The sequence below is a fragment of the Heteronotia binoei genome, chromosome 2 (assembly GCF_032191835.1).
Source record: "Heteronotia binoei isolate CCM8104 ecotype False Entrance Well chromosome 2, APGP_CSIRO_Hbin_v1, whole genome shotgun sequence".
NCBI lineage: Eukaryota > Metazoa > Chordata > Lepidosauria > Squamata > Gekkonidae > Heteronotia > Heteronotia binoei.
Genome location: NC_083224.1, coordinates 14738157 through 14809581, shown reverse-complemented (window position 1 = coordinate 14809581; position 71425 = coordinate 14738157). Strand labels below are relative to the sequence as shown.

Sequence of the window (71425 nt, the reverse complement as noted above, 5' to 3'; positions counted from 1 at the left end):
CCTCTTTTCCATGAATCTGTCTAGTCCTCTTTTAAAGGCATCTCTGTTTGTGGCCAACATCCTCCAACAAGAAATCTGACAACTCAGCTTTCAAGTAAAGAATTGGTTTTCAAACTAGTTGGGGAGCACAAGGGTTCCTTCCCAATAATGCCATCTCCAGGATTTAAAGTAGGGGTGTCGAACTCATTTGTTAGGAGAGCCAGATCTGACAAATATGAGATCTTGTTGGGCCAGGTCGTGTCGGGTTGGGTCGAGCCATGTCAGACTGGGCCATGCGTGTACCTATTTAAGATTAGGTAGCAGGCATATAAATTCTATAAAGAACACAGACAAACACAAATATATCTTTTTAAAAATTAAAACATGCTTAAAACGTTAGCACTCATTGGTCTTAAGGATGCTTTCTTTGTATTTCTCCCACGGGATCCAGGGAACTGGGCAAAGGAAGCTCTGGCTCTTTTCCTTCTTTCCCCAGGGGACTTGGGTTGTGGAGGAGCCTCAGCCAATAGAAGGAAGAGAGGCTTGGCTCAGTAGCTCTGATGTGCAATTGAGAGAGCCTTGCAAAGCAAGCTCTCCCTCCCTTCTCCCCAAAGGAGGAGCCTCAGCCAACAGAGAAAATAGAAGCGCTGCTCTGTAGCTCTAGTGCAATTGCGCAAGCCTTCCAAAGCAATTTGTGATGCAGAAGGAAGCAAGAGAGAGGGAGAAGGAAGCAGACAGCAGCCAGTTCCTCGGGGGCCTGATAGAAGAGGAAGAAGAAGATGATATTGGATTTATATCCTGCCCTCCACTCCAAAGAGTCTCAGAGCGGCTCACAATCTCCTTTCCCTTCCCCCCCCCACAACAGACACCCTGTGAGGTAGATGAAGATATTGGATTTATATCCCGCCCTCCACTCCGAAGAGTCTCAGAGCGGCTCACAATCTCCTTTCCCTTCCACCCCCACAACAGACACCCTATGAGGTAGATGAAGATACTGGATTTATATCCCGCCCTCCACTCCGAAGAGTCTCAGAGCGGCTCACAATCTCCTTTCCCTTCCCCCCCCCCACAACAGACACCCTGTGAGGTAGATGAAGATATTGGATTTATATCCCGCCCTCCACTCCGAAGAGTCTCAGAGCGGCTCACAATCTCCTTTCCCTTCCCCCCCCCCCACAACAGACACCCTGTGAGGTAGATGAAGATATTGGATTTATATCCCGCCCTCCACTCCGAAGAGTCTCAGAGCGGCTCACAATCTCCTTTCCCTTCCACCCCCACAACAGACACCCTATGAGGTAGATGAAGATACTGGATTTATATCCCGCCCTCCACTCCGAAGAGTCTCAGAGCGGCTCACAATCTCCTTTCCCTTCCACCCCCACAACAGACACCCTATGAGGTAGATGAAGATATTGGATTTATATCCCGCCCTCCACTCCGAAGAGTCTCAGAGCGGCTCACAATCTCCTTTACCTTCCTCCCCCACAACAGACACCCTGTGAGGTAGATGAAGATATTGGATTTATATCCTGCCCTCCACTCCAAAGAGTCTCAGAGCGGCTCACAATCTCCTTTACTTTCCTCCCCCACAACAGACACCCTGTGAGGTAGATGAAGATATTGGATTTATATCCTGCCCTCCACTCCAAAGAGTCTCAGAGCGGCTCACAATCTCCTTTACTTTCCTCCCCCACAACAAACACCCTGTGAGGTAGATGAAGATATTGGATTTATATCCCACCCTCCACTCCAAAGAGTCTCAGAGGGGCTCACAATCTACTTTCCCTTCCTCCTCCACAACAGACACCCTGTGAGGTAGATGAAGATATTGGATTTATATCCCGCCCTCCGCTCCGAAGTCTCAGAGCGGCTCACAATCTCCTTTACCTTCCTCCCCCACAACAGACACCCTGTGAGGTAGATGAAGATATTGGATGTATATCCCACCCTCCACTCCAAAGAGTCTCAGAGGGGCTCACAATCTACTTTCCCTTCCACCCCCTCAACAGACACCCTGTGAGGTGGGTGGGGCTGGAGAGGGCTCTCCCAGCAGCTGCCCTTTCAAGGACAACCTCTGCCAGAGCTACAGCCGGCCCAAGGCCATTCCAGCAGCTGCAAGTGGAGGAGTGGGGAATCAAACCCGGTTCTCCCAGATAAGTGTCCACACACTTCACTACTACACCAAACTGGAGAAGCCCTCCAGGGGCCCAGTTTGGCCCCCGAACTGCATGTTTGACACCCCTGGACTAGATGGCCTGTATGGCCCCTGCCAACTCTGTGATTGTAGGAGGCGTTGATATTCTTCTCCAGCCAACCCCTGGAGACTGGCAACTCTATGACCGACCAAGATGAGACACAGAGAGTCCACCAATGAAAGGCTGAGAAGCCCTTCCACCGGCCATTTTCGGTGGCGTCAGCACCCCCTTCGTCCCGCCAGAAGCGAGTCCCACGAAGCCTTCCGCTCTCTTCCTGTCCGCCGCAGAAGGGGGTCCCTCGGGCCGGTATTGTCAAGAGGTCATTCAGGAAGCTGACACAATGTCAGGACATTTTAACGCTGACCTCACTGCTTTATGACTTCGCGCGCTTCCTCCACCGGAAACAAAGCCCTTCAAGATGGAAACTTTTGGAATGTGTGTTGCCAGGTCTGGGAGCATTTTGCGATTCTATCCGAGTAGGACCCCGGGTTGTTTGCCTCAGGTACCAAGAGACGGTGAGCAGGGCTTTTTTTTGTAGCAGGAACTCCTTTGCATATTAGGCCACTCCCCCCTGATGTCGCCAATCCTCCAAGAGCTTACAGGGCTCCTAGAACAGGACTTATTGTAAGGTCCAGGAGGAGTCGCGACATCAGGGGGCTGCGGCCTAATATGCAAAGGAGTTCCTGCTATAAAAAAAGCCCTGCCAATGGCACTTAGCACCCAGTAAGGTTGCCAAGTCCAATTCAAGAAATATCTGGGCACTTGGGGGTGGAGCCAGGAGACATTAGGGGTGGAGCCAAGATCAAGGCTGTGACAAGCATAATTGAACTCCAAAGGGAGTTCTGGCCCTTGCATTTAAAGGGACGGCACACCTTTTCAATGCCTTCCTTCCATAGGAAATAATGAAGGATAGGGGCACCTTCTTTTGGGGCTCATAGAATTGGACCCCCTGATCCAATCTTTTTGAAACTTGGGGAGTATTTTGGGGGGAGGCACTAGATGCTATACTGAAAGTTTGGTGCTTCTACCCCAAAACACAGCCCCCCCAGAGCCCCAGATACCAGCAGATCAATTCTCCATGATTTTCTATAGGAATAAGAACATAAGAGAAGCCATGTTGGATCAGGCCAACAGCCCATCCAGTCCAACACTCTGTGTCACACAGTGGCAAAAATTTTATATATACACACACACTGTGGCTAATAGCCACTGATGGACCTGTGCTCCATATTTTTATCTAAACCCCTCTTGAAGGTGTCTATACTTGTGGCCGCCACCACCTCCTGTGGCAGTGAATTCCACATGTTAATCACCCTTTGGGTGAAGAAGTACTTCCTTTTATCCATTTTAACCTGTCTGCTCAGCAATTTCATCGAATGCCCACGAGTTCTTGTATTGTGAGAAAGGGAGAAAAGTACTTCTTTCTCTACTTTCTCCATCCCATGCATTATCTTGTAAACCTCTATCATGTCACCCCGCAGTCGACGTTTCTCCAAGCTAAAGAGTCCCAAGCGTTTCAACCTTTCTTCATAGGGAAAGTGCTTCAACCCTTTAATCATTCTAGTTGCCCTTTTCTGGACTTTCTCCAATGCTATAATATCCTTTTTGAGGTGCGGCGACCAGAACTGCACACAGTACTCCAAATGAGACCGCACCATCGATTTATACAGGGGCATTATGATACTGGCTGATTTGTTTTCAATTCCCTTCCTAATAATTCCCAGCATGGCGTTGGCCTTTTTTATTGCAAACGCACACTGTCTTGACATTTTCAGTGAGTTATCTACCACGACCCCAAGATCTCTCTCTTGGTCAGTCTCTGCCATAATAAATAAATCTCCATAGGGAATAATAGAGTTCCCAGCAGACATTTCCCTCCCCTCCCCCCGCTTTCTGACGACCCTGAAGCGGGGGGAGGGTCTCTAAACCAGGGGATCCCCTGCCCCCACCTGGGGATTGGCAACCCTAGCACCCAGAGAATCATAGAGTTGGAAGGGAACTCCAGCATCATCTAGTCCAACCCCCTGCAGAATGCAGGAAACTCACCAACACCTCCTCCTAAATTCACAGGATCTTCATTGCTGTCAGATGGCCATCTAACCTCTGTTTAAAAACCTCCAAGGAAGGAGAGCCCACCATCTCCCGAGGAGGAAGCCTGTTCCACTGAGGAATCGCTCTAATGGTCAGGAAAGGAAAGGTCCCCTGTGCAAGCACCAGTCGTTTCCAACTCTGGGGTGACGTTGCTTTCACAACGTTTTCACGGCAGACTTTTACGGGGTGGTTTGCCATTGCCTTCCCCAGTCATCTTCCCCCCAGCAAGCTGGGTACTCATTTTACCAACCTCGGAAGGATGGAAGGCTGAGTCGACCTCGAGCCGGCTACCTGAAAACCCAGCTTCCATCGGGGATCGAACTCAGGTCATGAGCAGAGTTTAGGACTGCAGTACTGCAGCTTTAGCACTCTGCACCACGGGTCAGGAAGTTCTTGCTCATGTTGAGTCGGAAACTCTTTTGATTTAATTTCAACCCACTGGTTCTGGTCCTAGCTTCTGGGACCACAGAAAACAATTCCACCCCGTCCTCTATAGGACAGCCCTTCAAGGGCTTGAAGAGAGTGTCATGGAAGAACACAGCCTGTATAGAACTTTCCACAGCATTGTGCCCCCATTGGAATATAAGGTATCTTTCATGCAAAAACCATCTGGTTCTATTTAATACTCTTTTATAATGATCTCTCTCTCTATTGCTTTCATCCAAATTAAAGGCTCGCATTGAGTTGCAATGATTAAGAGAAGGGGGGGGGGGGACCCCCATATGGAAAGCAACATTCAAGCCTGTTTGCTTATTCGGGGCTTTGCTAACATGCTGAAAATATCCTGAACCTTGAGTTACCATCTGGCTGGATTTAAGGGCTGCCCAATGATGGAGCCTTTGTTGTGTTTCTTTCTTTCTTTCTTTTGTGCTTCTTTTGTTTTGTCTGAGAGCCCCTCTGGTACGGGGAGAGCACATGGGATACAGGCAAGCTTCACACGTTAGGACTGCGGACAGAATGACGCATGATCTGGTTGCCCAGAAAGCCCCAAATCCCAAACGCGAGAGACGTTTGCCAAGGAGACTCAGTGGGTGGGAGTCGAAAGGGAGACCACAGGTTTTGCGAGGGAATTTGTTCTGTTAGAATCTCCCTGTTCTGGTTTCCGCACTGAGAAACAAAACCAGTCTTCAAGCTTTCTTTTTTTGAACTTCTCCATTTTGATTTCCCCTCCCTGTAAAATATATGCAGTTTCCATTGGCAGACTCCAGGGGACAATGATGATGATATTGGATTTATATCCCGCCCTATACTCTGAATCAGAGTGGCTTATCTTCATCCCCCACAACAGACACCCTGTGAGGTAGGTGGGGCTGAGAGAGCTCTGACAGAAACTGCCCTTTCAAGGACAACTCCTACGAGAGCTGTAGCTGAACCCAAGCTGCAAGTGGGAGTGGGGAATCAAACCCAGTTCTCCCAGATAAGAGTCCGCACACTTAACCACTACACCAAACTGGCTCTCAATTATGTTAACTGGGATATAAAGATGCAGGGATTTGCATTCTTATTGGCATCTGATGAAGGGAGATTTGACTTGTTGGGAGGGCTCATTTTGCAGCAGGAGCTCCTTTGCATATTAGGCCATGCCCCCTGATGTAGCCAATCCTCCAAGAGCTTACAGTAGGCCCTGTAGTAAGAGCCCTGTAAGCTCCTGGAGGATTGGCTACATCAGGGGTGTGTGGCCTCATATGCAAAAGAATTCCCTGTAAGCTATTAGCCACAGGGTATTGCTGGAACTTTCTGTCTGGGGCAGTGATGCTCTGTATTCTTGGTGCTTCGGGGGCACAGTAGGGAGGCTTCTAGCCCCACTGGTGGACTTCTTGATGACACTTGGGTTTTTTGGCCACTGTGTGACACAGAGTGTTAGACTGGATGGGCCACTGGCCTGATCCAACATGGCTTCTCTTATGTTCTTATGTCACAGAGTGTTGGACTGGAGGGGCCACTGGCCTGATCCAACAGGGCTTCTCTTATGTTCTTATGTGACAGAGAGTGTTGGACTGGATGGGCCACTGGCCTGATCCAACAGGGCTTCTCTTATGTTCTTATGTGACACAGAGTGTTGGACTGGAGGGGCCATTGGCCTGATCCAACAGGGCTTCTCTTATGTTCTTATGTGACACAGAGTGTTGGACTGGAGGGGCCACTGGCCTGATCCAAGAGGGCTTCTCTTATGTTCTTCTGTGACACAGAGTGTTGGACTGGAGGGGCCATTGGCCAGATCCAACATGGCTTCTCTTATGTTCTTCTGTGACACAGAGTGTTGGACTGGAGGGGCCATTGGCCTGATCCAACAGGGCTTCTCTTATGTTCTTCTGTGACACAGAGTGCTGGACTGGAGGGGCCACTGGCCTGATCCAACAGGGCTTCTCTTATGTTCTTCTGTGACACAGAGTGTTGGACTGGAGGGGCCACTGGCCTGATCCAACAGGGCTTCTCTTATGTTCTTATGTGACACAGAGTGTTGGACTGGAGGGGCCACTGGCCTGATCCAACAGGGCTGCTGTTATGTTCTTCTGTGACACAGAGTGTTGGACTGGAGGGGCCATTGGCCAGATCCAACATGGCTTCTCTTATGTTCTTCTGTGACACAGAGTGTTGGACTGGAGGGGCCATTGGCCTGATCCAACAGGGCTTCTCTTATGTTCTTATGTGACACAGAGTGTTGGACTGGAGGGGCCACTGGCCTGATCCAAGAGGGCTTCTCTTATGTTCTTCTGTGACACAGAGTGTTGGACTGGAGGGGCCATTGGCCAGATCCAACATGGCTTCTCTTATGTTCTTCTGTGACACAGAGTGTTGGACTGGAGGGGCCATTGGCCTGATCCAACAGGGCTTCTCTTATGTTCTTCTGTGACACAGAGTGTTGGACTGGAGGGGCCACTGGCCTGATCCAACAGGGCTTCTCTTATGTTCTTCTGTGACACAGAGTGTTGGACTGGAGGGGCCACTGGCCTGATCCAACAGGGCTTCTCTTATGTTCTTATGTGACACAGAGTGTTGGACTGGAGGGGCCACTGGCCTGATCCAACAGGGCTGCTGTTATGTTCTTCTGTGACACAGAGTGTTGGACTGGAGGGGCCATTGGCCAGATCCAACATGGCTTCTCTTATGTTCTTCTGTGACACAGAGTGTTGGACTGGAGGGGCCACTGGCCTGATCCAAGAGGGCTTCTCTTATGTTCTTCTGTGACACAGAGTGTTGGACTGGAGGGGCCATTGGCCTGATCCAACAGGGCTTCTCTTATGTTCTTATGTGACACAGAGTGTTGGACTGGATGGGCCATTGGCCTGATCCAACAGGGCTTCTCTTATGTTTTTATGTGACACAGAGTGTTGGACTGAATGGGCCACTGGCCTGATCCAACATGGCTTCTCTTATGTTCTTAAGTGACACAGAGTGTTGGACTGGATGGGTCATTGGCCTGATCCAACATGGCTTCTCTTATGTGACACAGAGTGTTGGACTGGATGGGCCATTGGCCTGATCCAACAGGGCTTCTCTTATATTCTTATGTGACACAGAGTGTTGGACTGGATGGGCCATTGGCCTGATCCAACAGGGCTTCTCTTATGTGACACAGAGTGTTCGACTGGATGGGTCATTGGCCTGGTCCAACATGGCTTCTCTTGTGTTCTTATCTGACACAAAGTGTTGGACTAGATGGGCCTTTGGCCTGATCCAACATGGCTTCTCTTGTGTTCTTATGTGACACAGAGTGTTGGACTGGATGGGCCTTTGGCCTGATCCAACATGGCTTCTCTTATGCTCTTATGTGACACAGAGTGTTGGACTGGGTGGGCCTTTGGCCTGATCCAACAGGGCTTCTCTTATGTTCTTTGTGATACAGAGTGTTGGACTGGAGGGGCCACTGGCCTGATCCAACAGGGCTTCTCTTATGTTCTTATGTGACACAGAGTGTTGGACTGGAGGGGCCACTGGCCTGATCCAACAGGGCTTCTCTTATGTTCTTATGTGACACAGAGTGTTGGACTGGAGGGGCCATTGGCCTGATCCAACATGGCTTCTCTTATGTTCTCTTGGAGGATTGGCTACATCAGGGGTGTGTGGCCTAATATGCAAAGGAGCTCCTGCTACCAAATGAGCCCTGCTTGTTGGTCTCTAAGGTGTGACGGGCCTTGCGCCTTAGCTCTTCCAGGTGGGAGCCAGGTGTGCAGCAGTTAAGAGTGGCAGACTCTGATCTGGACAACTTGGGTTGGATTCCCCACTCCTCCATAGGAAGTCTGCTGGGTGACCTTGGCCAGTTACGGTTCTCTTGGAACTCTCTCAGCCCCACCTACTTCTTGAGGTGCCCATTGTAAGGAGGGGAAAGGAAGGCAAATGTAAGGCATTTGGAGACTCCTTAAGGTAGTAGAGAAAGGTAAAGATAAAGGTAGTCCCCCGTGCAAGCACCAGTCATTTCCGACTCTGGGGTGACGTTGCTTTCACAACGTTTTCACAGCAGACTTTTTACGAGGTGCTTTTCCCTTGCCTTCCCCAGTCATCTACACTTCCCCCCACAGCAAGCTGGATACTCATTTGACCGACCTCGGAAGGATGGAAGGCTGAGTCAACCTGGAGCTGGCTACCTGAAACCAGCTTCTGCCGGGATCGAACTCAGGTCACGAGCAGAGAGTTCAGACTGCAGTGCTGCAGCTTTAACACTCTGCGCCGCAGGGCTCCCTAGAGGAGGGGGAGGGGGAACGCACATGTAAGCTGCTTGGAGGCTCCTTAAGGTAGAGAAAGAGTGGGTTATAAAAAGCCAACTCTTCCTAATAGTTCTTTAATTGCCATTTTTAGAACAACGATCACAATCTAGATGACATCGCAGTGACTTTTTTTTATCGGTTTTGATGAACCCTGCACTGCCTCGTGTTTTCGATCCTTCCTGGAGGTTGGCAACCCTAGCGAGGAGAGGCGGGAATCGAGAGCAAGCCAAGGGAGGGGACCCCCTTCCCATCCCGTAAACCATTTTCATGTTTCAAAGAAGGCGAAGCCCTAGAGCCTGCAGCCGCACTTCCTCTCGCCTAGGTGTGGTCCAGGCCTTTTGGAGACACAGGAGTCTATAAAGAGAAACTGGGTGTGTGAGTCAGTGGGGGGGGGGGAGAGATCCAGAGCTTTAACGAAACAAGCGCACGTTCTGCAGAGAGCCGCAACTCCTGGGCCCGAGTCCAGCTTGCCAGACGCCAGCCCCGCTGCGGAGGGTGATGGGAGAGGTCACCCAGATGGCTTTGAGCAACGATCTTATCTCCAGCTCAGGAATATCCAACATTTCCTCCCTCTGTGCGAGGCTGCAAACACAAAGGGCGAGAGGGCCGAGGAGAGCCAAGCCGCTTCCCCGCCCGCCCCCACGCTTCCTGGCTCCCCACCACCACCTTTCTTTCGCTGCCTGCCCCACAATTTCTCTAGCTCCCCCACCTGCCTGGTCGTTCGGGTTTGTTGATTTGCTTCTCTTTGTCCAAAGGCCACCTAGTGTGGGGAGGCCTGAGGAGAGAAGGGCTTGGGGAGGGAGGCGGGGAGGGAGCCCCATTCCCCGTCTCCTCAGTGAAAGTTAAAAGGTTGGGCCAGGGAGGTCATTGTTCAGCCAGGGACTTGATGGCGGTGTGTTTATGTCACACCCTGGCCTCGTTGTCCGCCCCTCTGGCATCGCTTTCCCTCTCTGGCGCTGAAAGAGAGCCTTGGGCCGAGGTGAGGGTCAAGGCAGGTATGATGCCAGCCACGTAGCCTGCCTCATTCTGTCGTACGTGACCTTTTGACCCGTGGCTCCATGGAGATGGGCCCAGAGCATTCTGTGCCATCGTAAGAACATGAGGGAAGCCATGTTGGATCAGGCCAGTGGCCCATCCAGTCCAATGCTCTGTGTCACATAAGAACATCAGAGAAGCCCTGTTGGATCAGGCCAATGGCCCATCCAGTCCAACACTCTGTGTCACGCAATGGCCAAAACCCAGGTGCCATCAGGAGGTCCACCAGTAGAGCCAGAATTCCAGAAGACCTCCCACTATTGCCCCCCAAGCACCAAGAATACAGAGCATTACTGCCCCAGACATTGGAACAAAAGAGAAGCCATATTGGATCAGGCTAACAACCCATCCAGTCCAACACTTTGTGTCACACAGTGGCCAAAACCCAGGTGCCATCAGGAGGTCCACCAGTAAGGCCGGAATTCCAGAAGATCTCCCACTGTTGCTTCCCCCCCCCCCCCAGCATCAAGAATACAGAGCATCACTGCCCCAGACATAAGAACATAAGAGAAGCCATTTTGGATCAGGCCAATGATCCATCCAGTCCAACAATCCGTGCCACCAGGAGGTCCACCAGAATTCCAAAAGCTCTCCCTTGCTGTTGCCCCCCCCTCCAGCACCAGAGCATCACTTCCCTAGGCATAAGAACATAAGAGAGGCCACGTTGGATCAGGTCAGAAGGCAAATAGATTCGAGCAAATATCTTTAGATCTTGCATTTACGCAGCTCATATTCCCAGGGGCTGGCAAATATCCAGCTTCACAAGCGGATAGATTTGGAAGATTCCACTGTTGAACAACTCAGAATGACTCAAATGTAACCTTTGATTGGTAAGAATCACGCCCGTCTCTTACGCTTTGTTTTCTTTCTTTGCAGTCATTTTGGCAAGGAAAAAGGAGGGTCTTAAATTTGGATGCAAGAGAATCTTATGGGCAGAAATAACCTTTTTTGTGTATAACCTCTTTCAGGAAGAAGAAGAAGAAGAAGAAGAAGAAGAAGAAGAAGAAGAAGAAGAAGAAGAAGAAGAAGAAGAAGAAGAAGAAGAAGAAGAAGAAGAAGAAGAAGAAGAAGAAGAAGAAGAAGAAGAAGAAGAAGAAGAAGAAGAAGAAGAAGAAGATGATGATGATATTGGATTTATATCCCGCCTTCCACTCCGAAGAGTCTCAGAGCGGCTCACAATCTCCTTTACCTTCCTTCCCCACAACAGACACCCTGTGAGGTGGGTGGGGCTGGAGAGGGCTCTCCCAGCAGCTGCCTTTTCAAGGACAGAGAACGGCCTACAATCTCCTTTCCCTTCCTCCCCCACAACAGACACCCTGTGAGGTGGGTGGGGCTGGAGAGGGCTCTCCCAGCAGCTGCCTTTTCAAGGACAGAGAACGGCCTACAATCTCCTTTCCCTTCCTCCCCCACAACAGACACCCTGTGAGGTGGGTGGGGCTGGAGAGGGCTCTCCCAGCAGCTGCCCTTTCAAGGACAGAGAGCAGCCTACAATCTCCTTTCCCTTCCTCCCCCACAACAGACACCCTGTGAGGTGGGTGGGGCTGGAGTGGGCTCTCCCAGCAGCTGCCCTTTCAAGGACAACCTCTGCCAGAGCTATGGCTGACCCAAGGCCATCCCAGCAGCTGAAAGCGGAGGAGTGGGGAATCAAACCCGGTTCTCCCAGATAAGAGTCTGCACACTTCACCACTACACCAAACTGGCTCTCCTAGAGCAAAGTTTGAGCCCAGTGGCACCTTTAAGACCAACAAAGTTTAATTCAGGAATGCACACAAATGCTTATAGTCAGAATAAAACTTTGTTGGTCTTAAGGGTGCCACTGGACTCAAAACTTCATTCTGTTGCTTCAGATCAGGGGCGGCCAAACTTGCTTAAAATAAGAGCCGCCTAGAATAAATGTCAGGTGTTTTGAGACCCGCAAGACATGAACATCAGATGTTTGAGAGAAGGAAGGAAGGGAAATAGACTGGGGGGGAGGTGGAAGAGAGAGGTGGAAAGAAAACCACTTTAAATCCACAGGAGGTGGTGGCGTCCACAAGCATAGCCACCTTCAAGAAGGGGTTAGATAAAAATATGGAGCAGAGGTCCATCAGTGGCTATTAGCCACAGTGTGTGTGTGTGTATATATATATATATATATATATATATATATATATATATATATATATATATATATATATATATAAATATTTGGCCGCTGTGTGACACAGAATGTTGGACTGGATGGGCCATTGGCCTGATCTAACATGGCTTCTCTTATCCATTCCCCAAGCTGCTGGCCGGCTTGGCTCGGAGAAGTGATTTAAGGAGACAAATGCCTTCTCCAAGCCGGCCAAGAGGGCAGTGGGAGCTTCAAGAGCTACACAATATGTGTGAAAGAGCCACATCTGGCTCTTGAACTGCAATTTGGCCACCCCTGCTTCACCAACATGGCTACCCAGCTGAATCGCTTTCTTTTCAGAAGAAGAAGAAGAAGAAGATGATGATGATGATGATGATGATGATGATGATGATATTGGATTTATATCCCGCCCTCCACTCCGAAGAGTCTCAGAGCGGCTCACAATCTCCTTTCCCTTCCTCCCCCACAACAGACACCCTGTGAGGTAGATGAAGATATTGGATTTATATCCCGCCCTCCACTCCGAAGAGTCTCAGAGCGGCTCACAATCTCCTTTCCCTTCCTCCCCCACAACAGACACCCTGTGAGGTAGAAGAAGATATTGGATTTATATCCCGCCCTCCACTCCGAAGAGTCTCAGAGCGGCTCACAATCTCCTTTCCCTTCCTCCCCCACAACAGACGCCCTGTGAGGTAGATGAAGATATTGGATTTATATCCCGCCCTCCACTCCGAAGAGTCTCAGAGCGGCTCACAATCTCCTTTCCCTTCCTCCCCCACAACAGACACCCTGTGAGGTGGGTGGGGCTGGAGAGGGCTCTCACAGCAGCTGCCCTTTCAAGGACAGAGAGCGGCTCACAATCTCCTTTCCCTTCCTCCCCCACAACAGACACCCTGTGAGGTGGGTGGGGCTGGAGAGGGCTCTCACAGCAGCTGCCCTTTCAAGGACAGCCTCTGCCATAGCTATGGCTGACCCAAGGCCATTCCAGCAGGTGCAAGTGGAGGAGTGGGGAATCCAATCCGGTTCTCCCAGATAAGAGTCTGCACTCTTAACCACTACACCAAACTGGCTCTCCAGTCAAGGTAGTCCCCTGTGCAAGCACCGGTCGTACCTGACTCTGGGGTGACGTCGCTTTCGCAATGTTTTCACAGCAGACTTTTTACCAGATGGTTTCCCATTGCCCCCCCCCCCCCCATCTTTTCAGTATATCCTTCTTTAAATTCAGGGCCATCTTCCTTTTCAGGCAAATATGGTGTTATTCTGCTTCACGTACACCGATTCATGCGTTCTCTTTTTAGCTGAATAGCAAACACATTTAGACACAGGGGTCCCTAACATAGTGCCAGGGTGTACCAGTGACAGGGTTTTTGATGCCCTAGGCGAGCTGCCCACTAGTGTCCCCCCCCTCCCAAAATTTAAAAAACAGAGAATTGTAGGAGATATGAAGAAGACTGCAGATTTATACCTCGTCCTTCTCTCTGAATCAGAGTCTCAGAGCTGCTCACAATCTCCTTTCCCTTCCTCCCCGACAACAGACACCCTGTGAGGTGGGTGGGGCTGAGAGGGCTCTCCCAGCAGCTGCCCTTTCAAGGACAGAGAGCAGCCTACAATCTTTCCCTTCCTCCCCCACAACAGACACCCTGTGAGGTGGGTGGGGCTGAGAGGGCTCTCCCAGCTACCCTTTCAAGGACAACCTCTGCCAGAGCTATGGCTGACCCAAGGCCATTCCAGCAGGTGCGAGTGGAGGAGTGGAGAATCAAACCCAGTTCTCCCAGAGAAGAGAGCTATGGCTGACCCAAGGCTATTCCAGCAGGTGCAAGTGGAAGAGTGGGGAATCAAACCTGGTTCTCCCAGATAAGAGAGCCATGGTTAACCCAAGGCTATTCCAGCAGGTGCAAGTGGAGGAGTGGGGAATCAAACCCGGTTCTCCCAGATAAGAGAGCCATGGTTAACCCAAGGCTATTCCAGCAGGTGCAAGTGGAGGAGTGGGGAATCAAACCTGGTTCTCCCAGATAAGAGAGCCATGGTTAACCCAAGGCTATTCCAGCAGGTGCAAGTGGAGGAGTGGGGAATCAAACCCGGTTCTCCCAGATAAGAGTCTGTGCACTTAACCACTACACCTAACTGGCTCTCTCTGAAGAAACTGGAAACTATTTACATTTTTAATTTACAGGGGTTTAAAAAAAAAATTCTAAATCTTATTCTTTTAAAACAAAAATCATGAAATTAAGCAATAACCTTTCGTTTTTAAAACAATTTATTGATAACGTATGGTTACAGTATCTAATTACATCCTTGCTATCTCTAACCCATATGATATTTTCAATCCCCCCTCCCTCCGTAACTCGACTCCCGCTGAGGTTATATACTTAAGTTCAATTATAAAGGTACCCTTAACCAATCAAAATTCAGTGTCTTTCTTTTCTCACATTCATTTTAAAAAATTGTCCAATGTCTTTTTACATTCCACTCTTGCTCTATATATCCTCTAAATTTCTTCCACTCTTTTTTAAAAATGTCCAAATCATAGCCTCTCAAAGTTCTTGTTAGTTTGTCCATCTCACTCCACGATAAAACTTTCACAATCCAGTCCCATTTCTCTGGTATTTTTTCTTGTTTCCACAGCTGCGCATACAATGTCCTAGCAGCTGAAAGCAAATACCAAATTAAAGTCCTATCTTCTTTTGGAAATTTTTCCGTTTGTAATCCAAGCAGAAAAGTCTCTGCAAAATTAAGCAATAACTTTTGTGAGACTACTACTTGATCCTTTACCTGGAGGTGCCAGGGACAAGACCTTATGCGTGCGAGAAAGATACTCTACGAGCTATAGCTCCCACCCCATGGCTCTGTTCAAGTAGAGTAAGAAGATGAGTGGCAGCAGACAACTTCAACGGGACCCAAACTGTAATTGGCTCTTCAGTTTTTAGAATTGGTTAATTTATCCCTGTCAGGCTCTGAGGTGCACAATGCTTAGGCGCCGTTCGCTCGCTCGTGTCACAAGCACAACAACTCCCAAGGGAATTCTGGCCGTCACATTTAAAGGGACCGCACACCTTTTAAATGCCTTCCTTCCATTTTGAAATAACGAAGGACAGGGGCACCTACTTTTAGGGCTCACAGAATTGGATCCCCTGGTCCAATCTTTTTGGAACTTGGAGGGTGTTTTGAGGAGAGGCACTGGATGCTATGCTGCAAAATTAGTGCCTCTCACTCAAAAAGCAGTCCCTCTAGAGCCCCAGACACCCATGGATCAATTCTCCATTATACCCTATGGGAATTGGTCTCCACAGGGAATAGAGTGCCCAGCAGACATCCCCCCCCTGCACTTTGTGATAACCCTGAAGTAGGTTAATGAGCTAATGTGTATGAGAGTGGTCGCCTTAGCACGGGTTCCTAGTTAATCATTGCAGCCAGTGGAAGTGGCAAATGAAACATGAAAATAGCCGGAATCGTGTCGCCACACTGGTTGGATTCAGGAGTGCTGCCTAAAGGAAAACAAGTGTTTATACGGTAGCGCCCGTGTTTGGAAATTGTGAATGCAGCAGGAATCGGTACCTTTTTTGATTTCAAGCATCCGGGAGTGGATTTCACTTGAAGTGGACTGGGTTTATGAACTTTGGGCTATGCTTTCGATTGGAGTGTTATCAGTTATGGATATATGACTTATATGGCCTATATATGGTCCCTATATGGCCTGGGACCTGCCTACCTGAAGGACCGTCTCTCCCCACACGTTCCCCAGAGAGTACTGAGGTCGGGAACTCAAAACCTTCTCGCTATCCCTGGGCCAAAAGAAGTCCGCCTTAAATCAACTAGAGACAGGGCCTTTTCTGTTATGGCCCCTACATGGTAGAACCAAATGCTGGAGGAGGTGAGGGCCCTGCAGGATCTTATTCAGTTCCGCAGGGCCTGTAAGACAACCCTCTTCCGGCTAGCTTACACCTAACTGAGATGGGACACAAATGTAGCTTACTAGACTCTTGCTAATTATACTGTTACAAGATTTGATGTTTTAAGGTTTTAAATGTTTTGACTATTTAAACTGCGTATATATGTAAATGTTAATTCAAATTTTGTTTTATTGTCTGTTGTGAGCCGCCCTGAGCCATCTCTGTGGGAAGGGCGAGATACAAATCATAAAATAAATAAATAAATTATTCTGATTATAAACTGATGCAAAATTGTTTGAGTGACTGTAGTATGATTCTCCGAAATGCATTTTGCGCAGCGTTTTGATCGTTTCTACCCAACTGGGGACCGGCAGCTCTAGACGACAGGGGAAAGACACCACGGGGGCGAGTTTTGGTGGCCCAAAGTGGTTTCGTTAAATCACATGTACATTTCTTTCCTTCTCTTCTCGCCGCCTTCCATTTGGAAGGGGAACCCGGCACTGGCACAGTTTTCGCCTCAGCCTTGCCAAGTCGTCCACCACCTGGAGTTCTGCAACACGCTTCTCTTCCCTCCTCCTTTCAGAGTGGAATTTTCCTGTCTGCTTCATATGCGGGCTGTCGTTTTTTAAAACTGCCTGTCACCTCTCCCAAGGAAATCCACACAACTGCTGATTCCCAAACTTTGCAGAAACAGGACAATTGTGTCAGGGAGCGACAGCACCCCCCACCCCCTCCGAGGGGAGGGAAACTACAGCAGGACTTTCCCGTTCTCATTTCTAAAATTTGCAAGAGACATCCTGCTTTTATCCATGCAGACCTTCAGGGGCGATTAAAGTAGCAGAGCGGAGGCAGATATAAACATTCCCATGAAACGGCCTTTGCGTGTCCCCGTCAGCAAGGTTTCCCTTTCTCGAATCTACATTTTTTTTTCTATATTTATAGCACTTTCTCCTTCGGTCAGCAAAATCCACTTCCATGGAGTCAATAGGAAGCCTGAAGCAGATAGGAGATTAGAACTCGCTGCTCTTCGGGGACAAAATGCCACCTAGAGGCCCCCAGACTAACTACTAGGTTCTGAACGGTCTCACTCTGAAAGCTGACTCCTGGACTTTTTCCCAACCCACAGCTTATCTGAAGTGGGCAGTGACTCATGGACGCCCATCCTCTGCTGTGAATTTTGGTAGTCCTGGACTCTGGCTACCTTCTGTGGGGTGGGGTGGGGGGTCATTTAATAGAAAAAGAGGTGCCAGAGCTTATTAGCATAGCTCACTTGCATATGTCACACAACCCCTAACATCACTGGGAAAGGAAAGGTCCCCTGCGCAAGCACCAGTCGTTTCCGAATCTGGGGTGACGTTGCTCTCACAAGGGGCGTTTTCGCACTGACCTTAATCGGTAGCGACGCCCCTCTTCAGCGCGCAGGATCTGCCCGGATTTCGCACCAATTGCCGCAGAGCACCCGGAAGAGCCGGAAAGTCCCGCGGCTTTTGCGGCGCAAATGGAAACCGCCAAAATCCAGTTTCCATTTGCGCCGCAAAAGCCGCGGGACTTTCCGGCTCTTCCGGGTGCTCCGCGGCAATTGGTGCGAAATCCGGGCTGATCCTGGGCGCTGAAGAGGGGCGTCGCTGCCGATTAAGGTCAGTGCGAAAACGCCCAATGTTTTTACAGCAAACTTTTTAATGGGGTGATTTGCCATTGCCTTCCTCAGTCATCTACATTTCCCCCCTAGCAAGCTGGGTACTAATTTTACTGACCCTGCAAGGATGGAAGGCTGAGTCAACCTCGAGCCGGCTACCTGAAAACCCAGCTTCCGCCGGAGATCGAACTCAGGTCGTGAGCAGAGCTTAGGACTGCAGTGCTTCAGCTTTAGCACTCTGCTAAATTATATCAGCTCAGCCTTTACCTTAAAATGCTTCTTGGATTATAATTGTCCCTTGGACTGCAAGAAGATCACATCAGTCAGTCCTAAGGGAAACAACCCGGACTGTTCCTTGGAAGGTCAGATGCTGAAGCGAAGCTCAAACTCTTTGGCCACCCAATGAGAAGGGAGCATTCGCTGGAGAAGACCCTGATGCTGGGAATCAAACCCGGTTCTCCCAGAGAAGAGTCTGCACACTTCACCACTACACCAAACTGGCTCTCTTTGAGTGGGGATTCAAACCTGGCTCTTCCAGGTCCTAATCCAGCACTCTAACCCGGGGTGTCAAACATGCAGCCCGGGGGCCGAATTAGGCCCCCAGAGGGCTATCAGGCCCCCGAGCAACTGGCTGTCATCTGCTTCCTTCTCCCTCTCTCTTGCTTGCTCAATCACACAGGAGCTAGAGAGCAAAGTTTCTATTTTCTCCATTGGCTGAGGCTCCTCCCCCTCCTGGTTCCCGAGGGACAAAAGAAAAGAGCCAGAGCTTCCTTCGCCAGGTTCCCTGGATCCCGTGGGAGAAATACAAAGAAAGCACCTTAAAGACCAACAAGTACTAATGCTTTAAGCATGTTTTCTTTTAAGCGTTAAAACGCTTGGGGCTCTTTAGCTTGGAGAAACGTCGACTGCGGGGTGACATGATAGAGGTTTACAAGATTATGCGTGGGATGGAGAAAGTAGAGAAAGAAGTACTTTTCGCCCTTTCTCACAATACAAGAACTCATGGGCATTCTTTACCCAAAGGGTGATTAACACGTGGAATTCACTGCCACAGGAGGTGGTGGCGGCTACAAGCATAGCCAGCTTCAAGAGGGGGTTAGATAAAAATATGGAGCAGAGGTCCATCAGTGGCTATTAGCCACAGTGTGTATATATATGTATACGTGTGTGTGTGTGTGTGTATATATATATATATATATATATATATATATATATATATATATATATATATATATATACATACATACAGAGTGTTGGACTGGATGGGCCACTGGCCTGATCCAACAGGGCTTCTGTTATGCTCTTATGTGACACAGAGTGTTGGACTGGATGGGCCACTGGCCAGATCCAACATGGCTCCTCTTATGTTCTTATGTGACACAGAGTGTTGGACTGGATGGGCCATTGGCCTGATCCAACAGAGCTTCTCTTATGTTCTTATGTGACACAGAGTGTTGGACTGGAGGGGCCACTGGCCTGATCCAACATGGCTTCTGTTATGTTCTTATGTGACACAGAGTGTTGGACTGGATGGGCCACTGGCCTGATCCAACAGGGCTTCTCTTATATTATGTGACACAGAGTGTTGGACTGGATGGGCCACTGGCCTGATCCAACAGGGCTTCTCTTATGTTCTTATGTGACACAAAGTGTTGGACTGGATGGGCCACTGGCCTGATCCAACAGGGCTTCTCTTATGTTCTTATGGGACACAGAGTGTTGTACTGGAGGGGCCACTGGCCTGATCCAACAGGGCTTCTCTTATGTTCTTATGTGACACAAAGTGTTGGACTGGATGGGCCACTGGCCTGATCCAACAGGGCTTCTCTTATGTTCTTATGTGACACAGAGTGTTGGACTGGATGGGCCCTTGGCCTGATCCAACATGGCTTCTCTTATGTTCTTATGGGACACAGAGTGTTGTACTGGAGGGGCCACTGGCCTGATCCAACAGGGCTTCTCTTATGTTCTTAAGGGTTTTTTTTTTAAAAAAAAAATTTTGTGTCCCTTAAAAAGTTTTTATCTCTGCTACCTAATCTTAAATAGGTACACACATGGCCCGGCCCGACAAGATCTCATTTGTGTCAGATCCGGCCCTCATAACAAATGAGTTCGACACCCCTGCTCTAACTACTACACCCGCTTGGCTCCACTCAGTAGCATCTCTAGCACAGATCCATGTCTGAATTGCAAGTAGATGCTGCCCTAGGAAAACACCAGCTCAGTGCTTGGACATTCCAAGTGGGCTGACTTGGAAAGAAGCTTCGTTGATTTCAGGGAGACGCGGCTCCCAAGGAATTAAGCTTGGGGTTGGTTTTGTGTGTGTGTGTGTGTGCGGTTATGGCTGTGAACCGACAAGGAGCTGGTTAACTCTGCATCCTCTCGGAGTCCGCCCTCCCCACTCCCAGCAGTGTCCAAAGATGCCGCATACCAATGACGGGTTCTGCGCTTCCCCTCTCCAAACCCTTGAGGTCTGCAAACGAACCCCCAGACTGAAATCTGAAACTTTGCATGGACTGGAATGGGGGGCATTGAGCTGCGCGGGAGAGCAGCGGTGGGAGACTGCACGCTATGGTTGGGGGGGGGGGTGTTGTGTCTGGAACTGATTTGGACGTGGTCCTGTATTTAACCCCAAACAAAACAAACAGCCCACCCCTTCCCCGTTTACTCTTCGGCTTCTAGAAGAAAACAACTGGCCGAGTTCCTTGCAAGTCTTTCCCTTCGGGTTTGTGAATGCCCTCTCTTCGTTCCGAGCCCTCTCTAAGCTTCTCCAAGCTGACATTGGCCATGGGGAGGGCCTACAGGTCAGCAGCGTAGCCTGTGTGCTTTGGGCTGTGAGGATCTCAGGTTGCAGAGCTCTTGCAAGATCTCCGCTGAAGATCTTGAGAAGCGGTTGCAAGAGGACATCCATGATAGCTCAGCTGAATGGCAGGACTCAGCATCAAACAAGTTCAGAAGTCAACCCAACCCAACCACTGGCTTGCGTACGCTGAGACAGATGCTACCACTCTCGGTTGGGTTGCTGACCTGGAGATGCTCTGGAGTTCCATCGGATCTCCAGATGAAAGAGATCAGTTCCCCTGGAGACAATGGCCGGCGAAGCAGTAGTACAGCATCTGCTTGGCTACAGGAAGGTCCCAGGTTCAATCCCCGTCATCTCCAGTTGAAAGGACCAAGCAGTAGGTGATGTGAAAGACGTCAGCCTGAGACCTTGGGAGAGCTGCTGCCAGTTGGAGTAGACAACACCAAGACCGATTATTCACTAGGCTTGTTCCGTTCTCAGAGTCTCCCCGCCCCCTCCCTGGCACTTCTGTTCGATTCTGCACAAGCTGCCGTGGGGCTGCAACTTGCCCTGCTTCTTTCTTGTGGCAAGCAAGATCCTCCAAAAACCAGTTTCTGCTTGCCATGGGAAAGAGGCAAGGCAAGTCTCTGTTTGCTGGCCACTGCGTGAGAAAATAGGCTGGACTGGACCCTCACTGCTCTGATCCAGCAGGACTCTTCTGACGTTCTTATGAGGGCCTCAGCCTCTATGCCCTGTTGTTGGCCCTTCAGAGGAACTGGTTGGCTGCTGTGTGAGACAGGAGGCTGGACAAGATGGACCACTGATTTGATCCAGCAGGGCTCTTCTGATGTTTTTATGAGGGCCTCGGCCTCTATGCCCTGTTGTCGGCCTTCCAGAGGAACTGGGTGGCCACTGTGTGAGACAGGAGGCTGGACTAGATGAACCCTTGCTGGTCTGATCCAGCAGGGCTCTTCTGATGTTCTTATGAAGGCCTCGGCCTCTCTGCCCTGTTGTTGGCCCTCCAGAGGAACTGGATGGCCACTGTGTGAGACAGGATGCTGGACTAGATGGACCCTCACTGGTCTGATCCAGCAGGGCTCTTCTGAAGTTCTTATGAAGGCCTCAGCCTCTGTGCCTTGTTGTTGGCCCTCCAGAGTAACTGGTTGGCCATTGCGTGAGACAGGATGCTGGACAAGATGGACCACTGGTCTGATCCAGCAGGGCTCTTCTGATGTTCTTATAAAGGCCTCACCCTCTATGCCCTGCTGTTGGCCCTCTGGAGGAGCTGTTTGGCCAGTGCGTGAGACCGGACTAGCTGAACCTCTGGTCTGATCCAGTAGGACCTCTTCTTATGTTCTTATAGTCCCCAGAGGAGGTCTGGGGATGAACAGGCAGACCCACCACCGTGGGTTTTGCTGCATTCCTGAGGAGGAACACAATATTTCAGGGTGAGTCTAGAGGAAGATTCCAGAGTCAAAATTGGTTATTTACCCAACGTTGGCTACCTTGGGGGTCAGCGGGTCTCTGATCATGCCTTTCATCTGGAGCCTATCTGCACATTCAGCTGCAGGAAAGTACAAGAGGGAGACTCCCAAGTCTGTCCTGTTCTCGTGGAAAGAGACAGCTTCAGGGCAGTGCCAAAAGTCTAGAGAGAGAGTCCATGGATGGGGATCCATTGGAGGGCACAGGGGCCGGAAGGAGAGCTGCAAGCATGAATCCGCAAAACCACCAGGTTAACTACTATGGATAGAGGGTTGCCACATCCAATTCAAGAAATATCTGGGGACTCTGGGGGTGGAGTCAAGAGACATTGGGGGTGGAACCAGGAGCAAGGGTATGACAAGCATTATTGAACTCCAAAGGGAGTTCTGGCCATCACATTTAACGAGACCGCACACCTTTTAAATACCTTCCCTCCATTGGAAATAATGGGTGATAGGGGCACCTTCTTTTGGGGCTTATAGAATTGGACCCCCTGGTCCAATCTTTTTGAAACTTGGTGCCTCTGCCTCAAAAATACGGCCCCTCCAGAGCCTCAGATACCCGTGGATCAATTCTCCGTTGTACCCTATGGGGAATCGGTCTCTGTAGGGCATGACGCCATGTCCAGCAGACATTTCCCTCCCTGCCACCCCGCTTTCTGATGACCCTGAAAGGGGGAGGGGCTCCAAACCAGGGGATCTCCTGCCCCCACCTGGGGATTGGCGACCCTACTCAAGGCGCATCCCCATTTCCCTTCCACTGCCCCTCACTCCTTCCGCGCACACCCAAATTCCGTCTTCCTCGCCCCAGAGCCAAACCCACTCAAGCACCAGCACCGGTTTCCCGCGGAGAAAGGCCTCCTAGAACTCTCCCGCAACGCCACCGCCTCGCGCGCTCCGACGGCGCACAAACCCCCCCCCCAGCAAAAACGCGTTCACACGTGCCATGCGAGTTCCGTGTACGGAGCGGCCAGGGATTTCTTTTTTTTGCCGTCGAAGAAGCGAGCGTTGGTCTTCCCTGCGAGCAAGAGCAACGAAGAGCCTTTCTTTCTTTTGTAAAGAAGCCTTTTAAAACAATCAAAGCCGACCGCAAAGCCACCAAGAAAGCCCCCCCCTTCCTCTCCAAGGGGGCCTCCCCCCCTTTTTTCCTGCGGTTTGCAAGAACCTTGGCGCTGTTTGCAAAAGGGACTCCCCCCCCCCCCTTTCTCCTTTCCTGCCGCAAAACCCATTGCTGATTCCCGGGGGGTGTGGGGGGGGGGGAGAAAACAGACGTCCGCGCAGCTCTTTCCAAACCGTCCCTCCCTCCTCCCCACTTTCCTACTGGACCACCAGGATCCCTCCTCCCCTCGCCTCTTCCTTCCTCCGGGGGAGGAGGGGAACCCGGATTCTTTATATGGGGCCCCCCTTCGACGTTTGCCTCTTTTCCACCCATTTCTCCTCGCCTGGAGTATTTTTTGGGGGGGGTTGCAATTTCCCCGATTTTTTTTTCCCCTTCCCCTGCGCGTTTTTTGGGAGAGGGTCGCTCGCTTTCCTCCAAACCCGTGGCTCCGATTGAAATTTTTTTTTTCCCTGGGCCGCTTTTGCGCCCCGCGATTCCTCCGCCGCCTCGTTCGCCCCAGAAAAGGGCCCCGATTCTCTCCCCCCCGGCCGGCCGCCTCCTTCTGATCTGACCCCCCGCTCTCCACCAAAGGCGCGTCCAGCTGGAATGAATATATCTGAGCCCAGCTTCTGCAGAGAGGAATTCTCCCAAGCGCCCAGCGACTTTTCATGGGGAGCCGCAGCGCCCGCAGCCGCCGCCGCCGGAGCGCCCGCCTCTGAGCCGGGGCTCGCCTACCCGCAGCCCGCCAGCCGGAGCTCCAGCTCGGCGGAGGAGGAGGAAGAGCCAGTGCCGGCCTTTCCATTGCGCCCTGGTTGCGCCCCAGCCCAGGCGGCGGCCGGCGGAGGAGGAGCTGCACTAGCCCGAGAGCCCGGCGGCGGCGCGCTCCTGGGATCGGCCTCCAGCCGCTCGCCCAGCCCGGACGACGCCGGCTATGGCTACAGCTCCGGCTCGGGCCGCTCCGAGGCCGGCAAAGGGGGAGACGACTCCCGCATCCGGCGCCCCATGAACGCCTTCATGGTGTGGGCCAAGGACGAGAGGAAGCGGCTGGCCCAGCAGAACCCGGACCTGCACAACGCCGTGCTGAGCAAGATGCTGGGTAAGGCGGGCAGGGGGCTGGCCGGAGGAACCGGCCGCGGTTGTTGGGTTTGGGTTTCAGCCCGCCCGCGCTCCCGGGTTCGGGCTCTGCGCTCAGGCGCGCTCCCCCCGGGGGGGGAAAAAAAACCGCACTTTTAATCCGCTTTCAGGGCACTTTCCAACTGGGGTTTTGCCGGTTCGCACCTGGTCTCTTTCTCACACACTAAATAATGTGCTTGCAATGCACTTTGCAACTGGGAGCGCCTTCGCACGGGCTCAATAATGCACGTGCAATCCGCTTTCAGTGCACTTGGCAACTGGGAGCGCCTTCGCACATGCTCAAAAATGCACGTGCAATCCGCTTTCAGTGCACTTGGCAACTGGGAGCGCCTTCGCACATGCTCAAAAATGCACGTGCAATCCGCTTTCAGTGCACTTGGCAACCGGGAGCGCCTTCCCACATGCTCAATAGTGCACGTGCAATCCGCTTTCAGTGCACTTGGCAACTGGGAGCGCCTTCGCACATGTTCAATAATGCACGTGCAATCTGCTTTCAGTGCATTTGGCAACTGGGAGCGCCTTCCCACATGCTCAATAATGCACGTGCAATCCGCTTTCAGTGCACTTGGCAACCGGGAGCGCCTTCCCACATGCTCAATAGTGCACGTGCAATCCGCTTTCAGTGCACTTGGCAACTGGGAGCGCCTTCCCACATGCTCAGTAATGCACGTGCAATCCGCTTTCAGTGCATTTGGCAACTGGGAGCGCCTTCCCACATGCTCAGTAATGCACGTGCAATCCGCTTTCAGTGCACTTGGCAACTGGGAGCGCCTTCGCACATGCTCAATAATGCACGTGCAATCCACTTTCAATGCATTTGGCAATTGGGAGCGCCTTCACACCTGCTAAATAATGCAGTTTCAATCCAGGTCGGCAGCAGTTTGCAAGTGGACTTTGCCATGTCAGGCAATAAAAGTACATTGAGAGTAAAGTATTTCGTGTGAATGAAAGCGCCCTAAGTTTTGTGGTGTGAAACGGTAAGCTCCATTTGCGGATGGTCACTGAGGTGGACTCAAACGGCTTTATTTAGCAGATGTGAAAGCGCTCACAGTAAAACCCAGTTGGAAGTGGATTGAGTTCAAGTGCATTATCGTATGTGTGTGTGTGATTAGGAGTCTTTTAGTACGTGGTTCTCCCCCCCCCCTCCTTTTTCTTAGAACAGCCCTGCAAGGTAAACCCAATGGAGAAAGATTGTGGCAGTGTTTGTGGTAGAATCCAGGATTCGAAACGGGGGTTTTCCAGAACCCTAGTCCGCTGTTCTGCTACACCAAGCTGCTTTTCACCTCTCCTGGCTGAAATTCTCCTTCCTCTTCTCCAGAAGGGAGCGGAGGAGCAGGGACTGCAGGAAGACATAGTTCCTACAGCACGCAATGGTTTGTGGAACTCCCCGACACAATATGTGAAAGGTGCTGGGTTAGATGGCCTTTTGGATTGGGAGGAATTGGCCCTGTTCCTGTTGCAGCGAATGCCAAAGTTCCATCTAATTTCCCCTCTCCTACTGAGTTGGAGAGGTTCACATCCCAACCAGAACTGCTGCAGTCTTCAATTGGGCAGCGCAAGACCCTGCTCGACTCCAGATTGCTGCAGAGCGGGGCTTTTTCTGTTCATGAACTGCCACCCGCCCACCGCTGAGAGCAAACGCTGACTGTCACCTGTACATCCTGCTTGTACAGGTGCTTGTGCATCTGTTCGTAAGAAAGAGCCAACACATGTTCATTTTACAGATGAAATGGGGGACCAAAAATGTACATAAGAGAAGCAATGTTGGATCAGGCCAATGGCCCATCCAGTTCAACACTCTGTGTCACACAGTGGCCAGAAAAACCCAAGTACCATCAGGAGGTCCACCAGTGGGGCCAGGACACTAGAAGCTTTCACACTGTCCCCCCTCCCCCCCGCCCAAGAACCAAGAATACAGAGCATCTCTGCCCCAAACAGAGTTCCAACAATACGCTGTGGCTAATAGCCACTGATGGACCTCTGCTCCAAACGTTGATCCAGTCCCCTCTTGAAGCTGTCTATGCTGGCAGCCGCCGCCACCTCCCGTGGCAGTGAATTCCACACATTAATCACCCTTTGGGTGAAGGACTTCCTTTTATCCGTTCTAACCCGACTGCTCAGCAATTTCATTGAATGTCCACGAGTTCTCGTACTGTGAGAAAGGGAGAAAACGACTTCTTTCTCTACCTTCTCCATCCCATGCATAATCTTGTCAACCTCTATCATGTCACCCCTCAGTCGACCCCAAGCGTTTTAGCCTTTCTTCACAGGGAAAGCGTTGCAACCCCTTGAATCATTCTAGTTGCCCTTTTCGGGACTTTTTCCAATGCTGTAATATCTTTTTCGAGGTGCGGTGACCAGAATGTGGCTTCAGGTGGGTAGCTGGGTTGTTCTGCAGTGAAAGAGGTAGATTTCGAATCCAGGAGCGCTTTAGGGACCGACAACATTTTGGGGTTATAAGCTTTTGAGAGTCAGAAGCTGGCTCTGGATAATTGTGGCGCTGAAATCCCCCATGCAGCTGTACCTGCCTTGAACGTAACGTTAGAAGCACTCAACGCAAGTACAAAGAAGAATTAAGTGTATGCTGTTCACAGGTTATGTGCACGCATGCTGTAAACTGAGCTGGATTCTCTGCGCCGTCGCTGTAACTTGCCAAAAGGGCTGTAACATCTGCCAAAGGCTACATACACCCTCTCTCTTCCTAGATGTAAAGGATCGGCAGAGTCTGTTTCGATGTATCTGATGAAGTGTGTGCGTGCACGTGAAAGCTTCTACCCAGAATAAAAACTTGTTGGGCTTTGTGGTGCCGCCGGACTCAAACATCGTTCTGTGGCTTCAGACCAGCGCACCTGGATCAGCACCACCTGAATCAGTAGCTCTAACAGAGAGAAAGGAAGGAGTCTGCTTTGCATACCAGTCCCTTCAACAAACAGTGATGGAAAATGGGTGCCTGGGGGAAGATGAGAGCCAGTTTGGTGTAGTGGTTAAGTGAGCGGACGCTTATCTGGGAGAACCGGGTTTGATTCCCCACTCCTCCACTTGCGGCTGCCGGAATGGCCTTGGGTCAGCCGTAGCTTTCATAGGAGTTGTCCTTGAAAGGGCAGCTGCTGTGAGAGCTCTCTCCAGCCCCGCCCACCTCATAGGGTATCTGTTGTTTTTTGGGGGGGGAGGTAAAGAAGATTGTGAGCCGCTCTGAGATTCTGAGTATAGGGTGGGATATAAATCCAATATCATCATCTTCTTCTTCCTTTTTGCCTGGCTTCCCTGAGAAATCAGGCTAGCCACTGCTAAGAACAGGGCTCTGGGTTGGATAGACCTTGCACAGACTTTTGTCTAACCTTGAGCTTTCTAGGTTGCTGGACAAGGTCCAGTCCCGAGATCGATTCCCCCTCCTCTTGCTTCAATTGAAGCGAGATTTCTAGCGCATTCAGGGCTGTTAGGGAGGGAGGCGATGGGGAGAATAAAATTCTGGGTCACCGGAGGACTCCCGTCATCTGGTCAAGGGAGGTGGGTTGTCGTCAGGCGATGTTTGGGTTGGGTCTAAGACGTGCATAGAGTCCCTAGCTCCTTTCCACTCCCCGAATCTCGGCTTTTATCGAATGGAGCAAGTGGTGCAATGAATGCAGAGCTTGCCTTGCTTTCCATGTGATACTTAAGAGGCAAACGGGCTCACCATTGGGACTTTATGGTTGCGCAGTATCGCAATTCAAACTGAATTGCTACCGATGCAAAAGGAAAATTAGCGTCAGCATGTGGTGGGTAGCTTATTTGTGCAAAACTGGGGGAATACTTTTCCCTCACCAGTCCAGTGTCTTTTTTACATTGACCCTGTAATGGCTTTTCCCGCCACACCGAACACATCACAAATACCTGTGAACTTCCCCATATGCCTTGCGATGCACAACTAGATTTGAGTCTGGTAGGACTTTAGAAACCAACAATATTTTCGGGGTATAACCTTCTAAGAGTCAAAACTCTCCTGTTATCAGGCGCAAAGATTTGAGTCTTGAAATCTTAAACCTTGCTGAAATATAGGGTGTGACTGACTCGAATCTTGCACTTTGAATCGAAACGGGAGCTTGGCTTTCAAAACGGGAGCGAAGCTGAAACGTGGAGAGAGGCGTGAAGACCCTCTAAAGCAGTGGAGATTTCTACTGTGTTGTGAGTTGGGAACAAAGAATGGGATAGTTGGCTATTCCTTTGCATTCTTAATTTGGGTGGTTAAAAATCAAAGAGGGGTGTGTTTTCACCCTCGTATTTTAAAAGCTGGTTTATGGCACCTGCAAGGATTCTCACTGGTAGTTACCTTCCCTTCCTCTCCCCATAGCAGACACCCTGTGAGGTAGGGTGGGACTGAGAGAGCCCTGAGAGAACTGTGACTGACCCAAAGTCACCCAACTGGCAGCATTTGGAGGAGGAGTGGGGACTCAAACTCAGTTCACCATATTTGACTCCCCTGCACTTAACCGCTACACCAAGGACACTGTCCTGGGAGTGAGCCCCATTGAATAAAACAGGACTTGCTTCTGAGTAGACCTGCTTTGTGAACCAGTTGTGTGGAGCCACTGGCCTGTAGGAAGGGAAACTGGCCAGCTGGCAGTAAAATCTAGCTGTGCGCAGCACCGACTGGCTAGCGCTTGTACCATCACACACACCCTTTCGATCCCTGGTGCAGTTTTTTAAGAGCGCACTGTTGTTAAGCACAAAGATAAAGCAGTGAATGAATGGCTAGGTGCTCATGGTGAATTTAAAAAAGAAAGACAGCCCAGTTTAAGACAAAGATGGAAAGCTGAGATCTGTGATCAAATTGTTGATAAGAAGTGAAGAATAGGGTACAAAACCAACTCTTCTTAGAACTGCAGCCTCAACCTATCAATCACTACTCCATCTATATACAAACTTACTGTCTGTCCTGAGAAAGACATTGTTTGGATTTAGCCAAAATCCAGTGTGATTTCAACCTATCATTTGAATCTTAGATAAGCACAACACAAACACTGATTTAATAGTCCAAACACCTTCTTGCCCGAGCCTTATTTTCTGTCGCATACTAATGTTTCACAATCTGCTTTGGCCGATGCAGCTATCTGTTGGCTGGATCGGGGCAAAGTTACGTTTTTTCACCGGATGCTAGCTCACGGGCTTGGAAGACGCTCTGTCTGCAACTCACCGAGTTCTGGAAAATGTCCTCAAAGGGAGTTGACTTTGGACGCGGTGAATCGCGATCCGGACGTGCTTCCACCTTCGCGAGTCCAGTCGCTGATGGTGTGATTAGAGGAGACGCCTTTGAAGGCTTTGAATGGGAATCTCCATCAGGGTGGATTTGATTTAAATCAAATTGATTTAAATCATAGTTTTCTGCATAAAGACTCTCTTTTACGGCCTGCTGCAATTATAGATTTTCTCCTCCAGGGAAAGAATAATGTGATAAACTTCGGGTTATACACACAAAAGATCCAAAGTCTTGTGGAGTATTCTGCTCAAAAAGTTTCACTTTCATTTTTACTGGTTGCACCTCCTTCCTCACACTTAAGTTTCTTCTTGTGCAGATCTATTCCACTCCGAGCAATCTTTTTCAATTCATTAAACTTTTTGAAACTTGGCACTTAAGGGTTGATTCTGTATACATAGGTTAGTATGTCAACTCGGTTCATTTTTTAACATTTCTGCTGCGTAGAAGAGGCATGTGATCTCTGCAAATTACAGTTTTGAGAACTGCAAAACCAAGCATCTGTGTTCTGTGATAATATCTTGTAGACAGGGAAACTGCCCAGTAACCTTACAGAAACCTCTGGAAGAGCATGACATTGTGCATGGAATTTATTACCAAAAAATTTAAACGTTGCATGAATATACAGCCTTATGCTTCAGAATTAAAAACGAATCATTATTTCACGATGGAATAACCTTTGGATGATGATATATTTTCCTCAAAAAGCATTTTATTTAAAAAATTGGATTTAAATTTTTAAAAAATCCGATTAAAAAAAAACATTGCTTTTTATTCACCCTGGTCTCTATCCACAATACTGGACCAGTGCCGGATTAAATCCTATGGAGGCCCCTAGGCGGTCAAAATCTTGCGGAACCCCACGCAAATGATCTTAGAATCTGAGTGCCCACCCCACGGCCCCCAGTGCAGCCTGCGGGCACCTTCTTAAAAGCCCCTTTTACTAAACCGTGGGGGAGAGGCAGAGAGAGGCAAACTTGGCAACTACGACAGCAGCTGTACCAGGCGAGTCGAGCAAGGAGCGGCTCAGTTGCTGGCTGGGAGGGCTGCAAGCAGGGAGAAACGGGGGGAGGGGGGGAGGAAGCCGGCCTGGGGCCCTTAAAGGCATGGGGCCCATAGGTCAGTGCCTTCTTGGCCTAATTGCTAATCCAGCTCTGTGCTGGAACACAGCAATAGAACCTTCCGTACCTAAGAAAGTGACTTTAGAGGCCTACAGGCAGCCTTTTTGTAAGTTTGCGGTGTGCACACACTCTTTAGAGTCTGTTATTCATTCTAGCTGCTTGCCCCGACTTGTGTGATTGAAGATCTGTCCGATAGCAATCCCATCTCCCTTTCCCCTGCCTTTGATGAAGTGATCACGTTTACCAGTCATCCTTTTTTGTTCTTCCTTTTGAAGATCGATTGGGTTGTCCTCCCACGAGCAAGGACTGTATGAAAACTTCCGTTCGTCCCTCTTTGGGACGAAGCCAAACCCGCCAGATATTTCTCCTGTGTCTGTTTTTTGCCCTGTTCTGGATAGTCCAGGCTAGCCCGATCTCATCGGATCTTGGAAGCTAAACAGGATCAGCCCTGGTTGGTACTTGGATGGGAGACCTCCAAGGAAAACGGGTTGCTAGGCTGAAGAAAGTCACGGCGAACATTCCCTGAATGTCTCTTGCCACGAAAACCCTCTGGGGTCACCAGAAATTGACTGCTGCTCGATTTGACAGTACTTTCCATCTCCTCTCTTTTCGCCTTTGCCTATGGCAAAGTGCTTTCTCGCATCTGTTGGCCTGCAGAATTGGTATACTCTGCGCTTTTTCTGAAGCGGGAGCTCCTTTACATATTAGGCCACACCCCTCTTGTGTAGCCAATCCTCCCAAGAGCTTACACGGCTCTTAGTACAGGGCCTACTGTAAGCTTGTGGAGGATTGGCTACATCAGTGGTGTGTGGCCTAAAATGCAAAGGAGTTCCTGCTACAAAATAAAAGCCCTGGGTATACTCTGCGGCAAAAATGCTTGAAGCTAACCTCTTAAGGACAGGACAAAGTCTAAGTCCAGTGGCACCTTTAAGACTAACAAAGTTTAGTTCTGGGTGTAAGCTTTCGTGTGCCCGGCGCGCTTCTTCAGATACATTGAAACGGACTTCCGCAATCATTGCATATTGATAGAGAGAGGGTGGCAGCGTTAGTTGCCGTTAAGGACTGGTTAGAGTCAAGATGCGCAAGTAATTGGGTGATGAGCAGGGCTCTTTATCTAGCAGGAGCTCCTCTGCATATTAGGTCACGCCCCCTGATATAGCCAGTCGTCATGGAGCTTGCAGTAGGCCCTGTATGAAGAGCCCTCTAAGAAGAAGAAGAAGATATTGGATTTATATCCCGCCCTCCACTCCGAAGAGTCTCAGAGCGGCTCACAATCTCCTTTCCCTTCCTCCCCCACAACAGACATCCTGTGAAGTGGGTGGGGCTGGAGAGGGCTCTCACAGCAGCTGCCCTTTCAAGGGCAACCTCTGCCAGAGCTATGGTTGACCCAAGGCCATTCCAGCAGGTGCAAGTGGAGGAGTGGGGGAATCAAACCCGGTTCTCCCAGATAAGAGTCCGCACACTTAACCACTACACCAAACTGGCTCTTGGAGGATTGGCTACATCAGGGGGCGTGGCCTAATATGCAGAGGAGCTCCTGCTAGAAAAAGCCCTGGCGATGAGTATGGCTAAGGTTGGATTAAAGCTGTTGGTAACGCCTGCAAATAGCAGCAAATCACATGCAAATACTTATACATGCAAATACACGGCTACCCACCTGGAACTCTCCTCTCTTAAGGACAGGTCACTTTTACCCAAAAAAAGTTTATAGAGAAGGAAAAACTGTCGTTTCTTTACTGCGCCTTCATTTTCCTCCTGAAGCTAGCCAACTCGTTTGATTTCTTCCCTTTGTCTAGACAGCGCTTTAGTACGACATGATCTTTATTGATAGTTCATTGGAGATGGAAGAATCTAGTCCAAAAATTACTTTATTTCAGACTTTTTTAAAAAAACACACACACACAACAACCCTAGATTTTCAATTTAATTCACATTTTTATCTCAGTCTTTCTTCAGAGAACTAAAGAGAGTAGGGACGTGGTTCTACTCAGGGCTTTTCTTGTAGCAGGAAGAAGACGACGAAGAAGATATTGGATTTATATCCCGCCCTCCACTCTGAAGAGTCTCAGAGCAGCTCACAATCTCCTTTCCCTTCCTCCCCCACAACAGACACCCTGTGAGGTGGGTGGGGCTGAGAGGGCTCTCACAGCAGCTGCCCTTTCAAGGACAGAGCGGCCTACAATCTCCTTTCCCTTCCTTCCCCACAGTAGACACCATGTGAGGTGGGTGGGGCTGGAGAGGGCTCTCACAGCAGCTGCCCTTTCAAGCACAGAGAGCGGCCCACAACCTCCTTTCCCTTCCTCCCCCACAATAGACACCCTGTGAGGTGGGTGGGGCTGAGAGGGCTCTCACAGCAGCTGCCCTTTCAAGGACAACCTCTGCCAGAGCTATGGCTGACCCAAAGCCCTGCTAGCAGGTGCAAGTGGAGGAGTGGGGAATCAAACCCAGTTCTCCCAGGTAAGAGTCCAACACTTAACCACTACACCAAACTGGCTCTCCAACTGGAGCTCCTTTGCATATTAGGCCACACCCTCCTGATGTAGCCAGTCCTCCAAAAGCTTACAGGGCCTACTGTAAGCTGCAGGAGGGTTGGCTACGTCAGGAGGGTGTGGCCTAATATGCAAAGTAGTTCCTGCTACAAAATAAGCCCTGGTTCTACTTTCCCTATTTTATCGCTTAGCAATCCTGGGAGGCAGGTTAGGCTGAAAGAGATTAACTGGTGCAAGATGACCCATTGAGCTTTATGGCATCAGTTCAACCTTGGTGTCTGAAAACCTTCAGATGCCTCACCCGCCGTCCCGCATGGCTCCCCATGAATTCCTCAGCCATCTGAACAGCATTAACCACAACAGTGCAACGTTTAAACGCTTAAACTTAACAAAATATAAATGTCAGGATAACCATAAAAACATCTTAACCGGCAGCCGCTCCCTTGAAACTCTAAAATTAAACGGTGTAGCCTCAACAGCAGTTGGCAGAATAAATTGCGGTTCTTCGGGAGAGAAGCAGGCTAAATAGTCCGGGCTAGCCGAATCTGGTCAGATCTCAGAAGCAAAGCGGGGTTGGCTTTGGCGACTTGTTGGATGGGAGACCGCCAAGGAAGTCAAGCTAGGGTCGTTCTGCAGAGGCAAGCAATGGCAAACCACCTCTGCTCACCTCTTGCCTTGAAAACCCTACGGGGTCACCATAAACCATAGGGTGGTGGTCACTTGATGACAATTATCATTATCACTTGGTGAAGATGGGGAGGGGTCTGGAGACCACGTCCTATGAAGAAAGGTTGAAGGAACGGGGAATGTTTAGCCTGGAGAGGAGGCGGCCGAGAGGAGATACGATTACCATCTTCAAGTCCTTGAACGGCTGTTGTGTAGAGGAGGGTGCGGAATTGTTTTCCGTGGCCCCAGAAGGTAGGACCAGAACCAGTGGGTTGAAATTAAATCAAAAGAGTTTCCGGCTCAACATGAGGAAGAACTTCCTGACCGTTAGAGCAGTTCCTCAGTGGAACAGGCTTCCTCCTCGGAAGACAGTGGGCTCTCCTTCCTTGGAGGTTTTTAAACAGAGGCTGGATGGCCATCTGACAGCAATGAAGATCCTGTGAATTTAGGGGGAGGTGTTTGTGAGTTTCCTGCATTGTGCAGGGGGTTGGACTAGATGGCCCTGGAGGTCCCTTCCAACTCTAGGATTCTATTAGGAAGAACTTCCTGACCGTTAGAGCGGTTCCTCAGTGGAACAGGCTTCCTCCTCGAGAGATGGTGGGCTCTCCTTCCTTGGAGGTTTTTAAACAGAGGCTGGATGGCCATCTGACAGCAATGAGGATCCTGTGAATTTAGGGGGAGGTGTTTGTGAGTTTCCTGCATTGTGCAGGGGGTTGGACTGTGGAGGTCCCTTCCAACTATGATTCTATGACACCTGTCGATTATCACTTGATGACACTCCATTGTCATTATCACTTGAAGACAATTATATCATGTGGTGCTCTGATCTGAATGGCCAGGCTAATACGATTTCATCAGATCTCAGAAGCTAAACAGGGTGGGCCCGGATCAGTTTTTGAATAGGAGGCCACCAAGGAAGCCCAGGGTTTCTCTGCAGACGCATGCAGTGGCAAGCTACCCCTGTTCGTCTCTTGCCTTGAAAACTCTGTGCGGTTGCTGTAAGTTAGCTGAGATTTGACAACGCCTTCCAGCGTCACCATATTATGTGGGAGAGCTGGTAGGGCGGGAGTACCCTATCTGTCAGGGAACTCCTACAAGCTCAGGTTATTTAAAAAAATGGTACATGACAACAGTTCCCTGCCTCACGGCATAATTTGAACCTTGGCCTCTGAAAACCTTCAGATGCTTCACCCGCTGTCCTACATGGCTCTCCATGAATTCCTGAGCCATCTGGAACAACAGTAACCGCACTTCTGATGTAGTCCTGCTCGTTTCTGATGTAGACCCTTAGCCCAGGTCTTCGCCACCCCCCTGTTGGTGGAACCAACTGCCATAGGAGGTCAGAGCCTTGCAGGACCTCGCCCAGTTCCGCATGGCCTGCAAGACAACACTTTTTTGGTTAGCCTTTAAGTAAAGTGCCGGCTAGCCTCATAAGAAGATAAGAGAAGCCATGTTGGATCAGGCCAATGGCCCATCCAGTCCAACACTCTGTGTCACACAGTGGCCAAAATATATATATACACACATACACACACTGTGGCTAATAGCCACTGATGGACCTCTGCTCCATATTTTTATCCAATCCCATCTTGAAGCTGGCTATGCTTGTAGCCGCCGCCACCTCCTGTGGCAGTGAATTCCACATGTTAATCCCCCTTTGGGTGAAGAAGTACTTCCTTTTATCCGTTTTAACCCGACTGCTCAGCAATTTCATTGAATGCCCACGAGTTCTTGTATAGGGAGAAAAGGACTTCTTTCTCTACCTTCTCCATCCCATGCATAATCTTGCAAACCTCTATCATGTCACCCCGCAGTCAACGTTTCTCCAAGCTAAAGAGCCCCAAGCGTTTTAACCTTTCTTCATAGGGAAAGTGTTCCAAACTTGGAATCATTCCTAGTTGCCCTTTTCTGGACTTTTTCCAGTGCTATAATATCCTTTTTGAGGTGCGGTGACCAGAATTGCACACAGTACTCCAAATGAGACCTCTAATTAAATTGCCGATACAGTAATACGAAAGGGCATGAAATGCCTTTGAAAATTTGATACTTAGCGCCAGACTGTTTTATTGCTTTATATTGCTTTAATTGTAATTGTTGAATCGATGTTTTATTGTCATTTCTTGTTTTCATTGTTGTGAGCCTCCCTTGAGCCTGCCTTCAGCTGGGAGGGCAGGATATAAATCTAAGAAATCTAATCTTCCGGGTATCTCAGCCCTTGGCTGTATTGCCGAGCTGCCGTAACTTCATGCCTCTTTTTGTTTTCTGGACTTTTCAGGCCAGTCGTGGAAAGCACTCAGTGCCAGCGACAAGCGCCCCTTCGTGGAAGAGGCAGAGCGGCTGAGGATCCAGCACCTTCAGGACCACCCCAACTACAAGTACCGCCCAAGGAGAAAGAAGCAGGCTAAGAAGATCAAGAGGATGGAGCCCAACATCCTTCTTCACAGCCTCTCCCAGTCTTGCAGCGACGGCTTCGGGCTGAACCCTCGCAACGCGGCCGGCAGCATCGCCCACCTGAGCCACACGCAGCCTCCCCCTCTCAACCACTTCCGCGAACTCCGATCGGTGGGCTCGGATATGGAAAACTATGGCCTGCCGACCCCAGAGATGTCCCCTTTGGACGTCTTGGAGCAGAGCGAGCCGGCCTTTTTCCCTCCGCACATGCAAGACGACTGCAACGTGATGTCCTTCCGGGGCTACCACCACCACCCCCCTCCGCCGCCCCAGGTGGAGTTTTCCCCAGAAAAAACCCTGGGGCGAAACGTGAGCATGGGCTACTCCCCGAATCCCTCGTCACACCTGGCTGATGCCTTGAGGACTCCCCACCCACCTGGCCTGTACTACAACCAGATGTGTGCCGGAGCTGCTGGCGGCCTCACGGCCCATTTGGGTCAGCTTTCCCCGCCTCCTGACTCTCACCATCTGGATGGCGTCGAGCACTTAAACCCCAACGAGCTTTGGACAGAAGTGGACCGCAACGAGTTTGACCAGTATTTGAATATGAGCAGGACTCGTCCCGAGGTTTCAGGCCTCCCTTATCATGTCTCCTTGTCCAAAGTGACTCCCCGAAGTCTCTCCTGTGAGGAAAGCAGCTTGATATCGGCCTTGTCTGACGCCAGCAGTGCCGTCTACTACAGCGCCTGTATCACTGGGTAGGGCTTCTCCTTTGGGCCACATCTTCACCGTGGAAAGAGCTTGAGGACATATCTACATTATAGACTGCTGTTCGGTTGGGCCACTACCTCTTTCCCAAGGGAACTCTGGGAATTGTAGTTCTCCAAAGCGGGACCGGAGTTCTCTAATAAAGAATTCTCAAGGTTGTCCGAACTATAATTCCCTGGATTCTTGGGGGGAAAGTGATGGCGGTTTAAATATGGATTTCAGCTCAGAGTGTAGATATGCCCTATGGAACTGGTAGCCCAGAAAGGCTTGTGCACTTTTTTTCCAAGGCCAGAATTGACTTGGTTTCCTTTCTCTCTCTCTGGGGATATGTTGCCTTCTCACAAACTGGTCCTTTGGCCAGTGGTAGGCAGAGGTTCGAGTGTCATGCACGTTCGTCCAGGATCAAGTGCTACTTTTTTGTGCAGCAAAGCAGATCTGACCTTCAAATTTGCCACTGTCACAACACCCAGAGTAGGGTTAGGGCTGCCCACCTCCAAGTTGGGCCTAGAGATCTCCTGGAATTACAGCAGATCTCCAGGCTACAGAGATCCCTGGAGAAAATGGCTGCTTTGGAGGGTTGAGTTGGTGTCATTATACGCTGCTGAGGTCTACCTTACCCCAACCTTCTCTAGGTTCTTACCCCCAAAGCACCAGTAATTTCTCTACTATTAGCTGGCTGCCATAAAAGGAGGATTTGAGGAATCCTGCTCCTAAAGCTCACAGTACTTCCTGTGTCTTTGGGCTTGTTCACACATTGCAATCCTTTGGAGCACATTGAAAGTGCACACCGAAAAATATAACATACGAATATTGTAAAATAGTAAAGAGTCCAGTAGAGAGCCAGTTTGGTGTAGTGGTTAAGTGTGCGGACTCTTATCTGGGAGAACCGGGTTTGATTCCCCACTCCACTTGCAGCTGCTAGAATGGCCTTGGGTCAGCCATAGCTGTCCTTGAAAGAGCAGGTTCTGTCAGAGCTCTCTCAGCTGCACCCACCTCATCGGGTGTCAATTGTCGGGGAGGGAGGTAGAGAAGATTGCGAGCCACTCTGAGATTCACAGCGAAAGGCGGGATAACAATCCAACATCTTCTTTAAGTCCAACCAACTTTATTGTAGCATCAGCTTCCGAGAAACACAGCTCTCTTCATCAGATCGCTCCATGCATCTGATGAAGAGAGCTGTGTTTCTCGAAAGCTGATGCTACAATAAAGTCCATTGGTCTTAAAGGTGTTATTGGACTCTTTACTATTTTGCAGCGAAAAACTAACACGGCGAACTCCGCTGGATAAACGAATATTGTGCGTCCTTCAGCAACCGTCCATTGGCTGCAGCTCCTTGAGGAGAGCACGGGTGCCGGCAAGCCTAATTTGTGCTGTTCGCGTCACGTCTGAACAGGCAGATTCCCTGCTTTGCGTGTTTTCACCACAAGTCGGGGGAAACTGAGGCAGGGGCCCTTCCACGGTTGTGATCCCTGTCTCTGGATGGGGTGTAAATTAGAGAGTCTGGAGGAAGCTAAAATCCAACAAAATCAGATTCTGAGCTCTTTTGTGCCCACAAGTGCTTTCTTGCATACCAGATTTCCGAGCTCTTTCCTTTTTGGTTGAACTTTTGCAGTATTTAGATTATCTCATTAAATGCATTGCTTAAAAAAAAAAAGATAAATATCGCTGAACCACTGAATATACTGTATTTCTATGTAATGCAAGTGGGGATCTTTTCCAAAGCTGAAAGAAATGGTATTGACAGGGTGACCAGAGGGGACCTTTAAGAGGGGGGGGGTCCCCAATGTAGTGACTGTGAGCATCATGGCACCCGCCAACACCTTTCTTGGCACCCATCAAGTGTTTTTAGGAAGTGGGCGAGGCCAAGTGGGACTTTTGCCCACCAAGGCTTCTTATTGGCTGTTTGAAGTTTGATTGACTCTGCAGATTTAAAAAAAAAAATCTTTGGCAGCAGCTGCCGCCACAGCACAAGAATCTTCAGTGTGTGACTGAACCTAAGCTGTGGCAGCCATTTTGTAGCTGTGCCCACCACACTGTGCCAGAATTCCAAAGGTGCCCACAGGCTCAAAAGAGTTGGGGACCCCGTTTTAGAGGTTATAGCAGGGAGAGAATTCTGGCGGGGATGGTTTTCTCACCCTCCACTCCCCTAATTGCCTTCACAACAGCCCATTCATGCCAAACTTCCTCCTGTATAGGTCTTTTAAGGGTTCAGGAACCAGCCATTACCAGTCACCATGCAAGCCAGGAATCCACGTGTGTAAGTTCGTCCAATGTAGTTTGGGGGAAAAACATGTCAGTGCTTTCGATGTATTGTTCCCAAAAGGGATTTTAGACACACTGTCCAACACGAGCCCATTTTGGGGCAACAGACTAGATGCCTGAGTCACAGCCAAACGAAACTTTGACCAGAAGGAGCCCTTTTATATGAACATATGAAGCTGCCTTATAGTGAATCAGACCCTTGGTCCATCAAAGTCAATATTGTCTTCTCAGACTGGCAGCGGCTCTCCAGGGTCTCAAGCTGAGGATTTTCACGCCTACTTGCGTGGACCCTTTTTGGAGATGCCAGTGATTGAACCTGGGACCTTCTGCTTACCAAGCAGATGCTCTACCACTGAGCCACCATCCCTCCCTTGAGAGCCAGTTTGGTGTAGTGGTGAAGTGTGCAGACTCTTACCTGAGAGAACAGGGTTTGATTCCCCACTCCTCCACTTGCAGCTGCTGGAATGGCCTCGGGTCAGCCATAGCTGTTGCACGAGTTGACCTTGAAAGGGCAGCTGCTGTGAGAGCCCTCTCCAGCCCCACCTTCCTCACAGGGTGTCTGTTGTGGGGGAGGAAGGGAAAAGAGATTGTAGGCCGCTCTCTGTCCTTGAAAGGGCAGCTGCTGGGAGAGCCCTCTCCAGCCTCACCCACCTCACAGGGTGTCTGTTGTGGGGGAGGAAGGTAGAGGAGATTGTAGGCCGCTCTCTGTCCTTGAAAGGGCAGCTGCTGGGGGAGCCCTCTCCAGCCCCACTCACCTCACAGAGTGTCTGTTGTGGGGGGAGGGAGAAGATATAGGAGATTATAAGCCACTCTCTCTGATTCAGAGAGAAGGGCGGGGTATCAATCTGCAGGCTTCTTCTTCCATCAGAAATGCACCATGCTCAAAGCAAAAAAAAAGAAAAAATAATAGCACTTATTTTCAGGTCTCTGGTTTGCACCCAGAACAGACAATCAGGGAGAAAAGGAAACATGCCTAATGCACCTTGGATTTAATTAGAGGGAGTGGGCCGGGAGGCACGGACTACAGCGGGCCTGGTGTCCGTGCATTCACCGTGCGAATGTCTCAAAGGGGAAGGGGCGTGAAGGGCTCGAGCCATAATGAGCAGAAAGGGTTAGAAAGGATAGGTGCAGAGGCAGTGTTTGGAGACACTCCCTTTAGGCTGGCCTCCATTTCCCCTGGGTAATGCCCATTCGTTTTGAAACTCGAGCCATGATTTCAGTTACTCTCGAGCTGGTTTTATTTCCCCACCGCCACCAACCCCTGTGCAAATTGAGGCTCAGATTCTAGGCATCGCCCATCAGGCGAGTTTGTCCTGATGAGTTGAGCAAGGTTTATTTGTAAGTAAACACGGGGCTATTTTTTTGTAGCAGGAACTCCTTTGCCTATTAGGCCACACACCCCTGATGTAGCCAATCCTCCAAGAGCTTACAGGGCCTACTGTAAGCTCCAGGAGGATTGGCTACATCAGGGGGTGTGGCCTAATATGCAAAGGCGCTTCTGCTAGAATTCCACCCGTGGGCCACACCTCTCTGATGTAGCCAATCCTCCTGGAGCTTACAGGGCTCTTCTTACAGGGCCTACTGTAAGCTCCAGGAGGATTGTCTACATCAGGGGTGTGTGGCCTAAAATGCAAAGGAGTTCCTGCTACAAAAAAAATGCCTAGGGAGAACATATTTCGGACTGGGCAGAGAATCAGTTTAAATCCCACTGAACTGGCTTGAGGAGAAGCAAAAAAGCCCCCCCCCCCAGCAAAATTAAGATGCTGTGCTAAGTTAAACGCACCTGCATTATTGATGCATGCAGGTGATTGATCCAAATAGCTCAGCGCTGACAGGATATAGCTAACAAGAAGATAAAACCTCAAAGAGATTTACAGAAAGGAAGTCGTGCCGAAAAACACAGGGAACTTAGTCATGGCTGGTTGTCTCCCACAATTTGTGGTTGCGCTCACCACCCTGTGTCAGAACGACAAAGGCAGTCATGAGCTCAAAAGGTTTGGGGATCCCTGTTTTAGGCTCTGTCATCCTGGAGATGCCACAGGTAGAATCTGGGACCTTAAGCCTAAAGAACATGGACTCTGTTCTGAATCCCAGGACTTCTGCACACTGCTGGAGCAAAATTTCCTGGTCTTTAAGGCAAGGCTGTGCCACGCATCATCACCTTTTCAGAGCTGGCTCGTCAAGCCAAAATTCAGGATCTCTGAAATGCCCTTAAAAACCCTGGAGGGAGTCTTTCTGCCGTTCTTATTATGGGATGGAGGTAAATCTAAGAATAGCCCACTCCAGCTGTATTGTTGTTTTTTCACTGTATCAAGAGCATTATCTTTCATTTGGACGAGGGGACTCTATTTTTTACTAAGCCTTTTTAAAATATATATATATATATATATATATATATCGACTATATATAAATGATATTTAATTTGTTCAAGCGATTTATACTATCGAGCAAGCCTCTCTTCTTTTCTTTTCTTTTGTAATAAAGCAAAGGATATCCGTGCCGTCGAAAACAGATTTATGTAGCAAAAAACTGGATCTCAAGCGACTGTAAAGAGCAGAGGATAGAGGGGCAGTTGAATTTGCAAAGCAGTTTTTACGGATTTGGGAATCAGCAATCGTATTTCCGTTGCCGTTATCTTCATGAAAAGCAAAAGCACAATGTGGGGGGGGGGAGGGGGGATTTGTCTCCTAGTGAGCAAGCTGTATTGGGTGAAAGTGCACTGCTGGATTCTTGCATATGAAATTTTCCTATTGGAACATATTGCAAGATGCTTTGCCTGTTGGTTAATTGTTAAAACATCTCATAATTCCTTGGCTCTTCTGTGCCTGCTATATGAACACATGTTTATTCCCCCCCCCCCCCAATAGATGTTGTTCCCAACTATTTCCATATTGATTCCTGTTTAGAGTTTGCACCAGTTTCAAGGGGAATGCCTCCCACTAAGCGATGGCGCAAGCTTCCAAGAAAGATACGAAAGAAACAGTTTGATCACCTCGTAGAGCCGACAGCCTGTGTTTCGGTGTCGCAAGTTGCAAATGTCTTCTGTTAGATATGCCATCTGTTCTTGGATTTTGAAGGGGGGGGAGAACCTCAGTCCTCTAATAAATCAATGTGATATCCTTTTTTCGAAATGTCTGTGTGTGGTTTTTTTCCGAAGGGGTTGTTAACACAACTGCACGCAATCTGTTGCAAAGCTCAGTCTTGCCTCATCCTTATTAAAAAAAGATCTGCCTTGCTTTGGTCGTACCAAAATATGAAATGCTTTGAACTGAAGAAGAAGAAGAGATGGCTTTATGCCCCGCCTTTTCATTACCGGAAGGAGCTTACAATCACCTTCCCTTCTCTCCCCACAACATACACCCTGTGAGGTAGGTGGGGCTGTGAAAGCTTGGAGAGAATTGTGACTGACCCAAGGTCACCCAGCAGCTGCTTGTGGAGGAGTGGAAAATCAAACCCAGTTCTCCAGATTAGAGCCCACTGCTCTTAACTACTACACGACAGCTGGCACCGCTACCTAGATCAGTGGATGTACGACATCGACAGTACAATGTGGCTGGCTCCTTACACATTTGCTGATATTTTTTGACACCTGGGCCCGTAACCCAATGAGTCAAATGGAATACCAGCTTGCTCCCTAACCATACATTTGCACAGTATACTCTGCTGACTGGTCACTGTGACATCAAGGTCACCAACAGAGCCCATTCCAGTTTTTAGGGGGACCCATGCAGACAGTTCCCAGGGCCCCACTTCCCTCTTCTGCCCACCACCAGGGACTCATGCCTGCTTTCCCTCCCACCCTCTACATGCCTCTCAACTGCTTTATGTGTCCTTCCATTGTCTGTTCACAGCTCGTTCCAATGTCCACTGGACAGCGTGTACAGCAGGGAGCATGAGTATTGGAGGGCTTGCAAGTAAATGCTGGCAGCATTGGCCTTCCAGAAGCCTTGGGCCCAGCAGCTCCTCCACTGCAAAAGATGCCAACCTCGATCACAAAAGGCAGGGCTACAAGCTTGCCTTTTACGCCATTGCTGCTGCGGCGATAAATGTATCCTTACTTTCAGCATGCTGTTTGATGGCCTAGCCAGTCTTTGAGAGCTGAATGCTAATGATTAGAAATCCTATTGGGGGGAGGGGGTGTATATGTAGATCAATGTGGCTCTTTTGTCTAGTTTGCAAACACAGGACATTTAAAGAATGGTTCTGAGCAGGCTTTGAATTCAGCAAGAGCTCACAGGAGTGAACCTTTCTGAGAATTCCCTCTCTTCCCCACTTACTTTGTCCATTGAATAGTAGGTGCAGCTGCATAACAATCTCCACTTCTTATGTGATTTTGGGCAGCTGGTGGCTTGCTGGCCTTTTGACTGCGGGGGGGGGAGCCAAGGAGAGCCCCAGGTGAATGAGGCCTGCTTGGGCTGGCTGGATCTTTCTTGCGTTGGGTTGCTGGTGGGGTGGGCAGCATATGCTAATGCGCTCCACCACCTATTTTTCTACAAAACGACCCCTGGTTCTGAGCATTGTTAATGAAAACGCACCAGAGGCTGGTCAGTTAAACGTCAATCACTGACTTGGGGAAAAGTCCTCTTGGAATCGCTGTAACTGTATTCCATATCAATGTGGGTTCAGCTTGACTATGGGTGTTTTTACACTGACAGTTTGTGACTCTATCACCACATTGGCAACTTGCCTTTTACATTACCTAATGTTCTCACAACTGTTTTGCATCGTTGCTGCCCGAAGCATCTACATTTGTTTCGGTGAGATGAGTTCCGGCGCTGCTGCTGCAACGTTTTTCTCCAAACTAGTTTTGATCCGGTCCTTTCTCTACAAGCGTTTCAAACTTGTATTGTAGAAGTTTTCATGCGTTTTAAAAGACTCCTCCAAAAGCCACCAGGTGCAGTAATTTGCATGAGAACTGACAGCACTCGAAATTTTTACTTATCATTGCTTGCCTCATCTTGTAATTTAAATGTGTATCATTTTTGCAGTGTTGACACCATTTGCAAGCAATTGTATACATTTAACTAAGCACTGGTATCCCGTCTGCCCTCTGATCAGAGACCCCTCCCAAATTGAAACGCTTTCAGCAGGAAATATAGAAGTTTGGCTACGCAAAACGAGCAGAGCAAATCCACCAATGTAAAAGGAAAATAATTAAAGCAGAACAGCGGCAGGCAATTTGAAGACTAAAACTCTGGATCAAACTGAATGCAAAAACACCCTATGGCAGGCTGTGCAATTGTACGACATCTTAGAAGGCAGAATTACTTCTATTGCATTTTGTATTGCCCTTCTTTCAAGGCACTTCAGGTGGAGCACAAAGTTCTCCCCGCTTCCATTCTAACTGTACAACAAGGTAGCTGAGGCAGAGAGAGGACTGGCCCAAGATCCCCCAGCGAGCTTCCTGATTGAGCAGAGATTTGAACTCGGGCCTCCCACATCTGTTGCATGATGAGCTTTTCTTTCATTAGGCATTTCTAAACGGGCAAAGCGCATGGCAAATCTTACCGTAACTTCATTAGGTTTTTTTACAGTCCCTCATTGCTCCCTCAAACATTTGTTATTGTGTACAGAGCCAGCTGAAACGGCTTCGTTTTCAAAACACACCCACACACAATTAATTAGGTTTTTCGTTCATTCTTTCCTTCCAGTTTGCTCCTTTGCTTTCTTTTGCTTTTATGCATTTATTATTTTTTGCTTCATTCCGCTTTTCATTCTTCCCATTATCTCTTTTTTTATTATTCATTTAGCTTCCTTGCTTTCTTCTTTCCTTCCTTTTGTTCCTCTCTTTCTCTCTCTTTCACTCTCTTGGCCACTAACGTGCCCTAAATATTTCCAACCCTTCTTTAGTATTTTAACTCCAATCAGTTAATCAGGCTTCGTACGAATGTGCCCAGAATATCTCGCAAGGAAAGTATCAATCCGTTACAGAAAAATGCTAATGACATATGTTCACGAACGATGGCAGTGATTTAAAACAGATCCGTTTAGCCAAGGAAGGTTTTTATTTTATTTTTTTAACGATTCTTCTCTCTTCCCCCCTCCCCTTCTGTTGCTTTGGCAAAAAGATATCATTAGAGATCTGCAACCAATAGCACTCATTTTCCCCAAGCCTTTAAATTAGGTCCCATTTGCAGTAAACGGGATTTTAAAATAAAATGTTTTAAAATGTGGATCTGGAGCCATGTCCCAGAGAGCGCCGTGACAATGACAGGCATTTTTCCTTGTTTCCATATACAGCATGTTCTAAGGGGGGGGGGGGGAATAAAACAAAAAGGATGGGTGACATCATTGGTTAAACGAGGGCTGGCTTGTCATGACTGGTGCCATTTGTGCCAGAATTTTGCTTCCCCCCTCCGTCCCCGATCCCTTGTAAAGAAACGGGAAACATCCTGTACGCCTCTCTGTGAGGGGTTATGAAAGGAAATGGCCTTATAAAGGCCGAACGATGCCGACAGCCCCCAGAAATGAACCTGGAAGGAAAGAGAGTGTTCTGTCTGGCATTCGTCCCGGAAAGTACAGCACAGCGCACCTGTGGGCGGTGCCAGGAAGGGACGAACGCAGCCCGCCTATGGCGATCAGTGGCGGGAAGTTTAACTGGCCAGGATTGGACCTGACCAGGAAGAAGGTTGTTCCGGGAGATGTATATAACAGGGGACCCGGCCCCGCCATGTTTTCTTTCTGATGTACTCGCTAATAAAGCATGTTGCCATCTGAACATCTCCGACTTCAGTACATTACAGAGAGAGACAAGTGGAAAGGGTTTGGTGGGGGGGAGAGAGAGATCCCCTCTTGACTTATTTTCCAAGTTATAGGGCTATGTGGTCACTTCCTGGTTTCGGAAGGGGAAGTCAACACACAGACACACGTCAACCCTTCCCTTTTCTCTTGCCAACGGGAAAGGCGCTTGGACCAATCCAGTCACAGAGGAAGCACTGTATGTCTTTTGGCCACTACAGCTGCCTTGCTCATCAGATGCCTCTTGGTTCCTTCTGCAACGAGAGGTGCCTTGACCCCCTGGTTTGCCAGAAAGGTGCGCCCCACACCCAGAAGCCTGGATGCATGGGAATCGTCCCATGTACTAGGCCTTCCCAAGCTTGGCTCATAGAAGAAGAAGAAGAAGATATTGGATTTATATCCCGCCCTCCACTCCGAAGAGTCTCAGAGCGGCTCACAATCTCCTTTCCCTTCCTCCCCCACAACAGACACCCTGTGAGGTAGATGAAGATATTGGATTTATATCCCGCTCTCCACTCCGAAGAGTCTCGGGCTCACAATCTCCTTTCCCTTCCTCCCCCACAACAGACACCCTGTGAGGTAGATGGATTTATATCCCGCCCTCCACTCTGAAGAGTCTCAGAGCGGCTCACAATCTCCTTTCCCTTTCTCCCCCACAACAGACACCCTGTGAGGTGGGTGGGGCCGGAGAGGGCTCTCCCAGCAGCTGCCCTTTCAAGAACAACCTCTGCCAGAGCTATGGCTGACCCAAGGCCATTCCAGCAGCTGCAAGTGGAAGAGTGAGGAATCAAACCTGGTTCTCCCAGAAAAGAGTCCGCACACTTCACCACTACGCCAAACTGGCTCTCCGAACGGCTAACCTAGAAGGAATGGAAATGGTTTGTTGGACTCTGCCTGAAGCCTGCTTGCATCTAAGGAGAGGGTTGGGCCTCATGGACTCCTTCTTAGAAGTTTATAAGTCTCCACCACGTTTCTATTGTTATATTTGGCTAATAGAGCAGAGTTTCGCTCAGTCATAGAAGTGTGATACCGAGTGCAGTGAATAAAACTCCCAATAAGTATCTTGCGAAAATGAGAGGCAAACTTACATTTATTCAAGTAGATCCAGTTCGCGTTCAGGTTGCAATAGAAAGGAGACAAAGATTCCAAATCTAAAGAGTACTTTCCCTATCTCAAATGGCCAGCATGTCCAACATCGTGTGTGCAGGCATATCAGGGCATTGTCTCTACAGGAGATACCTGAAGAGGCATGAATCTCCATGGAAGGCCATGTGAAGAGAGGGCGAGGACAGAGGTAGTGGACAAAGAGAAAAAAGAGAGGGGTCAGAGGACAGAACATAAGAGAAGCCATGTTGGATCAGGCCAATGGCCCATCCAGTCCAACACTGTGTCACACAGTGGCCAAAAAAAATGTATATATATATATATATATATATATATATATATATATACACACACACATATATATACACACTGTGGCTAATAGCCACTGATGGACCTCTGCTCCATATTTTTATTTAACCCCCTCTTGAAGCTGGCTATGCTTGTAGCCGCCGCCACCTCCTGTGGCAGTGAATTCCACAGGTTAATCACCCTTTGGGTGAAGAAGGACTTCCTTTTATCCGTTTTAACCTGTCTGCTCAGCAATTTCATCGAATGCCCACGAGTTCTTGTATTGTGAGAAAGGGAGAAAAGGACTTCTTTCTCTATTTTCTCCATCCCATGCATTATCTTGTAAACCTCCATCATGTCACCCCTCAGTCGACGTTTCTCCAAGCTGAAGAGCCCCAAGCGTTTTAATCTTTCTTCATAGGGAAAGTGTTCCAACCCTTTAATCATTCTAGTTGCCCTTTTCTGCACTTTCTCCAATGCTATAATATCCTTTTTGAGGTGCCGTGACCAGAATTGCACACAGTATAGCTTCCAGCTTAAGACAAAGAGTGGCATCCCATCCAAGGAGATAACACCTATACTACACACTTAGAGTGATATAGTGCCCCACAATGTCCAGGTATGCTGACTCGCTCATTCCACTGTTTTCCTCCTGGACAAAAACATACAAGTAGACAGGCATTTGCTTTATTTGTTCCTAAAGCCTTCATCAGGGAGTCTTTCCACTGGGTGAAATAAGGAACAACTTGACACCACTATCCTGTTAAATAGCCAAGTGCTGGCCCATGTGTGGATCACAAAATGCACACGAGTCCAGTACTCCCTAATATTTGCCATTTGCCTGGGAGCTGCTCAAAACTAAGAACATAAGAGAAGCCCTGTTGGATCAGGCCAATGGCCCATCCAGTCCAACACTCTGTGTCACATAAGAACATAAGGGAAGCCCTGTTGGATCAGGCCAATGGCCCATCCAGTCCAACACTCTGTGTCACATACGAACATAAGAGAAGCCATGTTGGATCAGGCCAGTGGCCCATCCAGTCCTACACTCTGTGTCACATATGAACATAAGAGAAGCCCTGTTGGATCAGGCCAATGGCCCCTCCAGTCCAACACTCTGTGTCACATACGAACATAAGAGAAGCCATGTTGGATCAGGCCAATGGCCCATCCAGTTCAACACTCTGTGTCACATAAGAACATAAGAGAAGCCCTGTTGGATCAGGCCAATGGCCCATCCAGTCCAACACTCTGTCACATACGAACATAAGAGAAGCCATGTTGGATCAGGCCAATGGCCCATCCAGTCCAACACTGTGTCACATAAGAACATAAGAGAAGCCATGTTGGATCAGGCCAGTGGCCCATCCAGTCCAACACTCTGTGTCACATACGAACATAAGAGATGCCATGTTGGATCAGGCCAATGGCCCATCCAGTCCAACACTCTGTGTCACATACGAACATAAGAGAAGCCATGTTGGATCAGGCCAATGGCCCATCCAGTCCAACACTCTGTGTCACATACGAACATAAGAGAAGCCATGTTGGATCAGGCCAATGGCCCATCCAGTCCAACACTCTGTGTCACACAGTGGCCAAAAACCCAAGTGCCATCAGGAGGTCCACCAGCGGAGCCAGGACTACTAGCAGCCCCTCCCACTGTGCCCCCCACAAAGCACCAAGAATGCAGAGCATCACTGCCCCAGACAGAGAGTTCCAACAATACGCTGTGACTAATAGCCCCTGATGGACCTCTGCTCCAGATGTTTATCCAGTCCCTTCTTGAAGCTGGCTATGCTGGCAGCTGCCGCCACCTCCTGTGGCAGTGAATTCCACGTTAATCATCTTTGGGGTGAAGAACGTCCTTTTATCAGTTCTAACCCAACTGCTTAGCAATTTCATCGAACGTCCACACGTTCTCGTATTGTAAGAAAGGGAGAAAAGTACTTCATTCTCTGCCTTCTCTATCTGATGCACAATCTTGTAGGCCTCTATCATGTCACCCCTCAGTCGACGTTTCTCCAAGCTAAAGAGCCCCAAGCGTTTGAACCCTTTCTTCGTAGGAAAAAGTGTTCCAGCCCTTGAATCATTCTAGTTGCACTTTTTCCATGTCAGTGTATTGAGTCCTCCTTCCACAGCATGACAGCAGCAAGAAGAAGCAAGTGGATCTTTCTGACAGGTCAGGTCAGATCAACCTTGCCAGCAAGCCGGTTCTGGCTGGACTGTGACCAGGGGAAAGCACCTTCTGGAGTCAGCAACTGTATGGACTGCCGTGATTGGCTGACATGTATATATATAAGCACTACAGTGCCAGTCTATATTCCTCTCAGTCGAGAGTTGGTTCCTGGCGTAGCACTTTGTCACTCAGCTTAATGTGTGCAGTTCTGGTCGCCGCACCTCAAAAAGGATATTATAGCATTGGAGAAAGTCCAGAGAAGGGCAACTAGAATGATTAAAGGTTTGGAACACTTTCCCTATGAAGAAAGGTTGAAACGCTTGGGGCTCTTTAGCTTGGAGAAACGTCGACTGCGGGGTGACATGATAGAGGTTTACAAGATAATGCATGGGATGGAGAAAGTAGAGAAAGAAGTACTTTTCTCCCTTTCTCACAATACAAGGACTCGTGGGCATTCGATGAAATTGCTAAGCAGACAGGTTAAAACGGATAAAAGGAAGTACTTCTTCACCCAAAGGGTGATTAACATGTGGAATTCGCTGCCACAGGAGGTGGTGGCAGCCACAAGTATAGCCACCTTCAAGAAGGGTTTGGATAAAAATATGGAGCAGAGGTCCCTCAGTGGCTATTAGCCACAGTGTGTGTGTGTGTGTAAAATTTTTTGCCACTGTGTGACATAGAGTGTTGGACTTGATGGGCCGTTGGCCTGATCCAACATGGCTTCTCTTATGTTCTTATGTTATTCACCGCACTAGTTGTACTGTATATAGTTTGTAAATACACTACTTTTATACTAGGTGCTGGTGTGCGGCTCACCTTCTTCCCGGGGTTTACTCTTGCACAGTTCTCTGTTGTACCCTCTGCACACACACCGCCAATATAATATGCTATAATATCCTTCTTTGAGGTGCCGTGACCAGAATTGTACACAGTACTCCAAATGAGGCCCAAACGCTACAGAGACCCTTCATCCAGCATGTATAGTGTTGTCAGCTCTGTGGGGGATTCAGTGGGGCAGAACGTCATCGAATCCACCCTCCGGAGCAGCCATTTCTTCCAAGGGAACTGATCTCAGTCATCCGTTGATCAATTATGATAGTGGGAGGTCCAAAAGGTCTATCAGAGGTCACAGAGTATGTTCAACATGCCATTTTGGAATTGCCCTCCCGATACAACGGCCAAAATATTTTTATCGATTGACAGTCCCATATCTAAAAAGAGCTTTTACTTTGGCAAATAAATTAGAGTCTTTAATATCTGAACATATCCAGATCTGTTATTCTGATTGCCAGCTCCGAGAGAGCCAGTTTGGTGTAGTGGTTAAGTGTGCGGACTCTTATCTGGGAGAACCAGGTTTGATTCCCCACTCCTCCACTTGCACCTGCTGGAATGGCCTTGGACTAGCTCTCACAGGAGTTGTCCTTGAAAGGGCAGCTTCTGTCAGAGCTCTCTCAGCCCCACCCACCTCACAGGGTGTCTGTTGTGAAGGGGAGAAGATAAAGGAGAACGGCCAGTTTGGTGTAGTGGTGAAGTGCATGAACTCTTATCTGGGAGTACCGGGTTTGATTCCCCACTCCTCCACATGCACCTGCTGGAATGGCCTTGGGTCAGCCATAGCTCTGGCAGAGGTTGTCCTTGAAAGGGTAGCTGCTGTGAGAGCCCTCTCAGCCCCACCCACCACACAGGGTGTCTGTTGTGGGGGAGGAAGGTAAAGGAGATTGTGAACCACTCTAAGACTCTGATTCAGGGAGAAGGGCGGGGTATAAATCTGCAATTGTTCTATTCTTCTTCTCTGCACCAGAACTACTTTTAACTATCACCATACTACAAAATCCATGATGCACTGTGACAACAAGGAAAATATATGAAGGCATGGGAACTATTTGTGCATTTGTTATACTATGCCCCGTGGCACAGAGTGGTAAAGCTGCAGTACTGCAGTCGAAGCCCTCTGCTCACAACCTGAGTTCCATCCCAGCAGAAGTTGGGTTCAGGTAGCCGGCTCAGGTTGACTCAGCCTTCCATCCTTCCGAGGTCGGTAAAATGAGGACCCAGCTTGCTGGGGGGAAAGTGTAGATGACTGGGGAAGGAAATGGCAAACCACCAAGTAAAAAGTCTGCCGTGAAAACGTTGTGAAAGCAACGTCACCCCAGAGTCGGAAACGACTGGTGCTTGCACAGGGGACTACCTTGACCTTTTTAACTATCACCGTGCTACAAAATCCATGATGCATTGTGACAAGGACAATATATGAAGGCACAGGAGCTATTTGTGCATTTGTAATAATATGATAGCCGTGATGCAATCTGGCTGAAAGAAAATGAAAAAACAGGTGGGAAATCAACTAGGGCTCTGTACTTGAAGCAAGATGCTGTTCCAGTACTTGTGCCGCAGCAAGCATTAACTGGGAACGTGTGAAATCCATGATATGCAGTGTGACAACAAGGAAAATGCACAAAGCCGTCGGAGCGGCTGCTTGTGCATTTGTAAGACTACGATACCCATGAGGCAATGTGACTGTGAAATAAACACACGTGCGAAAGCAACTATGGCTCTTTTACTCTAAGTAAGATGTTGTTCTGATGCTCCAACCACAGGAAGCGCAAATTAGGAGTATGTGAAATCTAAAAGGGCAGGTGTGTTTCCACCTGAGCAGGTGACGATCCTTCCGGTGCTATTCAGCGATGGATAATAGACCAGATTTGCTTTGTGATGGGTCGATTATCTTGACGATGATTCCAAGCTTCGAAATGGGAGAGCGCAAAACAGGCACGAGGTGTGGGCAGCCTCCAGGGACGGAGGTTTTCGAAGCCCTATCTTCCCCACTTCCTATGACCCCAGCTCCTTTTTTATTGCTTCTTGGCTATGACTCACGATTATCGTTAATCGCTTGATGGAGACACGCTCTTTGTAAACTGATCCCGCAGCCCTGCATTACCACTCGTAAAACAGTGCAGTTCCTGGGCTTTTAATGGGCATTTGAGAGTACAGATGCCAGCGGCTCTGTGAAAATACTTAGCAAAGTTGTAAAATCCTGGGCGCTCAGTGACTGCAAGTGGAATGATTAGACAGGGCTAGTGCACTGCCAGATCCTTACCCCCAACATACATGAAAAGAAAGGAACTTGAACAAAAGAACATTAGAAGAGCCCTCCTGGATCAGACCGGTTGTCCATCTAGTCCAGCATCCTGCCTCACATAGTGGCCAACCAGTTCCTCTGGAAGGCCAACAACAGGGCAGAGAGGCTGAGGCGTTCATAAGAACATGCGAGGAGCCCTGCTGGATCAGACCAACAGTCCATCAGTCCAACATCCTATCTCACATAGTGCCCAACCACTTCTGCTGGAGGGCCAATAACAGGGCACAGAGGCCAAGGCCTTCATAAGAACATCAGAAGTGCCCTGTTGGAGCAGACAAACAGTTCATCTAGTCCAGCATCCTGTCTTACACAGTGACCAAGCAATTCTTCTGGAGGGCCAACAACAAGGCATAGAGGCTGAGACCTTCAGAAGAAGAAGAAGAAGAAGAAGAAGAAGAAGAAGAAGATATTGGATTTATAACCCGCCCTCCACTCCGAAGAGTCTCAGAGAGGCTCACAATCTCCTTTCCCTTCCTCCCCCACAACAGACACCCTGTGAGGTGGGTGGGGCTGAGAGGGCTCTCACAGCAGCTGCCCTATCAAGGACAACCTCTGCCAGGGCTATGGCTGACCCAAGGCCATTCCAGCAGGTGCATGTGGAGGAGTAGGGAATCAAACCCGGTTCTCCCAGATAAGATTCCGCACACTTAACCACTACACCAAACTGGCTCTCCAGAAGGACGTCAGAAGAGCCCTGCTGGATCAGACCAATGAGGGTCCATCTAGTCTGGCATCCTGTCTCTCACAGTGGTCAACCAGTTCCTCTGGAAGTCCAACAACAGGGCAGAGAGGCTGAGGCTTTCATAAGAACAAAAGATGAGCCCTGCTGGATCAGACCAGTGAGGGTCCATCTAGTCTAGGGTTGCCAAGTCCAATTTAAGAAATATCTGGGGACTTTGGGGATGGAGCCAGGAGACTTTGGGTGGTGGAGCCAGGAGCAAGGGTGTGACTAGCATAATTGAACTCCAAAGGGAGTTCTGGCCATCACATTTAAAGAGACTGCACATCTTTTTAAACACCTTCATTCCATAGAAAATAATGGATAGGGTCACCTTCTTTAGGGACTCATAGAATTGGACCCCCTGGTCCAATATTTTTGAAACTTGGGGGTTGTAATGTACTGAGTGACGAGACGGGTAGAAGGCAACATGCTTTATTCGGTGGTACATTACAAGAGAGAGAACACGCGGGCCGAGTCCCGCTTATATACATTCCTCGGAACTGCCTTGCAGTCTGACCAGTCCAATCCTGGCCCGTCAAACTTCCCGCCACAGATCTTGATGGGCAGAGCGTCTAGCGAGCTACATCCGGGGACCAGTGGGTTTTCCCTAGTCGCCTCTGTAGCGATCGCCATGCAGGACCTTAGCTTATTTTGAGGAGAGGCACTGGATGCTATACTGAAAATATGGTGTCTCTACCGCAAAAAACAGTCTCCCCAGAGCCCCAGATACCCGGGGATCAATTCTCCATTATTTCCTATGGGAACGAGGCTCCATAGGGAATAATGGAGTTCCCAGCAGACATTTCCTTCCTCTCCCCCTGCTTTCTGATGACCCTGAAGTGGGGGGGAGGGTCTCCAAACCGGAGGTTTAGGGATTGGTGGGGCTGGAGAGGGCTCTCCCAGCAGCTGCCCTTTCAAGGACAACCTCTGCAAGAGCTATGGCTGACCCAAGGCCATTCCAGCAGGTGCAAGTGGAGGAGTGGGGAATCAAACCCAGTTCTCCCAGATAAGAGTCCGCGCACTTAACCACTACACCAAACTGGCTCTCTTAGCAAAAGTGAAAGGCGATTGTAAGCTGCTCTGAGAGCAATGCCGCCACCTTGTGGATACAGTGCAGCAATGCAGCCTTCGTGTTCCTATCTTGCTCATCAGTGTGGATTGTACAGCTATACTCCGGAGTTATATAAGCCAGCTTCAGTCCACAGAAACTCTGGCTTAAACATCAATGCAGAATCGGCCCTAATCTAGTCCAGTATCCTGTCTCACATAGTGGCCAAACAGTTCCTCTGGAGGGCCAACAGAAGGGCACAGAAGCCAAGGCCCCCCCCTGGTGAAAGAGATGAATGAAGATGGTTTGCCATCGCTTGCCTCCCAAGTAGTAACCTGAGCTTAGCTTCTGAGATCTAATATGACTGGCTAGCCTGGGCTGTCCAGTCCTAGGGCAGATGAACAGAGGTGGTTTGCCCTTGCCTGCCTCCGCGTAGCAACCCTGGACTTCTTTGGTGGTCTCCCATGCAAGTACAAACCAGGCCAACCCTGCTTAGCTGCTGAGAACCAGAGGTAGAATTCTCGCAAGAGCTGCTTTGCATATTAGGCCACACACCCCCTGATGTAGCCAATCCTCCTGGAGCTTACAGTAGGCCCTGTAAGAAGACCTCTGTAAGCTCTTGGAAGATTGGCTGCATCAGGGGTGTGTGGCCCAGGAGTGGAATTCTAGCAGAAGCTCCTTTGCATATTAGGCCACGCACCCCCTGATGTAGCCAATCCTCCTGGAGCTTACAGTAGGCCCTGTAAGAAGACCTCTGTAAGCTCTTGGAAGATTGGCTGCATCAGGGGTGTGTGGCCCAGGAGTGGAATTCTAGCAGAAGCTCCTTTGCATATTAGGCCACACACCCCCTGATGTAGCCAATCCTCCTGGAGCTTACAGTAGGCCCTGTAAGAAGACCTCTGTAAGCTCTTGGAAGATTGGCTGCATCAGGGGTGTGTGGCCCAGGAGTGGAATTCTAGCAGAAGCTCCTTTGCATATTAGGCCACACACCCCCTGATGTAGCCAATCCTCCTGGAGCTTACAGTAGGCCCTGTAAGAAGACCTCTGTAAGCTCTTGGAAGATTGGCTGCATCAGGGGTGTGTGGCCCAGGAGTGGAATTCTAGCAGAAGCTCCTTTGCATATTAGGCCACACACCCCCTGATGTAGCCAATCCTCCTGGAGCTTACAGTAGGCCCTGTAAGAAGAGCCCTGTAAGCTCTTGGAAGATTGGCTGCATCAGGGGTGTGTGGCCCAGGAGTGGGATTCTAGCAGAAGCTCCTTTGCATATTAGGCCACACACCCCCTGATGTAGCCAATCCTCCTGGAGCTTACAGTAGGTCCTGTAAGAAGACCTCTGTAAGCTCTTGGAAGATTGGCTGCATCAGGGGTGTGTGGCCCAGGAGTGGAATTCTAGCAGAAGCTCCTTTGCATATTAGGCCACACACCCCCTGATGTAGCCAATCCTCCTGGAGCTTACAGTAGGTCCTGTAAGAAGACCTCTGTAAGCTCTTGGAAGATTGGCTGCATCAGGGGTGTGTGGCCCAGGAGTGGAATTCTAGCAGAAGCTCCTTTGCATATTAGGCCACACACCCCCTGATGTAGCCAATCCTCCTGGAGCTTACAGTGGGCCCTGTAAGAAGAGCCTTGTCAGCTCTCGGAGGATTGGTTACCTCAGGGGTGTGTGGCCTAACATGCAAAGGAGCTCCTACTAGAATTCCAGCCCTGCTGAGAACCAATGAGATCCAGGTCCCTAACAGAGGCTTAACGGGAAGGAAGTCATGTCCCAGGAGGTGTTATTTATCTCCATGCCATGAAAAGTTTCAATGGTCAGTTTCCACTCATTAAGCCTCTACAAAAGGGGCAGGGCATTGTTTTTTCCCTGAGCTGTGGCAACAGCACTTCCAGGTCAGAGCTGTCTTCCCAGGCCCTCCGGAGCTCAAAGCAGCTTTTAGGTCAACCCCGCTATCTCATCAACTGCCCTAATATCACAAAAAAAGGTTTATTTTGCCTTAAGGGGACAGAACGATAAAAGGACGGAACTCTTCCAGGGTGTTTTCCGTGCGTCCTGCACAGTCACTGCCCAATCCATTTTGGTTTGCCCCTCGGAATGGAGCGAGTCCCCTTTGGGGTTTGCTTAACCTACAAAGGATGCCATGTCAGGAATGAGGGGCAGAGCTTCCTGTTTTCCTCGAGAACAGGATGTTCTTTTAGAGGGACGGCTGCAGTGCCGGAGCCCAGCAGCAACTGAAAGCATTTATTTTTCTCCCTCATGCTTTGAATCGGGAGCGCGAGGACCCCTTTTCTCATTGGCTGGGAAATCTTTTCTCCTCGTAGCCCCGCCTCCCTCTTCTGGCCCACGCAGCAGCAGGGTTATACTAGTGCGTCAAAATTGGGGTTGCCAGACCCCCGCTCGGGGTGGGGGAATCCGCGCATTTATGGGGTGCTTCCCCACCACTGGCTACCCAGCTGGCGGGGGGAAATCCCACACCCAACTGGCCTGAGATGTCACCTGGAAGTGATGTCACGTTGCTGACCTCGTGCGGCAACATTTTAGTTTTGGGGGGAGACTTTATGGTAAAATCAACTACAAACCATAGAGTTTTGTCCAAGAACGAGGGTCAGCCCCCCCCCACCCCGCGTTGGCGATGTGAGGACGAAGGATCCCCTAGCTGGCTGCCAGGTAGGACCTGGTGATCCTAGTAGAACCATCGAGTTTTCGGTGGAATCCTAGAGCGTCATGCTGATGCTCTGAAGCCACCTGTGGTTTTGTGCTAGAAATGGTGTCCTGACATCGCCTCCAGGGCTTTTTTTGTAGCGGGAACTCCTTTGCATATTAGGCCACACATCCCTGATGCAGCCAATCCTCCAACAGCTTACAGTAGGCCCTGTAAGAAAAGCCAGAGAGCCAATTTGGTGTAGCGGTGAAGTGCGTAGACTTTTATCAGGGAGAACCAGGTTTGATTCCCCACGCCTCCACTTGCACCTGCTGGAATGGCCTTGGATCAGCCATAGCTCTGGCAGAGGTTGTCCTTGATAGGGCAGCTGCTGTGAGAGCCCTCTCAGCCCCACCCACCTCACAGGGTGTCTGTTGTGGGGGAGGAAGGTAAAGGAGATTGTGAGCCGCTCTGAGACCCTTCGGAGTGGAGGGCGGGATATAACTCCAATATCTTCAGCTACCTCACAGGGTGTCTGTTGTGGGGGAGGAAGGTAAAGGAGATTGTGAGCCGCTCTGAGACCCTTCGGAGTGGAGGGCGGGATATAACTCCAATATCTTCATCTACCTCACAGGGTGTCTGTTGTGGGGGAGGCAGGTAAAGGAGATTGTGAACCGCTCTGAGACCCTTCGAAGTGGAGGGCGGGATATAAATCCAATATCTTCATCTACCTTACAGGGTGTCTGTTGCGGGGGAGGAAGAGAAAGGCGATTGTGAGCAGCTCTGAGACTCTTTGGAGTGGAGGGTGGGATATAAATGCAATATCTTCATCTACCTCACAGGGTGTCTGTTGTGGGGGAGGAAGGAAAAGGAGACTGTGAGCCGCTCTGAGACTTTTCGGAGTGGAGGGCGGGATATAAATCCAATATCTTCATATACCTCACAGGGTGTCTGTTGTGGGGGAGGAAGGGAAAGGAGATTGTGAGCCGCTCTGAGACTCTTCGGAGTGGAGGGTGGGATATAAATCCAGTATCTTCATCTACCTCACAGGGTGTCTGTTGTGGGGGAGGAAGGTAAAGGAGATTGTGAGCCGCTCTGAGACTCTTCGGAGTGGAGGGCGGGATATAAATCCAATATCTTCATCTACCTCACAGGGTGTCTGTTGTGGGGGAGGAAGGGAAAGGAGATTGTGAGCCGCTCTGGGACTCTTCGGAGTGGAGGGCGGGATATAAATCCAATATCTTCATCTACCTCACAGGGTGTCTGTTGTGGGGGAGGCAGGTAAAGGAGATTGTGAACCGCTCTGAGACTCTTCGGAGTGGAGGGCGGGATATAAATCCAATATCTTCATCTACCTCACAGGGTGTCTGTTGTGGGGGAGGCAGGTAAAGGAGATTGTGAGCCGCTCTGAGACTCTTCAGAGTGGAGGGCGGGATATAAATCCAATATCCTCATCTACCTCACAGGATGTCTGTTGTTGGGGAGGAAGGTAAAGGAGATTGTGAGCCACTCTGAGACTCTTCGGAGTGGAGGGCGGGATATAAATCCAATATCTTTATCTACCTCACAGGGTGTCTGTTGTGGGGGAGGAAGGTAAAGGAGATTGTGAGCTGCTCTGAGACTCTTCGGAGTGGAGGGCGGGATATAAATCCAATATCTTCATCTACCTCACAGGGTGTCTGTTGTGGGGGAGGCAGGTAAAGGAGATTGTGAGCCGCTCTGCGACTCTTCAGAGTGGAGGGCGGTATATAAATCCAATATCTTCATCTACCTCACAGGGTGTCTGTTGGGGGGGGGGAAGGGAAAGGAGATTGTGAGCCGCTCTGAGACTCTTCAGAGTGGAGGGCGGGATATAAATCCAATATCTTCATCCACCTCACAAGGTGTCTGTTGTGGGGGAGGCAGGCAAAGGAGATTGTGAGCTGCTCTGAGACTCTTCAGAGTGGAAGGCGGGATATAAATCCAATATCTTCATCTACCTCACAGGGTATCTGTTGGGGGGGGAAGGGAAAGGAGATTGTGAGCCGCTCTGAGACTCTTCGGAGTGGAGGGCGGGATATAAATCCAATATCTTCATCCACCTCACAGGGTGTCTGTTGTGGGGGAGGAAGGGAAAGGAGACTGTGAGCCACTCTGAGACTCTGAGTGGAGGGAGGAATATAAATCCAATGTCGTCGTTGTCTTCTTCTTGGAGAATTGACTACATAAGATGGGTGTGGCCTAATATGCAAAGGAGTTCCTGCTACAAAAAAACCCAACCATGATCACCATGATGATAGTTTGAATATCCTCATCACCCACAAAAGCTGCTGCCTCTTTCCAGCATTCTACTGGCAGCCCTACTTATTGATTATATCACTCTTTTCAGAGAAGATCTTAAGCAGGGCCGGCCCTGCCACTAGGCAAACTAGGGGAATGCCTAGGGCGCTGACCTTCTGGGAGCACCGACTTGGGCGCCCCCTGTGTGATTCGATGACATTATTAGTGGGGGGGGGGCACCAGAAGTTAGCCTTGCCTAGGATGCCAGACAGTCGTGCTAGTGTCGTAAGACCTGACGAGGGGGAGCTGGAAGGGTTAACAGACCTGGAAGAGTTGCCAGCCAGCTCCTCAGCCAAACAACCAGCAGCTGGCCCATCAATCACTCTCCCCACATTCCAGGAACCAGTGTCAGCTGTTGACAGTCCATCTCCTCCAAGCTCTCCCCATCCCATCTCAAGAGTTCGAAGCAGTCTTTGGAAAGAACTTTCAGAGCGAAGACATGAGGCACGCCGATGCTTCAGATCTCTCAGCCCTGAGTTCTAGCAGAGTCGCTGCCACCCAGGGAGCAGGCTGATGGAGGCTCCCACAGAACTCCCACCCAGGACCTGTTAACCTCCTGGAAGCAACAAGTCTATTCTCTGGTTTGCATCCACGCTCCTTCCTGATTCCTGACCTGCTTGAATTCCCTGGCACCCTGACCCTTTGGCTTTTGGACACTCACTTCTGATTCCGGTTTGTGATTTTGCTTTTGTGACTTGGGCCCCTGCTTGACTTCCTGGACTTTGACCTCGGACTGGCTTTGGACTCCTGTCTGCCTGCGCCCTGAGAACGTGATAGCTAGCCCTGATCTTAACAAAGATGCACTTACCATATCTGGCCACTGCACCTTCGGTGTAGTGGTTAGGTGCGCAGACTCTTATCTGGGAGAACTGGGTTTGATTGCCCTCTCCTCCACTTGCACCTGCTGGAATGGCCTTGGGTCAGCCATAGCTCTCTTATCTGGGAGAACCGGGTTTGATTGCCCTCTCCTCCACTTGCACCTGCTGAGATGGCCTTTCATAGAAGCTGTCCTTGAAAGGGCAGCTGCTGTAAAAGCACTCTCAGCCCCACCTACCTCATAAATTGTCTGTTGTGGGGGGAAAGGGAGGTAAAGAGGATTGTGACCGCTCTGAGACTCTGAGATTCAGAGTATAGGGCGGGATATAAATCCAAAATCTTTTTCTTCTTCTTTGAAATAGGGTTGCCAGGCCCCCACTGGAGGCGGGGATCCCCCACCCCAGCTGTTTCCTCCTTTCCCCTCCCCAGCACTGCTCAGCTGGCTGATGGAGCAAAATGGCACCCACTTGGAGGGATGTCAGAAGCATCCTGATACACTTGACATTGGCACCGCTCCGCTCATCTCCAAGGATCAAGCACGGCTCTACACTTCTATTTGTCCTTCGCTTCTCTTGAAACCCTTTCAAGAGAAGTGAAGGACAAATAGAAGTGTGGAGCCGTGCTTGATCCTTGGAGGTTAGCGGAGCGGTGCCAGAATTGAAAGTGCATCCCTTGGTGAGCTGCCCGAAGAAGGATTCGCTCTGAAAGTGGAAGGAAGCAGCAGTCCAGTCACAGCCACACCAGTTTGGGAACTGCAATCACACCTGCATTGGGGCACTGGACTTCAGCAAACGAAGGAAAACATTGTATCTTGTCAAATGGACTGTAAAATAATTCCAAATTAATTTGTCAAAAATTGTTGTTGTTCGGTCGCACAGTCGAGTCCGACTCTTTGCGACCCCCTGGACCAAGTCACTCCAGGCCCTCCCGTCTTCCACCATCTTCTGAAGTCTGCTCAAGTTCATGTTTCTTACATCAGTAACACTGTCCAGCCATCTCCTCTTTTGCCGTCCCCTTCTTTTGTCTTCTGTCTTTCCCAGCATCAGGATCTTCTCCAGTGAGTGCTCCCTTCTCATTTGGTGGCCAAAGTACTGGAGCTTCAGCATCTGACCTTCCAGGGAACAGTCAGGGTTGATTTCCCTTAGGACTGACTGATTGGATCTTCTTGCAGTCCAAGGGACACTCAAGAGTCTTCTCCAGCACCACAGCTCAAAAGCATCTATTCTTCTGTGCTTGGCCTTCCTTATGGTCCAGCTCTCACAGCCATACATTACTACTGGGAAAACCATCGCTTTGACTCTACGGACTTTTGTTGGCAGGGTGATGTCTTTCCCAGCATCAGGATCTTCTCCAGTGAGCGGGCACTTCTCATTTGGTGGCCAAAGTATTGGAGCTTCAGCTTTAGCATCTGACCTTCCAGGGAACAGTCAGGGTTGATTTCCCTTAGGACTGACTGGATCTTCTTGCAGTCCAAGGGACTCTCAAGATCCTTCTCCAGCATCACAGCTCAACAGCATGTGAAAAATACTGTGGTTTAAAATTGTGTTTTCGATATATGTCTTGGTTAAAGCTCTCATGTAGTGTTCTGAGTTATATACCTTACTGAAGTCACAGGAGCAAGTGGGGGGGGGGTGTTTTGAGCGTTTGGCTGCAGTCTTATGGAAGAAAGAACTCCCTTCCTGAACGCAATTCCAGAAGGCTGGACAGTCAAGGGGGGAAGGAAAGGCAGGTGAGGGTAAAGAGGCTGTTAAAAACAAAACCCCTCTACCCCCCTCCCTTTATTTCCATGCTGGAATTCGGGAAACAATACATTTTTATTCTTCTTTTCTGGCAGAGCTCTTGAGGGGCAGCCGGGTGTTAAAAAAAGGACCGCAAATGGACGGAGGTTAGAAGTGGGGATGATTTCACCGGCCATTACGACTCTACCTGCAGCTGTTCCAGGGCAGACCCCTCTCGGTTTTATGGCTTAAGCGCTCGAAAGCAGGGGTGCCTGGCGGTCTAATGCATGGGGAGGACGGGGCTCGGCTCTTAACAGGTCGTTACGGGGAAATATGGGAAAGGTATTCGACAGGTACTTTTAAAGAAAGAATTGACAGAGGCATCCTGTCAACTGTTCTAAGAACGGTTCAGATGCGGGGGCGAGGAGGGGAGGGAGATCTGTTCTGCATGCCATCGTTAACAACATGGAGGAAATGATCTGCTAGGACCAAATCGGTACCCATGGGTACCACGGTGCCTGGCAACAGCTTTCCGGCTGCCCGCCAAGTGTTTTTAGAAAGCAGATGTGGCGGGGTTGCCAATCCCCAGGCAGGTAAACCAAAAAACAAACACTGTGAAAAATTAACAAATACAATAGAAACAGTTTATCTGTCGGTTATAAATAGTAATTTTACACATCAACCATAATATTCATCGTAGGGTGAAATACAAAACTCATAACTAGCACATTCAATCGTTTATAGCGCAAGAAGCCTCATACTGAGCTGTAGCTGATGTGAAATTGCTGCCAGAGACGTTCTGCGTCCCTCTTTTTTGAAGAGCCAGTTTGGTGTTGTGTGCAGACTCTTATCTGGGAGAACCGGGTTTGATTCCCCACTCCTCCACTTGCACCTGCTAGCATGGCCTTGGGTCAGCCATAGCTCTGGCAGAAGTTGTCCATGAAAGGGCAGCTGCTGTGAGAGCCCTCTCCAGCCCCACCCACCTCACAGGGTGTCTATTGTGGGGGAAGAAGGTGAAGGAGATTGTGAGCCGCTCTGAGACTCTTCAGAGTGGAGGGCAGGATATAAATCCAATATCTTCATCTACCTCACAGGGTGTCTATTGTGGGGGAGGAAGGTTAAGGAGATTGTGAGCCGCTCTGAGACTCTTCAGAGTGGAGGGCAGGATATAAATCCAATATCTTCATCTACCTCACAGGGTGTCTGTTGTGGGGGAGGAAGGGAAAGGAGATTGTGAGCCACTCTGAGACTCTTCGGAGTGGAGAGCGGGCTATAAATCCAATATCTTCTTCTTCTTGAAAATCGTGTAAAGAATCTATATAATTGAATCAATGTTGGTCCCAGGTCTGATGAAGACTGGAAAGAAACAAGTACTTAATCGATTGGCTTGTCACCACACTACTATGGGACTTGAATGTACAAGTTTTGAACATTTGGACTGGTTTCTATATACTTCCTAGTAATTTGGTCACTAGCTTGCATGTTTTGTTGTGTTATCCATTATAGTGACTTCTCTCGGATCGTATTCTATTCCATTTTGGATTGTGTTTTTAGAAAGCAGATGTGGCGGGGTTGCCAATCCCCAGGCAGGTAAACCAAAAAACAAACACTGTGAAAAATTAACAAATACAATAGAAACAATTTATCTGTCGGTTAGAATGGTAATTTTACACCTCAACCATAATATTCATCGTAGGGTGAGATACAAAACTCATAACTAGCACATACGGTCGTTTGTAACAATAGATTCATCGGCACAAAAATTCCATTCCACCATTTCCCGCAGCAAAGCGCTAGCGCAAAAAGTGCTTGTCCGATAAAGTGTTAAGCAACCAATGACGAAAGTCCATTCTTTCAGTGCAATTCTCATAGACTCCCGATGGCCACCTCTGATGGCGCCAGAAGCCGGCTTAATCCTTGCTGCGCCGTTGCTTCAACTTTATAAAGGAGGGGTCTTCGGAATTCTCTCATAAATTCACAGAAGTCTCGATACAAACACGGGAACAAGCACTCAAATTTTCAAAGGCGAATCGCCAAATTTGCAGCGTAGCACCCAGTGACTCTCCTCAAAAGACCCCCCCCCCAAGTTCCAAAAAGATTGGACCAGTGGGTCCAATTCTATGAGCCTCCAAAGAAGGTGCCCCTATCCTTCATTATTTCCAATGGAGGGAAGGCGTGCAGTTCCTTTAAACGTGATAGCCAGCACTCCCTTTGGAGTTCAATTGTGCTTGTCACAACCTTGCTTCTGGCTCCACCCCCAAAGTCCCCAGATATTTCTTGAGTTGGCAACCCTACAGATATCAAAGATTTCAGGTTTTCACGGCTGGTAACATCATTAGGGTTTGTAGAATCTTTCGGGCTCAAGTGCCATGTTCTACTGGAGAAAGTTTTTCTTCCAGACGTTTCGTTCTCGGCTGCGGAGAACATCCTCAACGCCACTGAGGATGTTCTCCGCAGCCGAGAACAAAACGTCTGGAAGAAAAACTTTCTCCAGTAGAACACGGCACTTGAGCCCGAAAGATAATAATAATAATAATAGATTTTATTTGTATCCCAAATAGCCGGCTAACAACATTCCATACATTAACATAAATAGGTAAAACTTTAAATTTAACAGTTAAAAAATTAAACATAAAAACCAGTTAATTGAGTTAAAATACATAATTTAAGTTACATTAAATGTATCTGGCAGCAATAAAACTGTTCTGGCGCTGGTTCTGCCAGTTTAGATAGTTCCATGGTAGTATTACAGATGGCGGTTCTTTTATTCCTAGCAACTCAGCAGTCGATATCAGCATAGGCTTGTCTGAAAAGGGCGGTCTTGCAGGCCCTGCGGAACTGGTCGAGGTTCCGCAGGGCCCGCACTTCCTCCGGAAGCTGGTTCCACAGTGCAGGCGCCGCGGCTGAAAAGGCCCGTGCTCTGGGGTTTTGGAGTTTGACCTCTCTCGGCCCAGGGGTGGTCATTTTATTTTTACCCACTGACCTCAGTGCCCTCTGGGGTTCATATGGGGAGAGACGGTCCCTTAGGTAGGCTGGTCCTCGGCCATATAGGGCTTTAAAGGTAATAACCAACACTTTGTACTGGACTCGGTAGGTGATTGGCAGCCAGTGCAGTCCGCGCAGCCCCGGCCATATGTGCTCCCATTTCGAGAGCCCCAATAGTAGCCTGGCCGACGCGTTCTGCACCAGCTGCAGCTTCCGGGTCCGGCACAGAGGTAGCCCCAAGTAGAGGGCATTACAGTAGTCCAATCTTGAGGTGACCGTTGCATGGATCACTGTTGCGAGGTCACGGCGTTCCAGGAAGGGGGCCAACTGCCTTGCCTGCTTCAGGTGGAAGAATGCTGACTTGGCAGTGGCTGCTATCTGGGCCTCCATTGATAATGAAGGCTCCAGTAAAACACCCAAACTCTTTACCTGGCGCACTGGTTTCAATGGTGCGCCGTCGAAAGTTGGGAGAGCTATTTCCCCTCCTAGGGCGTTGCGACCCACACAAAGGACCTCTGTCTTCGCTGGGTTCAACTTCAGCCCACTCAATCTGAGCCAAGTCGCTACAGCCTGCAGAGCCCGATCTAGGTTCCCCGGGGCGGAGCCGGGCCGGCCGTCCATTAGCAGATAGAGCTGGGTGTCATCTGCATATTGATGGCAACCCAGCCCAAACCTCCGGACAATCTGGGCAAGGGGGCGCATATAAATGTTAAACAGCATTGGGGAGAGAACTGCTCCCTGAGGCACCCCACAATCAAGTGTGTGCCTCTGGGAACGCTCACCCCCAATAGCCACCCTTTGTCCCCGACCAGAGAGGAAGGAGGAAAGCCATTGCAAGGCCAACCCCCCAACTCCTATGTCGGCGAGGCGGCGCTTTAGCAACTGATGGTCGACTGTGTCAAATGCCGCCGACAGGTCTAGTAACATCAGTACCACATCGCCGCCCCGATCCAGTTGCCGCTGAAGGTCATCTACCAAGGCGACCAGCACCGTCTCCGTCCCATGGCCTGGTCGGAACCCAGACTGGCACGGGTCAAGAACGGAAGCATCATCTAGGAACCTCTGTAGCTGCAATTCCACTGCCGTCTCAATGATTTTACCTAAAAATGGTAGATTAGACACCGGACGGTAATTCGCCAATTCGGCCGGGTCTGCTGTACATTTTTTTTTAAGAGAGGGCGAACCAACGCCTCTTTCAAGGGCTTTGGGAAATGCCCCTCTGTGAGGGATCTATTTATGATGTCCCGTAAAGGACATCTAAGCTCCCTCTGGCAAGATTTAATCAGCCAAGAGGGGCAAGGATCCAAATCGCATGTAGTTGGGCGAGCAGCGGAGAGGATCCCATCGACTTCCTCCAAGTTGAGCGGGTCGAAGTGATCCAGCACCAAGCCCGAAGATTCTACAAACCTAACCCTACAGATGCTTGAGCTGTTTCCGTTTTGTCACCCTTTAGTAACGTCAGATCCCCCAGCTCTGTGTGCTTTCTTGGACAGCCGCACCGGACACATGCTGTTCCCATATGCAACTCTGACATCAGCCTGCATTCTGTAATGCCACTGAGAACATCTGTAAACCTGACCAGTAATCATTCAATGGAACACACTCCCCACCCCCACACCAAACGGCACATACTCCAGGCACAGTGGAACATTTGAGGGATGCGAAATCAGAGTGTAACAACTCAAAATCCATCCAGAACGTGTCCTGGTTTTATTTTTTTGCTATCAAGTCACAGCTGATTTGATGACTGCCCATCCGTGTATTCACCAGGGCTGATCCTGCTTAGCTCCCGTTTGGTGCAGTGGTGAAGTGTGCGGACTCTTATTTGGGAGAACCCGGTTTGATTCTCCCACTCCGCCACTTGCAGCTGGTGGAATGGCCTTGGGTCAGCCATAGCTCTCGCAGAGCTGTCCTTGAAAGGGCAACTTTTGGGAGTTCTCTCAGCCCCATCCACACACCTCACAGGGCGTCTCAGTCCCAATTTCCTCACAGAGAGTCAGTTTGGTGTCGTGGTTAAGTGCGTGGACTGTTATCTGGGAGAACCGGGTTTGATTCCCCCACTCCTACACACACTGGCTCTTTAGTGTTCTTTTAAAACAGCTTGTCCAAGAAGGTGGAGGTCTATGTGGTACAGAGAACCACTATCGGAATCAAAAGTTATAAGTAAGGTAAGGTAGTCCCCTGTGCAAGCACCACTCTGTGCAAGTACCGACTCTGGGGTGACGTCGCATCACGGCATTTTCACGGCAAAAGGGTGGTTTGCCCTTGCCTTCCCCGGTCACCTACACTTTCCCACAGCAAGCTGGGGGCTCTTTTGACCGACCTCGGAAGGATGGAAGGCTGAGTCAACCTCGAGCCGGCTACCTGAATCCAGCTTCCACTGCGATCGAACTCAGGTTGTGAGCAGAGTTTAGGACTGAAATACTGCAGCTTTAACACTCTCCACCACAGGGCAAAAGTTATAAAGCATTTATTTAAAAGAAAATGTTTACTAGCAGTACACAGCACCAGACTGAGCAAGAGATTCATAAGTCATGGAGTAAAAGGACAGGTCCTCTTGTGGATCAAAAACTGGCTAATTAATAGGAAGCAGAGAGTGAGTATAAATGGGCAGTCTTCGCAGTGGAGGACGGTAAGCAGTGGGGTGCCGCAGGGCTCGGTACTGGGTCCCATGCTCTTTAACTTGTTCATAAATGATTTGGAGTCGGGAGTGAGCAGTGAAGTGACCAAGTTTGCGGATGACACTAAATTGTTCAGGGTGGTGAGAACCAGAGAGGATTGTGAGGCACTCCAAAGGGATCTGTTGAGGCTGGGTGAGTGGGCGTCAACGTGGCAGATGAGGTTCAATGTGGCCAAGTGCAAAGTAATGCACATTGGGGCCAAGAATCCCAGCTACAAATACAAGTTGATGGGTTGTGAACTGGCAGAGACTGACCAAGAGAGAGATCTTGGGGTCATGGTAGATAACTCACTGAAAAGGGCAACTAGAATGATTAAAGGTCTGAACACTTTCTCTATGAAGAAAGGTTAAAACGCTTGGGGCTCTTTAGCATGGAGAAACGTCGACTGCGGGGTGACATGATAGAGGTTTACAAGATAATGCATGGGATGGAGAAAGTAGAGAAAGAAGTCCTTTTCTCCCTTTCTCACAATACAAGAACTCATGGGCGTTCAATGAAATTGCTGAGCAGCTAGGTTAAAACGGATAAAAGGAAGTACATATATATATATATATATTATATATATATTATATATATATTATATATATATATATATATATATATTTTGGCCACCATGTGACACAGAGTGTTGGACTGGATGGGCCATTGGCCTGATCCAACATGGCCTCTCTTATGTTCTTATGTCTGGGGCAGTGATGCTCTGTATTCTTGGTGCTTGGGGGGGGCAATAGTGGGAGGTCTTCTAATGTCCTGGACCCACTAGTGGACCTCCTGATGGCACCTGGTTTTTTGGCCACAGTGTGACACAGAGTGTTGGACCGGATGGGCCATTGGCCTGATCCAACAAGGCTTCTTTTATGTTCTTATGTGACACAGAGTGTTGGACTGGATGGGCCATTGGTCTGATCCAACATGGCTTCTCTTGTGTTCTTATGTGACACAGAGTGTTGGACTGGATGGGCCATTGGCCTGATCCAACATTGCTTCTCTTATGTTCTTATGTGACACAGAGTGTTGGGTTGGATGGGCCATTGGGCTTATCCAACAGGGCTTCTTTTATGTTCTTATGTGACACAGAGTGTTAAACTGGATGGGCCCTTGGCCTGATCCAACATGGCTTCTCTTATGTTCTTATGTCATAGAGTGTTGGACTGGATGGGCCATTGGCCTGATCCAACAGGGCTTCTCTTATGTTCTTATGTGACACAGAGTGTTGGACTGGATGGGCCATTGGCCTGATCCAACAGGGCTTCTCTTATGGTCTTATGTGACACAGAGTGTTGGACTGGATGGACCATTGACCTGATCCAACAGGGCTTCTCTTAGGTGACACAGAGCGTTGGACTGGATGGGCCATTGGCCTGATCCAACAGGGCTTTTTTATGTTCTTATTATATTCTTAAGAAAAGGGTACAACATGATTCCTCTGCCCCTCCCTCTATACATGCCCAATCTGTTGTTAAATATAGGACAAGCTCCTTTGTTTGGAATGTTATGGATCTCTACAAAGTTAGCATTACTTTGCAGGTTCCTTCAGCTGTTTGGGGCAGCAGATGCCAATGGCCTCCTCCTCCAGACTTCAGTTAAGAGTTCTGTCTGCTTTGATGGAATCAGCACTCAAAGAGACCTTCCTCCTCGCACGCAGGAGTTTTAACATCTCTCTTTTCCCCGCCCACTGACCGGGTCAGGCTGGGTCAAAGAAGTTTTTCCTGAAGTCTCCAGTAGCTTCTTCCTGAAGTCCTTCTAGTAAATAGCTCTAAATCTCTTGAGAGCCAGTGTAGTGTAGTGGTTAAGACTGGCAGACTCTAATCTGGAGAACTGGGTTTGATTCCCCACTCCTTCACATTAAGCCAGCTGGGAGACATTGGGTCAGTCCCAGCTCTCTCAGCCCCACTGAGTTCACAGGGTGTCTGTTGTGAGGAGAGGAAGGGAAGGTGATAGTCAGCATCTCCAAGACTCCTTTGGGTAGTGTAGGGCAGGATATAAAACCAACTGTCCTCCTCCTTCTCCTCCTCCTTCTTCTCCTCCTCCTTCTTCTTCTCCTTCTCCTCCTTCTCCTCCTCCTCCTTCTCCTCCTCCTCCTCCTTCTCCTCCTCCTCCTTCTCCTCCTCCTCCTCCTCCTTTCTCCTCCTCCTCCTCCTCGTCCTTTCTCCTCCTCCTCCTCCCTGCAAGGGTGGGGGTTGATTGGACCATCCTATTGTCTTCAGCTGGACTTGGTAGCATTTCTTAAGAGGAAGCTAAGATGAGGCTGGAAAGACATTAGATTGACTTCCCCCTTTTCGCCTTGTCTCTGCCCAGAGAGGAAAAGCTTTTAAAACCTCCTGGTAAAGAATTTACTCAAGTCAGACCTCTAACCCCAGGAATCTTTCTTCCCACTTTTAATGTGTTGTATAGTTTAATGTATACAGTCGTAATGTATTTATATGTAGTGTTGTTACCCCCTCGGGTCGTGATTTGCGAGGAGAGAGACAGGCTTAAAAACATTTTAAATAAATTTTAAATACATACAATCCAAATAGGGTCTGCACAGATCCTCTTTCTTTCTTTCTTTCTTTCTTTCTTTCTTTCTTTCTTTCTTTCTTTCTTTCTTTCTTTCTTTCTTTCTTTCTTTCTTTCTTTCTTTCTTTCTTTCTTTCTTCCTTCCTTCCTTCCTTCCTTCCTTCCTTCCTTTCTCTTTCTTTCTCTCTTTTCTTTCTTTCTTTTTCTCTCTCTTTCTTTCTTTCTTTCTTTCTTTCTTTCTTCCTTTTTCTCTCTCTCTCTTTCTTTCTTTTTTCTTTTTTTCTTTCTTTCTCTTTCTTCCTTCCTTCCTTCCTTTTTCTTTCTTTCTTTCTCTCTTTTTCTTTCTTTCTTTCTTCCTTTTTCTCTCTTTCTCTCTTTCTTTCTTTCTTTCTTTCTTTCTTTCTTTTTCTTTCCTTCTTTTTCTCTCTCTTTTCTTTCTTTCTTTCTTTCTTTCTTTCTTTCTTTCTTTCTTTCTCTCTCTCTCTCTTTTTCTTTCTTTCTTTCTTCCTTTTTCTCTCTTTCTCTCTTTCTTTCTTTCTTCCTTTTTCTTTCTTTCTTTCTTTCTTTCTTTCTCTTTCTTTCCTTCTTTCTCTCTCTCTCTCTCTCTTTCTCTCTCTCTTTCTTTCTTTCATGCAGGAAATTCCATTTCTGGATCTTCAAGCACGTCGTCTAATCGTATAGTCTAATAGTCAAGTGTGGCCTCATCTGCAGATACTTAAATCTATAGATGGGGGTCACACTGACATAAAACAGACAGTTCTGCAAACTTGGGAGGCCACCTCAGGTTTGCAGAAAAATCTGAAAACCTTTAAAAATACATTGAGGGGGGTGTTTTAAAGAACCCCCCCCCAGAAACTAGAGCATTGTCTGTGCATGCACAGACAGATGTACTCACCTTCTTCTGTGCCAGAGCTGGCGGCAGAGGCAGGGGCCATGCCAGGCTTGTGGAAGGCATTCAGGACTATCAGAGGCGACTGGGCCCATCAATGGAGGTCAGGAGCCACACTGGACCTAGGGTTGCCAAGTCCAATTCAAGACATATCTGGGGACTTTGGGGGTGGAGCCAGGAGACATTGGGGCCGGAGCCAGGAGACTTTGGGGGTAGAGCCAGGAGCAAAGTTGTATCAAGCATAACTTAACTCCAAATGGAGTTCTGGCCATCCCATCTAAAGGGACCGCAGCCCTTTTCAATGCCTTCCCTCCACTGGAAATAATGAAGGATAGGGGCACCTTCTTTGGGGGCTCATAGAATTGGACCCCCCGATGCAATCTTTTTGAAACATGGAGGGTCTTTTGAGGAGAGGCACCGGATGCTACGCTGAAAATTGGGTGCCTCTGCCTCGAAAAACACCACCTCGCAGATACCCATGGATCAATTTTCCATTATACCCTGTGGGAATTGGTCTCCATAGAGTATAATGGAGTGGCCAGCAGACATTTCCCTCCCTACCCCTGCTCTCCAGTGCCAGATTAAACCC

At 49.2% G+C, this 71425-nt stretch overlaps 1 protein-coding gene across 1 annotated transcript; it reads left to right on the top strand.

Annotated features, from left to right (window-relative positions):
• Positions 1–23593: 23593 nt before the first annotated feature.
• SOX18 (SRY-box transcription factor 18) lies at positions 23594–37098 on the top strand. Its single transcript, XM_060230605.1, has 2 exons — positions 23594–24112; positions 35932–37098. The coding sequence occupies exons 1-2, from the start codon at positions 23623–23625 to the stop codon at positions 36807–36809; spliced, it is 1368 nt and encodes a 455-aa protein (XP_060086588.1). The 5' UTR covers positions 23594–23622; the 3' UTR covers positions 36810–37098.
• The last annotated feature ends 34327 nt before the right edge of the window (positions 37099–71425 follow it).

What these genes read in the sequence shown, in the direction of transcription:
- SOX18 (XM_060230605.1), top strand. Translation starts at nt 23,623, where the DNA reads ATGAATATATCTGAGCCCAGCTTCTGCAGAGAGGAATTCTCCCAAGCG. An exon ending in CGTGCTGAGCAAGATGCTGG is followed by an intron (nt 24,113 to 35,931) that starts GTAAGGCGGGCA and finishes TGGACTTTTCAG; the next exon opens with GCCAGTCGTGGAAAGCACTC.